The sequence below is a fragment of the Bos mutus genome, chromosome 5, assembly GCF_027580195.1.
Source record: "Bos mutus isolate GX-2022 chromosome 5, NWIPB_WYAK_1.1, whole genome shotgun sequence".
In the NCBI taxonomy this organism is placed as follows: domain Eukaryota; kingdom Metazoa; phylum Chordata; class Mammalia; order Artiodactyla; family Bovidae; genus Bos; species Bos mutus.
This window is the reverse complement of record NC_091621.1, coordinates 68,288,459-68,360,547: the sequence shown is the minus strand read 5'-3', so window position 1 is coordinate 68,360,547 and position 72,089 is coordinate 68,288,459. Positions and strand designations below refer to the sequence as shown.

The 72,089-nt window shown below is 36.6% G+C and overlaps 1 protein-coding gene across 1 annotated transcript; it reads right to left on the bottom strand.

Annotated features, from left to right (window-relative positions):
• Nucleotides 1-44,662: 44,662 nt before the first annotated feature.
• Nucleotides 44,663-62,001, bottom strand: LOC138987880 (EF-hand domain-containing family member C2-like). The gene is given in 4 exon segments (XM_070370123.1): nt 44,663-45,789; nt 45,792-46,058; nt 46,589-46,754; nt 61,864-62,001. Coding segments are annotated over 4 exon segments (1,494 nt in total). The 3' UTR covers nt 44,663-44,866.
• Between the last annotated feature and the right edge of the window lie 10,088 nt (nt 62,002-72,089).

Sequence of the window (72,089 nt, the reverse complement as noted above, 5' to 3'; positions counted from 1 at the left end):
GAGGAAAAGATGGTTCGATGGCATCACCGACTCAATGGACATGAATTTGAAAAAACTCTGGGAGACAGTGGAGGACAGAGGAGTCTGGTGTGCTGCTGTACATGGGGTTGCAAAGAATCGGGCATGGCTAAGCAACTACAACAACAACAGCAGAGGCCTATGGAAGGTGGAGAGTGCGTGTAGTCACTGGATTTCTGTTTTCTCTAAAACCTTAGAGTCCAGATTATATATCTATTAGGATTTCCAACTCCATCTGTGGGCTTGGTGTCTGTAATTATAATTTGGATTTTATCAAGAATTTTACCAATGTCTATTGAAATATCATGTGGATATTAAAAGAGAAACTTAAACCTGGAATACAGTTAGAAGAATTCCTAAATGGTGAAATACTGCCTCCAAAAGATTATGAAATAATGTATTTATATTAATTATATAAATGACACCTGATCATATCAAGAAGTGTCTATTCTAAATCATCTAGAAGATATAGTTTAGGAAGAACAACAAACAATTTGGAGAGCATAAAAATAAGCATATAGAGTTTGAATATGGAGTAAATTTAAAAAGAAAGGTAATATGGATAAATATAGAGTTTTGAAACTAGATTTAAAAATAAACTGACAAGAAAAAAATTGAAGATAGACTTTGTATGGAAAAAAAATCAGGAAACATGATTTGTCATCTTAATGACAAGATTGACAAGAGTCATCTTAATTGACAAGAGTCAATTGTATAAAACCATTGTCTCAAATTTAAGTCATTCCTACACTTCATTACAGGCTTCCCAGGTAGCGATACTGGTAAAGAACCCACCTGCCATTGCAGAAGAAGATAAACTCCCAAACTCATTTGATGAAGCCACCATCACCCTAATATCACTGATGAACATAAATGAAAAATTCTAAACAAAATTCTAGCAAACAGAATCCAACAACATATTAAAAAGATCATACATCATGACCAAGTGGGATGTAAGGATTCTTCAATATTCACAAATCAATCAATGTGATACACCACATTAACAAATTGAAAGATAAAAACCATATGATTATATCAATAGACGCAGAGAAAGCCTTTGACAAAATTCCACACCCATTTATCGTAAAAATTCTCCAGGAAGCAGGCACAGAAAGAATATACCTCAACATAATAAATGCCATATATGATAAACCTACAGCAAACATTATCCTCAATGGCGAAAAATTGAAAGCATTTCCCGTAAAGTCAGGAACAAGACAAGGGTGCCCATTCTCATCAGTACTATTCAGCATAGTTTTGGAAATTTTAGCCACAGCAATCAGAAAAGGAAAAGAAATAAAAGGAATCCAGATTGGAAAAGAAGTAAAACTCTCACTGTTTGCAGATGGCATGATCCTCTACATAAAAAACCCTAAAGACACCACCAGAAAATTACTAGAGCTAATCAATGAATATAGTAAAGTTTCAGGATATAAAATTAATACACAGAAATCTCTTTAATTCCTATACACTAACAAATAGAAAACAGAAAGAGAAATTAAGGAAACAATCCCATTCGCCATTGCAATAAAAAGAATAAAGTACTTTTTATTCTCTAGAATACTTTATTTTAGGTAGGAATAAATCTACCTAAAGAAACAAAAGACCTATATGTAGAAAACTATATAACAGTGAATAAAGAAATCAAAGATGACATGCATAGATGGAGAAATATACCATGCTCATGGATCAGAAGAATCAGTGCAGTGAAAATGAGTATACTATCCAAAGCAATTTATATATTCAATGCAATCCCTATCAAGCCACCAATGGTATTTTTCACAGAACTAGAACAAATAATTTCACAGTTTGTATGAAAATATAAAAAACCTTGCATAGCCAAAGCAATCTTGAGAAAGAAGAATTGAACTGGAGAAATCAAACTGTCTAACTTCTATAGACTATACTACAAAGCTACAGTCATCAAGAAAGTATGGTACTGGTACAAAAACAGAAATATATATCAATGGAACAAAATAGAAAGCCCAGAGATAAATCCACACACCTATGGACATCTTATCTTTGACAAAGTAAGCAAAAATATACAGTGGAGAAAAGACAATCTCTGTAACAAGTGGTTCTGGGAAAACTGGTCACCCACCTGTAAAAGAATGAAACTAGAACATGTTCTTACACCACACACAAAAATAAACTCAAAATGGATTAAAGATCTAAATGTAAGACCAGAAATTATACAACTCCTAGAGGAAAGCATAGGCAGAACAGTCTATGACATAAATTACAGCAAGATCCTCTATGACCCACCTCCCAGAGTAATGCAAATAAAAGCAAAAATAAACAAATGGGCCTTCAGAATGGGAGAAAATAATAGCAAATGAAGCAACTAACAAAAAATTTGTCTCAAAAATATACAAGTAGCTCATGCAACTCAATACCAGAAAAATAAATGACCCAATCAAAAGATGGGCCAAAGAACTAAACAGACATTTTTCCAAAGAAGACATAAAGATGGCTAACAAACACATGAAAGGATGCTCATTATTACTCATTATCAGAGAAATGCAAATAAAAACCACAATGAAGTACAATCACATGCTGGTCGGAATGGCTGCTCTCAAAAAGTCAACAAACAATAAATGCTGGAGAAGGTGTGGAGAAAAGGAAACCCTCATACACTGTTGGTGGGAATGCAAACTAGTAGAGTCCCTATGGAGAACAGTGTGGAGATTTCTTAAAAAACTGAAAATAGAACTGCCATATGATGCAGCAATCCCACTTCTGGGCATACACACAGAGGAAACCAGAATTAAAAGAGACACGTGCGTACCAATGGTCATCACAGCACTGTTAACAATAGCTAGGACATGGAAGCAACCTAGATGTCCATTGGCAGACAAATGGATAAGAAAGCTGTGGTACACATACACAATGGAATATTACTCAGCTATTAAAAAGAACACATTTGAATCAGTTCTACAGAGGTGGATGAAACTGGAGCCTAGTATACTGAGTGAAGTATGTCAGAAAGAAAAACACCAATACAGTATATTAACACATCAATTCAATTCAGTTCAGTCACTCAGTCGTGTCCAACTCTTTGCAAGCCCATGGACTGTCCATCACCTGTCCATCACCAACTCCTGGACTTTATCCAAACTCATGTTCATTGAGTCAGTGATGTCATCCAAGCATCTCATCCTCTGTCGTCCCCTTATCCTCCTGCCCTCAATCCTTCCCAACATTAGGGTCTTTTCAAATGAGTCAGCTCTTCACATCAGATGGCCAAAGGATTGGAGTTTTAGCTTCAACATCAGTCGTTCCAATGAACACCCAGGACTGATCTCCTTTAGAATGGACTGGTTGGATCTGCCTGCCATCCAAGGGACTCTCAAGAGTCTTCTCCAACACCATAATTCAAAGGCATCGATTCTTTGGTGCTCAGCTCTTTATAGTCCAACTCTCACATCTATACATGACTACTGGAAAAACCATAGCTTTGGCTAGATGGATATTTGTTGGCAAAGTAATGTCTCTGCTTTTAATATGCTGTCTAGGTTGGTCCTAACTTTCAAAGAGGAAGTCTTTTAATTTCATGGCTGCAGTCACCATCTGCAGTGATTTTGGAGCCCCCAAAAATAAAGTCAGCCACTGTTTCCACTGTTTCCCATCTATTTGCCATAAAGTGATGGGGCCAGATGCCATGATCTTAGTTTCCTGAATGTTGAGCTTTAAGCCAACATTTTCACTCTCCTCTTTCACTTTCAAGAAGCTCTTTAGTTCTTCTCTGCTTTCTGCCATAAGGGTGGTGTCATCTGCAAATCTGAGGTTATTGGTATTTCTCCCAGCAATCTTGATTCCAGCTTGTGCTTCATCCAGCTCAGCGTTTCTCATGATGTACTCTGCATATAAGTTAAATAAGCAAGGTGACAATATACAGCCTTGATGTACTCCTTCCCCAATCTGGAACCAGTCTGTTCCACGTCCAATTCTAACTGTTGCTTCCTGACCTGCATACAGATTTCTCAGGAGGCAGGTCAGGTGGTCTGATATTCCCATCGTTTGAAGGATTTTCCACAGTTTGTTGTGATCCACACAGTCAAAGGCTTTGGCATAGTCAATAAAGCTGAAATAGATGTTTTTCTGGAACTTTCTTGCTTTTTCGATGATCCAACAGATGCCAGCAATCTGATCTCTGGTCCTCTGTCTTTTCTAAATCCAGCTTGAACATCTGGAAGTTCATGGTTCACGTATTGCTGAAACCTAGCTTGCAGAATTTTGAGCATTATTTTACTAGCATGTGAGATGAGTGAAATTATTCTATAGTTTGAGCATTCCTTGGGAATGCCTTTCTTTGGAATTGGAATGAAAACTGACATTTTCCAGTCCTGTGGCCACTGAGCAGTTTTCCAAATTTGCTGGCATAGTGAGTGCAGCACTTTCACAGCATCATTTTTCAGGATTTGAAATAGCTCAGCTGAATTCCATCACCTCCACTAGCTTTGTTCGTAGTGATGCTTTCTAAGGCCCATTTGACTTCGTATTCCAGGATGTCTGGCTCTAGGTGAGTAATCACACCATCGTGATTATCTGGGTTGTGAAGATATTTTTTGTACAGTTCTGTGTACTCTTGCCACCTCTTCTTAATATCTTCTGCTTCTGTTAGGTCCATACCATTTCTGTCCTTTATTGTGCCCATCTTTGTCTGAAATGTTCCCTTGGTATCTCTCATTTTTTTGAAGAGATCTCTAGTCTTTCCCATTCTATTGTTTTCCTCTATTTCTTTGCACTGATCACTGAGGAAGACAGCACTTTCTTATCTCTTCTTGCTATTCTTTGGAACTCTGCATTCAGATGGGTCTATCTTTCCTTTTCTCCTTTGCTTTTCACTTCTCTTCTTTCACAGCTATTTGTAAGGCCTCCAGACAGCCATTTTGCTTTTTTGCATTTCTTTTTCTTGGGGACAGTCTTGCTCCCTGTCTCCTGTACAATGTCACGAACCTCCATCCATTGTTCATCCAGCACTCTGTCTATCAGATCTAGTCCCTTAAATCTATTTGTCACTTCCACTGTATAAGCATAAGGTATTTGATTTAGGTCATACCTGAATGGTCTGGTTTTCACTACTTTCTTCAATTTAAGTCTGAATCTGGCAATAAGGAGTTCATGATCTGAGCCACAGTTGGCTCCCAGTCTTGTTTTTGCTGACTGTGTATATGGAATTTAGAAAGATGGTAATGATGACCCTATATGCGATACAGCAAAAGAAACACAGATATAAAGAACATACTTTTTGACTCTGTGGGAGAAGGCGAGGGTGGGATGATTTGAGTGAATAGCATTGAAATATGTATATTACTATATTTGAAATAGATCACCACTCCACATTTGATACATGAAATGGGGCACTCAATATTGTAAAGTAATTAGCCTCCAATTAAAATTAATTAATTAATTTAAAAAAAACCTGCCAATGCAAATAGATGTAGGAGATGTGGGTTCAGTCTGTGGCTCAGGAAGATCCCCTGGAGGAGAGCACTGTAACCATTGTAACCCACTCCAGTATTCTTGCCTGGAGAATCCTATGGGCAGAGGAGCCTGGCAGGTTGCAGTCCATAGAGTAGTACAGAGTCAGACATAACTTAAATGACTTAGGACACATGCATACTTAATTGAAGACTAATATTTTAAGAAAATATGAAGTGACAGACCTGCTCCAACTCTGCTGGGCAAAGCTTGGACTCACATTCAGACAAGTAACAAAAAGAAACACAGAAAGAAGAGTTACTAAATTGGTGAAGAACCCTAAATTCTTGTAATATGAGAGCCCACTGAATAGACATGGAATGGTTAGGCATGACAATAAAGGGATTATGAAATATTGATCTTGAAATATGTAACAATTTCATGTGCAACAAGTATAGGCTTATTTTGTGTGTGAGTGCAGGCTCAGTCACTGAATTGTGCCCAGCTTTTTGCAACCCCATGGACTGTGGCCTGCCAGGCTCCTCTATCCATGGAATTTCCCAGGCAAGAATACTGGAGTGGGTTGCCGTTTCCTTCTCCAAGGCTTATTCTGCATTCCTCTGTAAAACAAACATTCAAAGATATACATGGCAGGAGGAGGATATACATGGCAACAACAAGGAACCAATTTTAACAACATAAGCCTTTACAAATCCAGTCTTCTTTAGGAAGAAAACAACTTCCTAAACATGGAGATATTTATAAATTAGACAGGCAGCTCTGTGGTGTGTTTGGGAAGGTATCATAGCATGAGACTATGGTCAGATTAAATTCGTCTATGCTTTTTTGTGAGGCTCTAGAAAGCTATGAATGATCTTTTAAGCAATCCAGCCAGCATCAACAAAGAAATTCAAAGAACAAATTAAAATTTCTATGAGAAAACTTCCAGCACACATTTCCATAGAAAACCAGTTTTCATTTTCATTTGGAGAATTGTGTGCTATTTTCAATTGTATTAGCATACTAAATACCAAAACAACACAAAACAAAAATCAATTTACTAATTATGTGTAAAGGAAGAACATTGACTTTGGAATAATACTTGTGTACAAGTATCAGTTGTGCCTTTTGCATGAGTTCACATAAATTACTTAGCTTTTCTAAAGCTCAACTTAATCCAACATAAAATGGGAAGAAACATATCATCACATGACTTTTTTGTGATTATTAAATTACTTTAAAAAGAGCATATACTACTCTTGATATATCATTAATTTTCATCAAATTAAAACATTTTACAGAGAAATAACAAATTTAGATCTACTAATTAGAATAGCCAGAAGCAGAACTTGGATTTCTTATTCCTGGCTTCTTTTCCTTTCACATCACCATGTACTTTCACTTATAAAGAAAAAGACAATGAAGCTGGTTGAAGAGGCAGAAAACAAATGTGATTTGTTACCTGTGTGATCATGAAGTTAGCAGTTTTGTGTTGTTGAGAATTAGTCAATATTAGCAGAAACCATTGTTTAAAGGATGACTCATCTGAAAAAATAAATCACAAAGATGATGATTTCTCCTCTGCCAGATATCTCTTCTTCTTCAAGTGTAATTCATCCTTTTTAAGTACAAAATGTCAGTGTATTGAAAATTGAACCAGCAAATTCCTTTTAATCCTGATTCCTCTGTTGCTTCATTGATTTACAACACTCTTGGGCATCAATTTGCCTTCCAGTATAATTCTGTCATAACTAAAGGATTATGTTTTTTTCTACTGAACACATTGTAATGCCACTGTGCTAGGAGCAAGAATAAATGTAATATGGTTCTTGCTCTCATTACAAGGGCAATAATGGTTCAGAAGACAGGAAACTACATAAAAACTTGGTAGATGATAGATGAATGGAGAGTGGGGGCAAAGGGAGAGAAAGAGGGAGCAGAAGATGCTGAGAGATAATAGATTAATAGATAACGAAACAAAGAAAGAAAGGAAGGATGGCAGACCATTAAAAAATAGGAGAGAGTTAAAGTTACTGGGCTAGCTATAACACGAGCAACATAACATGTGCAACCCTGTTAGTTCCTCCCTGTGGACCAGAGAATATCGCTGAGAGAGTCAATTTCTAGGTAGGCTGATAAGAAGTCCGAGGTCCCTTAGGAAGAGAAGGGGTTCCAGGGTCCCCAAGGAGGAGAGAGGGATCTGGAGTTCTCAAGGAGAAAAGGACAATTTTTTTTTCTTTAAACCCAGAGCTGATGATTGCAAAACAAAACAACTCATCTTGCTCAAGGATATGTTTTCCCCTTAAACTCTGTACTAAGGACAACAATGTATCCTGCTTGAGGACATATTTCTCCTTCTTGAGAACCCTTTGTCAAATTCTGTCATCTTAAAATGTATATTATGGAAGTGGGTCTTGTAAGACCTTTACAACCTTGAGACATTCTTTTGATTTATTATAATAACCAATTGAAAAAGTATATAACTCCCTTTCTAAGACTAGCAAGGGGGGCACTCTCCATCTCCCTTCTGATGTCAGAAGCTTTCTCTGTCACTTTCATACTTTAATAAAACTCTGCTACACAAAAGCTCTTGAGTGATCAAGCCTGGTCCCTGGTCCTGAAGCTAAATCTTCTTCAGAGATCACAAATCCGACATTGTTCACTGTAAGCTATCATTGCCAAGAAATAGCCTTGTGTCATCAAGTGTATACTATTAATATCATGTAAGATGAAAACAAGTATTCAGTAAGATAGTACAGTGGAATGAATATGAGCTTTTGAGGGAATAATCCCAGATGTTAAACCCAGTTTTGACACTCACAGGTTATGAGAACTAAAAATAGGCATGTAATTGAGCCACATTGCCTTTATCTATAAAACAGATACAGTTATCTTTTATATAGGTTATTAGGAGAGTTAAATGAGAATATATAAGTATATATATGTTTAGTTTTCTAATCTGTATTTTTTAGTCTCAAGGACTGTCATTTTTGGAAGATGTGCTGGGTTCAAACTTTAAAACAATATAAGCTTTAAAGACATAATTAATATCAGAATTTATCTTTTTGCTATTGTGTGCTCAGTCATGTCCGACTCTGTGCAACCTCAAAGACCATAGCCTCCCAGACTCTGTCCATGGAATCTTCCAAGCAAGAATACTGCAGTGGGTTGCCATTTCCTACTCTAGGGATCTTACCAACCCAGGGATTGAACTCGTGTCTTGTGCATTTCCTGCATTGGCAAGTGGATTCTTTACCCTGTGCCACCTGGGAAAATCATCTTTTTAATTAATAATAAAATTATACTAAAGTCCAGATAAGAATTCTTTTTGTGGATTCTACTTATATAATTGGGCTTCTCTGGTGGCTCAGACAGTAAAGAATCCACCTGCAAAGCAAAAGATCTGGGTTCAGTCCCTGAAAGTTGAGAAGATCCTCTGGAGAAGGGAATACTCCAGTATTCTGGCCTGGAGAATTTCATGGACAGAGGAGCCTGACAGGCTACAGTCCATGAGGTTGCAAAGAGTCAGAGATGACTGAGCAATTTTCAATTTCACTTACATATTTGTTCATATAGAGAATCCTTTGGCAGATTTTACCTTATAATAAATTATCTCTTTATCAGGGCTTGTATCTTTGTATCCATAAAGGCCTATATTAAATTTCAACTATTTTACCTTGGTAAAGATATCAAATTTGAACCAATTTGTGGGACTGTTGTGTTACTAGATAAATTCATACTTTGATTCTAAGATTTGTACAGAAAGGATACAATTATTTCATTAATTTCTATAATTTATTACTTTTCCATTTCTTTTAATGTCATAAAAAGGCTTTACAAAATCAGAAAATAATTTTAAATTAAAAAAAAAAGTAGATGTGCTCATACCTACCACATCCAAGTTAAGCATTGCCTTAGAAGTCATGTCTCAGTGGCATTTGAAGGACAGAAGCTTTCAATATTCATGATATCCCTTTGACAAAATGAATTAAAGACAAGATAAAATGAAGATATGTTATAAGCCTGGAGGTCTTCTGAATGGCAGAGCCTGCAATCAACTAAATGACTAGTCAAAAGGAAGACAAAAGAGAAAGGAAAGCCTGGTTTATAGCTTGTACTGTGTATTTCCTCTAAGTCTGGCAATAAAGTGAGATTATTGCTTCTGTGCTCATTAATTATTTATCACCAGCTCTCTGAACCTCTGAACAATTTCTGTCGAAGGAACTACAATACACATGGAGTTATTCATCAAACGCAGATGTTCACACATTCGCTTTAAGGCTATAAACACGAATGCCAGCTGTCCAAAGAGAATCAGCAGAGTTCTGATTTATTAAAAGTTGTGAATTCCACCATATATTGAAAAGAGCAAAAATATCAAGCTTTGGTAAATTATTAGTGGTAAAAAAAAATACATATATTGCCACTTTAAAAAAAAAGGTCAAAGATATAGGTAGAGTGGACAATGTAAAAATGTGTCTTCTATAGCAGCAATGAAATAAAGAGATAAAATATATCCTGGTGTTTATATCACAGTATAACTCAAATTACTATTCCTTTGATTTTTCAGTTTAGATTCATTCAACCATTTGCAAAAAATCAGAATTAAAACAAAAATCCTAAGTGAAAAAATTATTATCTAATAATTTTGCTTTCTTCATTAATGAAGGAAAGATTTTTGAATACAATTTGCAGTTACCAGCCTAATGGCAATTGCCAATCTTTTTGCTCCTTCCTTCAAAGTTTTTTCACATTACATTTTACTTTCTTCTTCAATATTTGCATCTTTTATTCACTCCTTCCCCTAATGCAAATTGATATTTGACTCTAGATCTGTACTGAAATTACCCTCTAAACTAGTTATTTTCTAATTTAGTGTGCATAAAAACTAAGGAGAAAGTTTGTTAAAACTAGATTCTTGAGGACACCCCTGATGTTCCAGTGTTTAAGACTCCACACTTTCAATGCAGGAGGTGTGGGTTCCATCCCTGGTAGGTAACTGAGATTTCACATGTCACGTGCAGCACAGCCAAAAAAAATTTAAATAAATAAATAAAAATAAAAAGTTAAAAATAAAATAAATAGGTATCTTTAAAAATACAGATTCTTGGGGTCCATCCTAACAAATCTGATAAAGCAGGTGGGAATTAGGGCACAAAGGTGGTAAGACAAAGTTAGGATTCAGCATTTTAAATCTAGGTGACCAGTGTTCTAGATAAAATTAGTTGTAACTTTTCCCCAAATCTACTTTTGCTTTACATTCTTTAAATGAAGCAATACGTTTTTTAATTCTTAAAAATTCAAGCTTTATATAAATTATAAAAATAAACTGAAAACTCTCCTCTTACATTTTCTCGCTTTTATAACCAGAAGGGCTTCCCTGGTGGTTCACATGGTAAAGAATCTGCCTGCAATGTAGGAGATCCAGGTTCAATCCTTGAGTCAGGAAGATCCCCTGGAGTAAGAAATGGCAGCCCATTCCAGTATTCTTGCCTAGACAATTCCATGGACAGAGGAATCTGGCGAACTACTGTCCATGGGGTCGCAAAGAGTCAGACACGACTGAGCAACGAATACTACTAACCTAAAGGCAACCTGTGTTAACATTTGAATGAGTCTTCTTATATATATTTTATGTTAGTGTGTAAATATTCAAAATATGATTGCATTTATGTAAAACAAGAGGAAACCACATAGCCAGCCCCATTTCTAGCATTGATGATTAATTTTTAATAGATATTCAATTGATCATATTGACTTTCTAGATATAAAAGTATTTGCAATTCATGAGAATTTTTTTACTCTCCAAACCATATTTATCTAGTTTTTCCATGTGTGGTAATAGCAAAAAGCCTTTATTTTTCAACTACTAAATAAGATATGTACCATAAGTTTTATAAGGTACATCTTCATCTTCATCTATGTGGAGAAGACTCCCCAAATCATAACGCCATTCTTAAAAATCCCATATGTCTGAGAATATTCAACTTTATGTTTTACATTTTCATGCAGATGTCATATCAATAGTGTAATTTCCAATTTCTCTGAAGTTTTGGGGAAGGATGAAAATGATGAGAATCATGTCTTCATTTGTTCTCAAAAAGTATAATCCTGATTCTATTTATTAATACTATTAATCTATCCATGTTTTATATTCAACTAAACCTTAATCTTTCTCTCCTCCAGTATTCTACTTTGGAAATCAACAACTCAGAGCAGCCCTATGTCTGGTAGGGTCAATGAGTCCCCAGTAGCTACACTCTGCTCCAATAATAAACTGAAACACTAGAATCTTTGTTGAGTCGAAGAGCCTGTTTTGGAGGTCTAGTCACATGGGGTTCTCCCAACAGCTATACAAAGTGTTATGAATAACCTCATCCTCCATTTTTGCCTTTCTAGTCTGGGCTTCTGTGAACAATCTAGTATATTAATGTTAAATATAGAAGTTACTTCTATAGGACTTCCCTGTAGCTCAAACGGTAAAGAATCTGTCTGCAATGCAGGAGACCAGGGTTTGATCCCTGGGTCAGGAAGATACTCTGGAGGAGGGAATGGCAATCAACTCCTGTATTCTTGCCTGGAGAATCCCATGGACAGAGGAACCTGGCGGGCTACAGTCCATGGGGTTGCAGAGAGTTGGTCACAACTGAGCAACTAACACACACAGCAGTTACAGCCAAGGAACTGGAATTATTGCTTGAGTCCAATCCCAGCTCAGCCACTCACTAGCTTGTGCCTTTGTACTTAACCTCAATTTACTCATCTTCAAAAGAAGTTAATATTGGTGCTGACCTGTCTTATAAGAGTGATAGGAACAAAAGGAAAAATGTATGTAATGCACTTAGTATTGTGCTGAGCACAAACTTGCACACCTGTGTGTATTTAGTGTTTATTTTGACCGTAATCATTTAAACTCTTTACCAAGAAAGGAAAAGTCAATGACCTCAAGGAATCTTTGATCTCCACCTTGATGTAATGAAGGCAAGTAAGGTCAGGGCACAACTTCCAGCTTGAGGTAGAACAAGAAAATATTTGTGAAAATCATGTTAATATATTTTAAAAACCTATCCTGATCCATCCTATAGGAGATCAGTCCAGGGTGTTCATTGGAAGGACTGATGTTAAGGCTGAAACTCCAATATTTTGGCCACTTGATGAGAAGAGCTGACTGATTGGAAAAGACCCTGATGCTGGGAAAGATTGAGGGCAGGAGGAGAAGGGGATGACAGAGGATGAGATGGCTGGATGGCATCATCGACTTGATGGATGTGGGTTTGAGTAAACTCCAGGAGTTGGTGATGGACAGAGAGGCCTGGCATGCTGTGATTCATGGGATCGCAAACCGTCAGACGTGACTGAGCAACTGAACTGAACTGAACTGAAATAAAGGTAAACATTAAGACTGCCCTGTCCAAATTAGATTATTTGTTGACCTCAAGGCAAATATAAAGTTAAGGACTCAGACTAAAAGTTACAGAAGAAGAACATTCTAAATTTTGACCAGCAGGGCAATCAACGTACCCAGTTGTCAGTATAATAGTACTCAATATATTGGTTCTAAATACAGTATAGATAGAAATATTTGCAGCTACATCTATAATGATATTTTGTGAGCTCTTTTATTCCTTCTCAAAACAGTAAACTTATTGCAATTAGTTCTTTCTCTTGGCATACATTAATTCAAGATGTAAACTGTAAAGAAAGACATCTAAAATAATCCTTTCTGCTATCATGAGTAATTACCTGGGCTTGCTGGAAAATGTAAATTCTCTAAGGAATGGTTACAATGTAAATACTGTACCATTCATTAGATACTTTTTCAGGTTAATTTTACAAGATCATCATGAATGTTCAGTTGCATAAGAATTTGGGAATTACAATTTAAAGTAGGCTTTGTAAGAAGCTGTAACCAGTAAAATATAAAATACTGTATCAGATTTAAAATTATGTATTAGTACTTTCAAATGATAAAAATCAAACACTTCCTTCCAATATGTAAGGATTTACCATTTTTTAGCCTCTCTGGACCTAAAAATTAGCACTGATTTATGAAGTATGAAACAACAGAGGTTTAAGATCAGTATTGTTTTCTGCTAGTTTTATTTGATTAGCTAATGATTCTTCCCTTATGATTATACAGTGGAAGAGACAAAGAGATTTAAGGGATTAGATCTGATAGATTGCCTGAAGAACTATGGACACAGGTTCCTGACATTGTACAGGAGGCAGTGATCAATACCATCCCCAAGAAAAATAAACGCAAAAAGGCAAAATGGCTGTCTGAGGAGGCCTTACAAATAGCTGTGGATAGAAGAGAAGTGAAAAGCAAATGAGAAAAGGAAAGATATACCCACTTGAATGCAGAGTTCCAAAAAACAGAAAGGAAAGATAAGAAAGCCTTCCTCAGTGATCAATGCAAAGAAATAGAGGAAAACAATAGGATGGGAAAGACTAGAGGTCTTCAAGAAAATGAGAGATACCAAGGGACCATTTCATGCAAAGATGGGCTCAGTAAAGGACAGAAATGGTATGGACCTAACAGAAGCAGAAGATATTAAGAAGAGGTGACAAGAAACACAGAAGAACTGTACAAAAAAGATCTTCACAAAACAGATAATAACAATGGTGCTATCACTCACCTAGAACCAGACATCCTGGAATGTTAACTCAAGTGGCCCTTAGAAAGCATCACTACAAATAAAGCTAGTGGAGGTGATGGAATTTCAGTTGAGCTATTTCAAATCCTAAAAGATGATGCTCTGAAAGTGCTGCATTCACTATGCCAGCAAATTTGGAAAACTCAGCAGTGGCCACAGGACTGGAAAAGGTCAGTTTTCATTCCAATCCCAAAGAAAAGCAATGTCAAAGAACGCTCAAACTACTGCACAATTGCACTCATCTCACATGCTGGAAAAGTAATGCTCAAAATTCTCCAAAAGCCTTCAGCAGTATGTGAACTGTGAACTTCTAGATGTTCAAGCTGGATTTGGAAAAGGTAGGGGAACCAGAGATCAAATTACCAACATCCATTAGATCATCGAAAAAGCAAGGGAGTTCCAGGAAAAATACCTACTTCTGCTTTATTGACTATGCCAAAACCTTGTGCAGATCACAACAAACAGGAAAATTCTTCAAAAAATGGGTATACCAGACCACCTGACCTGCCTCTTAAGAGATCTGTATGCAGGTCAGGAAGCAACAGCTAGAACTGGACATGGAACAACAGACTGGTTACAAATCTGGAAAGGAGTATATCAAGGTTGTATATTGTCACCCTGCTTATTTAACTTATATGCAGAGCACATCATGAGATATGCTGGACTGGATGAAGCACAAGCTGGAATCAAGATTGCCAGGAGAAATATCAATAACCTCAGATACGCAGATGACACCACTCTTATGGCAGAAAGCAAAGAAGAACTAAAGAGCTTCTTGATTAAAGTGAAAGCGGAGAGTAAAAATGTTGACTTAAAACTCAACATTCAGAAAACTAAGATCATGGCATGTGGTCCCATCACTTCATGGGAAACAGATGGGGAAAGAGTGGAAACAGTGGCTGACTTTATTTTTGGGGGCTCCAAAATCACTGCAGATGGTGACTGCAGCCATGAAATTAAAAGACGCTTACTCCTTGGAAGAAAAGTTATGACCAATCTAGGCAGCATATTGAAAAGCAGAGACATTACTTTGCTAACAAAGCTCTGTCTAGTCAAGGCTATGGTTTTTCCAGTGGTCATGTATGGATATGAGAGTTGGATGATAAAGAAAGCTGAGCGCTGAAGAATTGATGTTTTTGAACTGTGGTGTTGGAGAAGACTCTTGAGGGTCCCTTGGACTGCAAGGAGATCCAACCAGTCCATCCTAAAGGAGATCAGTCCTGGGTGTTCATTGGAAGAACTGATGCTGAAGCTGAAGTTCCAATAAATACTTAGGCCACTTGATTCAAAGAGCCAACTCACTGGAAAAGACTCTGATCCTGGGAAAGACTGAGGGCAGGAGGAGAAGGGGATGACAGAGGATAATATGGTTCGATGGCATCACTGACTCAGTGGACATGAGTATGGATAAACTCCAGGTGTTGGTAATGGGCAGGGAGGCCTGGTGTGTTGCAGTCCATGGGCTCACAAAGAGTCGGACACAACTGAGCAACTGAACTGAACTGAACTGAACTGTACTGACTGAATAATTCATCAAGAGCTCCTGAATTTAGGGAATCTAGTGCAGAAAATATTTTTGAAAACTTTATGAAATAATGAATGAGGCGTAAGGAATTGAATTTGTTCAACATGAAAGAAAACCACAAGCAACAACAGAAATAAATCCCTAAGCTTTCAAAAAACAAACAAACAAACAAACAAACTAGGAGGTCAATGCGAAATGGCTTGTCAGTTTATAAAATCAAGCTGGATTATTATAGATCCTATCTTTGTCATACGGTTTAATTCCCAAGCTATTAAACCAAAACTATAGTGATGATGGCACTATATTTCACCTCATATCTGAAAAAATAGTCCCTGGCTCTTCTCAGTGGTGTTACAACTACCAAAGGAAATAGGTGACATGGATATAGAAAAGTTCTATTCTCTAAAAATCAAAGCTTTCAGATTGCACTCCTTTGTTGTGTTCTCTTCAAGAAATCACCAGCTTCTTCAAACCAATCTGTAGTAGTGAAAGTAAATTATTTTGACTCTGGAGGAAACCTGAGTGCAAATTACACAAAGGTAAAGAAATAGGAAGGACTTCCCTGGTGGCTCAGTGGTAAAGAATCCTCCTGCCAATGCAGGACCCCAGTATTCGATCTCCAGGTAGGGAAGATCCCCTGGAGAAGGAAATGGCAACCCACTCCAGTATTCTTGCCTGGCAAATCCCATGGACAGAGGAGTCTGGTGGGCTACAGTCCATGGGGTAGAAAAAGAGTCAGACATAACTTAGCGACTAAACAACAAAGAAATAGGATAAAAATTCCTTTTGTTAATTCCTATGTACAGTAGGTTATGGAGTCTGATTTTAAGATGTGAGGACTCTATTTTCTGGGCAACAATCATAACCCACCATAAGATGGCTTAATTATCCCACTGCTGGTTCCATGTCATTTTTACACCCCAGAGTGACATTTCTTCTGGATTTAACACTTCTTTAACTTGGCACTTTCTATGCTCCTCAGAATTTCGCTCAGCAGTTCTTTCTAAATCTTTCCCCCATGTCATTCTGATCTACTTCTATACAAATAAACAAATCCTAAGCTGCTTTTCATTGTATTCAAATAAGAAAGTAATTCTCTCCCAGTGAATTCTATAGTTTCAGGTCAGTTCAGTTCAGTTCAGTCACTCACTCATGTCTGACTCTTTGCGACCCCATTAATTGCAGCACGCCAGGCCTCCCTGTCCATCACCAACTCCTGGAGTTCACCCAAACTCACATCCGTCGGGTTCGTGATACCTTCCAGCCATCTCATCCTCTGTCGTCCCATTCTCCTCTGCCCCCAATCCCTCCCAGCATCAGGGTCTTTTCCAATGAGTCAGCTCTTCACATGAGATGGCCAAAGTACTGGAGTTTCAGCTATAGCATCATTCCTTCCAAAGAACACCTAGGACTGATCTCCTTTAGAATGGACTGGTTGGATCTCTTTGCAGTCCAAGGGACTCTCAAGAGTCTTCTCCAACACCACAGTTCAAAACCATCAATTCTTCAGCGCTCAGCTTTCTACACAGTCCAACTCTCACATCCATACATGACCACTGGAAAAACCATAGCCTTGACTAGACGGACCTTTGTTGGCAAAGTAATGTCTCTGCTTTTCAATACGCTATCTAGGTTCGTCATAACTTTCCTTCCAAGGAGTAAGCGTCTTTTAATTTCATGGCTGCAATCACCATCTGCAGTGATTTTGGAGCCCCCCCCAAAATAAAGTCAGTCCCTGTTTCCACTGTTTCCCCATCTATTTCCCATGAAGTGATGGGACCACATGCCATGATCTTCATTTTCTGAATGTTGAGCTTTAAGCCAACTTTTTCACTCTCCTTTTTCACTTTTATCCAGAGGCTTTTTAGTTCCTCTTCACTTTCTGCCATAAGGGTGGTGTCATATGCTGCCTAGGTTGGTCATAACTTTCCTTCCAAGGAGGAAGTGTCTTTTAATTTCATGGCTGCAGTCACCATCTGCAGTGATTTTGGAGCCAAAAAAAAAAAAAAAAAAAGTCAGGCACTGTTTCATATTTCCCATGAAGTGATGGGGCCATTTGCCATGATCTTAGTTTTCTGAATGTTGAGCTTTAAGCCAACTTTTCACTCTCCTCTCTCACTTTCAACAAGAGGCTCTTTAGTTCTTCTTCACTTTCTGCCATAAGGGTGGTGTCATCTATGTATCTGAGGTTATTGATATTTCTCCTGGCAATCTTGATTCTAGCTTGTGTTTTATCCAGCTCAGCATTTCTCATGGTATACTCTGCATATAAGTTAAACAATCAGAGTGACATTATACAGCCTTGATGTACTCCTTTTCCTATTTGGAACTAGTCTGTTTTTCCATGTTCAGTTCTAGCTGTTGCTTCCTGACCTGCATACAGATTTCTCAAGAGGCAGGTCAGGTGGTCTGGTATTTCCATCTCTTGAAGAATTTTCCACAGTTTGTGTGATCCACACAGTCAAATGCCTTGCCATAGTCAATAAAGCAGAAATAGATGTTTTTCTGGAACTCTCTTGCTTTTTCAATGATCCAGCAGATGTTGGTAATTTGATCTCTGATTCCTCTGCTTTTTCTAAAACCAGCTTGAACATCTGGAAGTTTTCGGTTCACATATTGTTGAAGCCTGGTTTGGAGAATTTTGAGCATTACTTTACTAGCGTGTGAGATGAGTGCAATTGTGTGGTAGTTTGAGCATTCTTTGGCATTGCCTTTCTTTGGGATTGGAATGAAATCGACATTTTCCAGTCCTGTGGCCACTACTGAGTTTTCCAAATTTGCTGGCATATGGAGTGCAGCACTTTCAGAGCATCATCTTTTAGGATTTGAAATAGCTCAAACTAGAATTCCATCACCTCCACTAGCTTTGTTTGTAGTGATGCTTTCTAAGGCCCACATAACTTCACATTGCAGGATGTCTGGCTCTAGGTGAGTGATCACACCATCGTGATTATCTGGTCTATGAAAATCATTTTTTGTACAGTTCTTCTGTTTATTCTTGAGACTTCTTCTTAGTATCTTCTGCTTCTTTTAATTCCATACCATTTCTGTCCTTTATCGAGCCCATCTTAGCATGAAATATTCCCTTGGTATAGTTTAACATACATCAAAACATGCTCTGCCACCAAGAGTTCTTTTCCAAACATTTTACACTTAACATCCTTGCTTTTAAGTACTTCCGGATTTTGTATATTTATTTTTCATATTTCTTTTTTACATTTTACAGTACAATTTCACATCTCATTTTTTAATTTGTTACCTTCATTAGCATCATTATTCTTAAGGTCTATATTTGCTTTTAAAAATAGACCCACAGTTGCTTAGGAAATAGATTTTCCCCACAGGCCAAAAATTAGTTTGACATGATATGACATGAAACACAAAGGCAATCTCATAAATTGCCTTCCTGTTCTGTTTCTAGAATTATGCAGACCAGAAGATACGTGTTGGATCTACCATATGGTCACATAAGCTTACTCTGAATTATATACTAAATTTGTTTAAACAGTATCTGTCATTGGTAAGATATTCCAAAGCTTACATTAAATTGAAAAACATGATTAAACTTATATTGCTTAACATTTATAGTAACATTGTTGTAAATATTATATTGGGCTTCCCAGGTGGTGCTGGTGGTAAAAAACCTGTCTGCCAGTGCAAGAGATATAAGAGATGTGGGCTAGATCACTGGGTTGGGAAGATCCCCTGGAAGAGGCTTCCCTCATAGCTCAGTCGATAAAGAATCTGCCTGCATTGTAGGAGATGTGGGTTCGATTCCTGGGTTGGGACAATCCCCTGGAGAAGGAAATGCAACCCACTCCAGTATTCTTGCCTGTAAAATCCCATGGACAGAGAAGCCTGGCAGGCTGCAGTCCATGGCCTCACAAGAGCTGGACAAAACTTAGCGACTAAATCACCACCAGCAGCTAGAGGAGGGCATGGCAACCCACCCCAGTGCTCTTGCCTGGTGGGTATCATGGTCAGAGGTGCCTAGTGGACTATAGTCCATGGAGTTGCAAAGAGTCAGACACAACTGAAGTGACTTAGCACACAGCACACAAAGATTGTATACCAAGCTCCCTGACAAAGCATCAGTGTCCTTGACTATTAGTCTCAAGTTTGAGATCAGTTCCAAGTCTTCAAATGCATACTCTGCTACTCCTTCCCCCACAATGCACAACTTGGATGAATGAGAATTTTTGTGTAAGTTGACTCATATCCCAAAAAAACTGAATTAAGAAGGTTACAATATTTTTGTAGTTTCCATTTAAAAATCTATAGATAATTAAATTATATTTTAAGGATGCTTAAAGAGAATTTTTAGAAACATTAAGTAAAAAAAAAATGTTTTCTATGGGAATTAGAGCTTAAGGATGAGTGAATTTTCCTGATTTCCAAAAAACAGAGACCTAGGAATAGATATGCTAATTATGTTTCTCTAATTCCTTTATTTCTGCTGTCATTTGTTCCATAACAAAGGAAATGAATAATAATAAATGAAAACCTCTCACTTACCTATATATCTTTCCTAGTTCTTAAATTTTCATATAAGTAAATCTTTATTAACCAAAAGAGAAAGGGCCTCAGCAACAACAAAAATTTAATATCGATGTAAGATATATATCTGTTGTTGTTCAGTCACTAAGTTGTGTTCTACTCTTTGTGATCTCATGGACTGCAGCACACCAGGCTCCTCTGTCCTCCCCTATCTCCTGGAGTTTGCTCAGATTCATGTCAATTGAGTCAGTGATGCCATCCAACGATCTTATCCTCTGCCATTCCTTTCTGCTCCTATTCTGAGGTTGTTGATATTTCTCCTGGCAATCTTGATCCAGCTTGTGAGTCATCCAGCCCAGCATTTTGTATTATGTGGGCTCCAAAATCACTGCAGATGGTGACTGCAGCCATGAAATTAAAAGACGCTTACTCCTTGGAAGGAAAGTTATGTCCAACCTAGATAGCATATTGAAAAGCAGAGACACTACTTTGCCAACAAAAGTTCGTCTAGTCAAGGCTATGGTTTTTCCTGTGGTCATGTATGGATGTGAGAGTTGAACTGTGAAGAAGGCCGAGCACTGAAGAATTGATGGTTTTGAACTGTGGTGTTGGAGAAGACTCTTGAGAGTCCCTTGGACTGCAAGGAGATCCAACCAGTCCATTCTGAAGGAGATCAGCCCTGGGATTTCTTTGCAAGGAATGATGCTAAAGCTGAAACTCCAGTACTTTGGCCACCTCATGCAAAGAGTTGATTCATTGGAAAAGACTCTGATTCAGGGAGGGATTGGGGGCAGGAGGAGAAGGGGACAACAGAGGATGAGATGGCTGGATGGCATCACTGACTCGATGGACGTGAGTCTGAGTGTATTCCGGGAGTTGGTGATGCACAGGGAGGCCTGGTGTGCTGCGATTCATGGGGTCGCAAAGAGTCGGACACGACTGAGCAACTGAACTGACTGAACTGAACTCTGCATATAAGTTAAATAAGCAGGGTGTCTATATATAGCCTTGTCTTACTCCTTTCCCAGATTTAAGCCAGTCCATTTATCCATGCCCGATTCTGACTGTTGCTTCATGGCCCTAATACAGATTTCTCAGGAAGGTAAGGTGGTCTGGTACTTTCATCTCTAAAAATTTTACACAGTTTTTTTGATCTACACAGTCAAAGACTTTGGCATAGTCAATGAAACAGAAGTAGATGTTTTTCTGGAACTCCATTACTTTCTCTATGATCTAATGATTGTTGGCCATTTGATCTCTGGTTCCTCTGCCTCTTTGAAACACAGCTTGTACATCCGGAATTTCTTGATTTATGTACTGCTGAAGACTAGCTTGAAGGATTTTGAGCACAACCTTGCTAGCATGTGAAATGAGAACAGTTTGAGTACAGCAGTTTGAACATTCATTGGCATTGCCCTTCTTTGGGACTGGAATGAAAACTGACCTTTTTCTGTTCTGTGGCCACTGCTGAGTTTTCCAAATTTGCTAATATATCGAGTGCAGCATTTAAACAGCATTATATTCTAGGATTTTAAAGAGCTCAGCTGAAATTCTGTCACCTCCACTAGCTTTGTTCATAGTAATGCTTCTTAATGCCCATTTGACTTCATACTCCAGGATGTCTGACTCTAGGTGAGGGATCCTATTTTGGTTGTCTGGGTCATTAAGGCTTTTTGACATAGTTCTTCCGTGTATTCTTGCCACCTCTTCTGTATCTCTGCTGCCTGTTTATAACTACACCTGATCGAATAGTCTAAGAGAAGTGGACGTTTCCCAAATACAGTTTCTATATGCGAATCAACTCCAGAAGATTCTAATCACACCCAGGAAATTATGCTGTTTCCTGAAAGACAATAGATCACCAAATATTAGATTTCTAGCATAACTGATAGGGGAAAAAAGAAAAAAAAACTGAAAGATAATTTTACCGTATTTTATAAGTAAATATATGTGCAGCCCAGAGGATCAAGTGGTTTAATCAAGATTATGTAAACAAGAAATGAGTCTGGACTCAAGACTGTCTCTTCTGATTCTCAGTCCAATTAAATTTCCTTTTCAACAAACTGTTACATGTCAAGAACTAAAAAAGAAGATTTTTTTGAATATCTGACAAATCTGTGGTATACAGTTGAAAATACAAAGCCACTTGATTAATTTAACATAGACTAACCCTTAAACCTTAAACCATGAGGAAGAAGCAAATGAAACAGCAGTTGTATTACTGTTTTGGTATAGAAAATTTTCATGAAAATTAAAATACATTATGCAACACATTAAACTAAGAGCTACTTTGAAAATAAAGTGGAAATCTAAGCAGAGTTCTCATCTATTTCCAGAAGGGTTATGAAAAAATAATTGCTTTTCACAATTTAACATTATTAACAAAGCAAAAATAATATGTCCTCTCCCTTTGTTGACAATTTATTTGTTCATGCTATAGTCAAAGGGTAGGCAGAAATGAATGAATCAGGTGCCATTTCATTTCATTAGCCCTCAGATTTAATTGAAGAAGACTGCTTTACTAATCTCCATCACAAGGACTCTGTGAAATTGCTTAATAGCAATTAATGGTTATCTTTCCATTTCAAACAGTTTCCAGAGTGAAAAGACTACAGCATCTGGCACAAGGATTAAAGAAATACAATATTGCTATTATATAGAATTTTCCAATGATTACTTTTGTAAAACAGACATAACCACTCAAATTGAATGACAAGACTATGCTTCTGATTTAGTCATATGTAGCTTCAAACGAAAAGAGAATAAAACCATGATAAAATTGGTTCACACCTTTGCTAAATAATTACTAAGGGGAAATCAAAGATTTAATCCCTCGATATAGCAAAATACATTTTCAGATAGCACTGTGCTTGTCATTGGAGAAGGCAATGGCAACCCACTCCAGTACTCTTGCCTGGAAAATCCATGGGTGGAGGAGCCTGGTAGGCTGCAGTCCATGGGGTCGTGAAGAGTCGGACACGACTGAGCGACTTCACTTTCACTTTTCACTTTCATGCATTGGAGGAGGAAATGGCAACCCACTCCAGTGTTCTTACCTGGAGAATCCCAGGGACGGGGTAGCCTGGTGGGCTGCTGTCTATGGGGTCACAGAGTCAGACACGACTGAAGCGACTTAGCAGCAGTGCTTGCCATAATTCTATGTAATTTGCTGTTAATGCAGGTTTTTGTCAGCTTTCCACGTCCTCAGTATATGATCCTCTTCCTTCATCACAGGTCATTGGACAGAGGTGCAGGAAATCTACATTTTTTTGTGGTTTGAAAACTTGTCTACAACACATTAGTGCACAAGTATATTCTTCTATAACTTGAGAACAAAAAAGGACAACGTATTTCCAACTGGAGAAAAACATGTGTGTGTATAAATATGAAAAGTTCCTTAGTCGTGTCTGACTCTTTTTGACCCCATGAACTATCCAGTCCATGGAATTCTCCAGGCCGTAATACTGGGTTGGATAGCCTTTCCTTTCTCCAGAGGATCTTCCCAACCCAGGGATCAAACCCAGACCTCCTACATAGCAGGCAGATTAATACCAACTGTGGTATCAGTGAAGCCAGTGTTAAAAAAAAACATATATATATATATTTTTTATAATACATATATATATCATATATATGTATATATTTGTATATATGTGCATTATATATATTTGTATATATGTATTATATGCAAATATTTGTATTATATAAAAATATATACATATTATACATATTATGTATAACACATTATACATATTATGTATATATACACATACATATTACATACATATTATGTATATTACATACAAGTGTATGTATAATACAAATACATATATATACAAATATATAATACATATATATGTATATATTTGTATATATGTATTATACTAAGTCACTTCAGTCGTGTCCGACTCTGTGCGACCCCATAGATGGCAGCCCACCAAGCTTCCCCATCCCTGGGATTCTTCTGGCAAGAACACTGGAGTGGGCTGCCATCTCCTTCTCCAATGCATGAAAGTGAAAAGTGAAAGTGAAGTCGCTCAGTCATATCCGACTCTAGGCGACCCATGGACTGCAGCCTACCAGGCTCCTCTGTCCATGGGATTTTCCAGGCAAGAGTACTGGAGTGGGTTGCCATTGCCTTCTCAATATGTATTACACATATTTGTATATATGTATTATATATAATATATATGTATATATGTACACATATATGTATATATGTGTATATATGTGTATACATATGTATATATGTATATACATATACATATATACATGTGTATACATAATATGTATGTATAAACATACATTATTATACATATAATATACATTATATATTATATATAATAATGTGTATTATTATAATGCACATTATGTATAATAATATACATTATTATATATAATATATATTATATATACATATACATATGTGCATACATACATACATATATATATATGTATATGCATATATATGTATTATATATAATACATATATACAAATATATATGGCAAGAATACACAGAAGAACAGTACAAAAAAGATCTTCACAACCCAGATAATCATTATGGTGTGATTACGGACCTAGAGCCAGACATCCTGGAATGTGAAGTCAAGTGGGCCTTAGAAAGCATTACTAGGAACAAAGCTAGTGGAGGTGATGGAATTCGTTGAACTATTCCAAATCCTGAAAGATGATGCTGTGAAAGTGCTGCCTCAATATGCCAGCAAATTTGGAAAACTCAGCAGTGGCCACAGGACTGGAAAAGGTCAGTTTTCATTCCAATTTCAAAGAAAGGCAATGCCAAAGAATGTTCAAACTACCGCACAATTGCACTCATCTCACATGCTAGTAAAGTAATGCTCAAAATTCTCCAAGCCAGGCTTCAGCAATATGTGAACCATGAACTTCCTGATGTTCAAGCTGGTTTTAGAAAAGGCAGAGGAACCAGAGATCAAATTGCCAACATCTGTTGGATCATGGAAAAAGCAAGAGAGTTCCAGAAAAACATCTATTTCTGCTTTGTTGACTATGTCAAAGCCTTTGACTGTGTGGATCACAATAAACTGTGGAAAATTCTGAAAGAGATGGGAATACCAGAACACCTGATCTGCCTCTTGAGAAATTTGTATGCAGGTCAGGAAGCAACAGTTAGAACTGGACATGGAACAACAGACTGGTTCCAAATAGGAAAAGGAGTTCGTCAAGGCTGTATATTGTCACCCTGTTTATTTAACTTATATGCAGAGTACATCATGAGAAACGCTGGACTGGAAGAAACACAAGCTGGAATCAAGATTGCCGGGAGAAATATCAATAACCTCAGATATGCTGATGACACCACCCTTATGGCAGAAAGTGAAGAGGAACTCAAAAGCCTCTTGATGAAATTGAAAGAGGAGAGTGAAAAAGTTGGCTTAAAGCTCAACATTCAGAAAACGAAGATCATGGCATCTGGTCCCATCACTTCATGGGAAATAGATGGAGAAACAGTGGGAACAGTGTCAGACTTTATTTTCCTGAGCTCCAAATCACTGCAGATGGTGACTGCAGCCATGAAATTAAAAGACACTTAATCCTTGAAAGGAAAGTTATGATCAACCTAGATAGCATATTCAAAAGCAGAGACATTACTTTGCCAACAAAGGTTCGTCTAGTCAAGGCTATGGTTTTTCCTGTGGTCATGTATGGATGTGAGAGTTGGACTGTGAAGAAGGCCGAGCGCCGAAGAATTGATGCTTTTGAACTGTGGTGTTGGAGAAGACTCTTGAGAGTCCCTTGGACTGCAAGGAGATCCAACCAGTCCATTCTGAAGGAGATGAGCCCTGGGATTTCTTTGGAAGGAATGATGCTAAAGCTGAAACTCCAGTACTTTGGCCACCTCATGCGAAGAGCTGACTCATTGGAAAAGACCCTGATGCTGGGAGGGATTGGGGGCAGGAGGAGAAGGGGATGACAGAGGATGAAATGGCTGGATGGCATCACTGACTCGATGGACATGAGTCCGAGTGAACTCCAGGAGTTGGTGATGCACAGGGAGGCCTGGTGTGCTGCGATTCATGGGGTCGCAAAGAGTTGGACATAACTGAGCGACTGATCTGATCTGATGTATATGTATCTACGTTGTATGTATGTATATATTCAATGTATGTATGTGTATAATATATATATTATACATATATACTTTTTACATATGTATCTTCATATACATATACTACATATATATACATATTTACATGTTATACATATGTACACACATATATACATATATATACAATATATGTATATATAATATACATACAATTATATATATTATATATATACACATATATATACATATGTGTATATATATTTTATAAATATATTTATATATGTACATATATTTATACACACATATACATATTTATTTATATATAAATATGTATATAAGATGTATGTATATAATATATACATATTTTATGTAATATATGTAATATATAAATACATATTACATAAATGTTATGCATATTATGTACATATAATATACATACATAATATATTATTATATTATTATATATTATGTATTATGTATGTATATTATGTGTATTATGTATATACATATTATACATATATACATATACATATAAATATAATATACATATACATATAAATGTATTATGTATGTATATTATCAATATATATAATACATATATTATGTATTATATATATACTATATGTATACATACATATTATATACATATTGTGTATATTATGTATACATAATATACATACATAATACATATATTATGTATACATAATATCTACGTAATATACATATATTATGTATATATACATATATTTGTATATATGTATACATAGACATATATATTATGTAGATGTATATGCATATTATATTTACATGTATATTATGTTTGTGTATATATATATCATATGTATATGTTAATTATGTATATGTATATTATATATACATGTGTAATATAATATACCTATATATATGTATATATTATATATATATATACATATATTGCATACAATATGTATTATATATTATCAATATTATTGTGTAATATATATAAATATTCTATATATAACATATATTACTATATGAATTAATATATAATAAGATATTAGTATACTAATATATTAATTATATTAATTCATATATTAATATATATAATACTATATATACTATAACATTATATTATACATATTATATATATACTATATATTATATAGTCTTATGTTATATAATATATAATTATATAATATATATCATATATATAATATTTAATAGAATATTATATTATTATATTAATTAATATACATTATCAATATTTTAAATATATTAGTACATTATATATATCATATAGTAATATATTATATTATTTATTTTATATATATTTTATAATATACAATATATATCATATATTATATATATTATATATTTATAACATATTTGTAATATATATATTTATATTGTATGTAATATATTAACATATGTTGTATATAATTATGTATAATTTATCATATATTACATATAATATATAGATTATAAATAAAATATATTATATATAATATAATATATTCATATACATCATTTAATTATATATAATATATAAATTATATTATTTTTATATAATATAATTTTTATATTGTATTTAATTATATATATAATTAAATATATTATATATATTCAGTTATATATAATATACAAATTGTATATTATAATTTGTATAATATAATGTAATTTTATAATATAATATAGTTATATAATATAATATAATTTATATATTATCATATATTTATGTTATATAAATATTAGATTTATTTATATATTATATAGTATATATAAATATATATTATAATTTTAATTTTGGTTTTAATATATATAATTATAATATATATATTTATAATATATATATAGTATATATATTTCTATATATATTCTTATAAGAATTTTATAATATATTATAAATATAGATATAGATTATATATCTATATTATAAGTGTTAATATTATTTTTATATTATATATTAATTATTAATATATATCATATATATTTGTAATATAATTCATATATATTCATTTAATATATATTTGTAATATAATAATTATTTATTATTCTTAATATTATCAGTATATTAATTATTAATATATATTTTATTACCAATATTATATGTTCATAATATATATTTATAATACATAAATATGTGTATTATATTCCGTATCAGTGCTTCCAATGAACACCCTGCACTTATCTCCTTTAGGATGGACTGCTAGGATATCCTTGCAGTCCAAAGGACTCTCAAGAGTCTTCTCCAACACCACACTTCAGAAACATCAGTCTTCGGCACTCAGCTTTCTTTATAGTCCAACTCTCACATCCATACATGACTACTGGAAAAACCCTAGATTTGACTAGATGATCTTTGTTTGCAAAGTAATATTTCTGCTTTTTAATATGCTGCCTAGGTTGGTCATAACTTTTCTTTCAAGGAGGAAGCGTGTTTTAATTTCATGGCTGCAGTCACCATCTGCAGTTACTTGGAGCTCCCAAAAATAAATTCTGCCACTGTTACCACTGTTTCCCCATCTAGCCATGAAGTGATGGGACCGGATGCCATGATCTTAGTTTTCTGAATGTTCAGCTTTGCTTTCTGCCATAAAGGTGGAATTATCTGCATATCTGAGGTTACTCGTATTTCTCCTGGAAATCTTGATTCCAGCTTGTGGTTCAACCAGCTTAGCAATTCTCATGATGTACTCCCAGTCTGCTGTTTCATGTCCAGTTCTAGCTGTTGCTTCCTGAGCTGCACAGATTTCTCAAGAGGCAGGTCAGGTGGTCTGGTATTCCCATCTATTTCAGAATTTTCTAGAGTTTGTTGTGGTATACACAGTCAAGGCTTTGGCATAGTTAATAAAGCAGAAGTAGATATTTTTCTGGAACCCTCTTGCTTTTTCGATGATCCAGCGGATGTTGGCAGTTTGATTTCTGGTTCCTCTACCTTTTCTAAATCCAGCTTGAACATCTGGAAGTTCATGGTTCACGTATTGTTGAAGCCAGGCTTGGAGAATTTTTAGCATTTTTTTACTAGTGTGTGAGATGAGTACAATTGTGTGGTAGTTTGAGCATTCTTTGGCATTGCCTTTCTTTGGGATTGGAATGAAAACTGACCTTTTCCAGTCCTGTGGCCACTGCTGAGTTTTCCAAATGTGCTGGCGTATTGAGTGCAGCACTTTCACAGCATCATCTTTCAGGATTTGAAATAGCTCAACTGGAATTTCATCACCTCCACTAGCTTTGTTCGTAGTGATGCCTCTTAAGGCCCACTTGACATCTCATTCCAGGATGTCTGGCTCTAGGTGAGTGATCACACCATCATGATTATCTGGGTTGTGAAGATCTTTTTTGTACAGTTCCTCTGTGTATTCTTGCCACCTCTTCTTAATATATTCTGCTTCTGTTAGTTCCATGCCATTTCTGTCCTTTATTGAGCCCATCTATGCATGAAATATTCCCTTGGTATCTTCATTTTCTTGACGAGATCTCTAGTCTTTTCCATTCTATTGCTTTCCTCTATTTCTTTGCATTGATTGGTAAGGAAGGCCTTCTTATCTCTCCTTGTTATTCTTTGTAACTCTGCATTCAAGTGGGTATATCTTTCCTTTTCACCTTTGCCTTTTGCTTCTCTTCTTTTCACAGCTATTTGTAAGGCCTCCTCAGACACCCATTTTGCATTTTTGCATTTCTTTTTCTTGGGGATCATCAGGAACCTGTGTCCATATTTCTTTAGGCACTCTGTCTATCAGATCTAACCCCTTGAATTTCTTTGTCACTTCCACTGTATACTCGTAAGGAATTTGATTTAGGTCATACCTGAATGGTCTGGAGTTTTCCCCTACTTTCTTCATGTTAAGTCTCAATTTGGCAATAAGCAATCATGGTCTTTGCCAGAGTCAACTCCTGGTCTTGTTTTTGCTGACTGTGTAGAACTTGTCCATCTTTGGCTGTAAAGAATATAATCAGTCTGATTTTGGTATTGACCATCTGGTGCTGTCCATGTGTAGAGTCTTCTCTTGTGTTGTTGGAAAAACATGTTTGCTATGACCAGTGTGTTCTCTTGTCAAAACTTTATTAGCCTTTGCCTTACTTCATTCTGTACTCCAAGGCCAAATTTGCCTGTTACTCCAGGTATTTATTGATTCCCTACTTTTGCATGCCAGTCCCCTATTATGAAAATGACATTGTTTTGGGGAGTTAGTTCTTGAAGGTCTTGTAGGTCTTCATAGTACCATTCAACTTCAGCTTCTTCAGCATTACTGGTCAGGGCATAGACTTGGATTACTGTGATATTGAATGGTTCGCCTTGGAAACAGAGATCATTCTGTCGTTTTTGAGATTGCACCCAAGTACTGTATTTTGAACTCTTTTGTTGACTATGATGGCTACTGCATTTCTTCTAAGGGATCTTGCCCACAGTAGAGTATATAATGGTCATCTGAGTTAAATTCACCCATTCCAGTCCATTTTAGTTCACTGGTTCCTAAAATGTCAATGTTCACTCTTGCCATCTCCTGTCTGACCACTTCCAATTTGCCTTGATTCATGAACTTAACATTCCAGGTTCCTATGCAGTATTGTTCTTACAGCATCAGGCTTTACTTTCATCACCAGTCACATCCACAATTGTGTGTTGTTTTTGCTTTGGCTCTGTCTCTTCATTCTTTCTGGAGTTATTTCTCCACTGATCTCCAGTAGCATATTGGGCATCTACCAACCTGGGGAGCTCATCTTTCAGTGTCCTATTGTTTTGCCTTTTCACACTGTTCATGGGGTTCTCAAGCAAAAATACTGAAGTGATTTGCCATCCCCTTCTCCAGTGGACCAAGTTTTGTCAGAACTCTCCACTGCTGGAGTGGCTCTGAGGAGGTACCCCATGTCCAAGGTCAGAGAAGCCCCAGCAAGATCATAGGAGAGGTGAAATCACATTTAGAATGAAATCCCATACCCACCAGAAATACTCAGAGGGCTCAAACAAACCTTGTGCACACCAGGACCCAGAGACCCCACAGAGACTGAGGCAGAACTGTGTTTGAGTGTCTCCTGTGGAGGTACGGGCAGCAGGGGATTGCTGCGGGGGCAAGGACTCTGGGTGCAGCAGACCTGGGTATGGCTTAAACCCTCTTGGAGGAGGTCACCATTAACCCCACCATAGAGCCGCCAGAACTTACACAAGATTGGGCAACAAACTCTTGGCAGGCACAAACAGAACCTCGTGCACAGCAGGACCCAGGAGAAAGGAGCCGTGACCCTACAATAGGCTGACACAGACTTGCCTGTGATTGTCCAGGAAACCCTGGCAAAGGCAGCGTGGGTCAGCGGTGGCCTGCTGCAGGGCTGGGGGCACTGAGTGTAGCAGTGCGTGCCTGGAACCTTTTGAAGGAGGTCACCATCATCTTCATTACCTCCACTGTAGTTTGGCCTCAGGTAAATAACAGGGAGGACTTCCCTGGTGGCTCAGACGGTAAAGCGTCTGCCTACAACGCAGGAGACCTGGGTTCAATCCAGGTTCCCTTGATCAGAGAACTAGATCCTACATGCCACAACTAAGAGTTCACAGGCCACAATTAAGACCTGGCATGGTCAAATAAATAAATAACATAAAAAAAAAGGATACAGTGTTAATTTGTTAAAAATGTGTAGAGCGATTACAAATTAGTAATCAATTACTAACACTAAAATATAGTGATTACCAAGCATCTTCTACATGTTTAGCTTTAGATGAAGCCCAGATTGTAAAATAGATGAGGCAGATTTGTTCAGGTCAAAGTCCAGAGATTGAACACCCACTATGATCTTCTTTTGCCCATTTGCTTGACTTCCCAGAGCCCCTTTTGGGTTGGTCCATAGGTCTCTGTGAGGCACAGTTTTGAAACCTTTGCTCCAAAAGAGACATTAACTCCAAATGTGAAAAATGCATAGAGAAACTGAAATGTAAAGTAATGAATTTTATATAATTCTTATTAATAAGATAAAAATTCATGTTAGACAATGTTATATTTTTCCTTTGCTTTTATATATTAATTTAGACACAGACAAGTAATATCAGTAGAGTGTGGTGGGACACACAATCATAAACTTTCAATATTGAGAGCTTTAAATAGATCATGTCCAATAAATTCTTTTTGATAATTGATCTCAAAGAATTAGAGATTCAGATACTTATATTTGTAATTTTGATCAAAGTTTTATTTATAATAGACAATTTTGAACAATCAAAATGCTCATGGAACCCATAGTTGATAATTCTTGAGAGCTTACTATAATTCAGATATTACGCTCATTGCTATGAGCAGGGATATAAAAAGCATGTGCTCAAAAGAAAAAAAATGGATAAAGGTCCACATAAATTTAAAAACAAATACAAAAATTTATATAAAGTGACTATGATCTTGATAAAACCGAAAATAAATAATTGTGTTTATACTGGCATAATTAATTTGCACTGTTCTTCTTACTTTGCCTTTTATAATAGTGTCCAAATTTTAAATATGTGTATGTATTTTCTTGTTTTTTAGTTGCTCAGTCATGTCTGATTCTTTTAAGATGGCATGGACTGTAGTCAGTCAAGCTCCTCTGTCCATGGAATCTTCCAAGCCAAGCAAGAATACTGGAGTGGGTTGCCATTTCCTGCTGCTGCTGCTGCTGCTGCTGCTGCTGCTAAGTTGCTTCAGTCGTGTCCAATTCTGTACAACCCCATAGACGGCAGCCCACCAGGCTCCCCCGTTCCTGGGGTTCTCCAGGCAAGAACACTGGAGTGGGTTGCCATTTCCTTTTCCAATGCATGAAAGTGAAAAGCAAAAGTGAAGTCGCTCATTCATGTCCGAATGTTAATGACCCCATGGACTGCAGCCTTGCAGTCTCCTCCATCTATGGGATTTTCAAGGCAAGAGTACTGGAGTGGGGTGCCATTGCCTTCTCCATGTCATTTCCTACTGCAGGGGATTTTCCCAATCCAAGGGTCAAACCTGCATCTCCTGCAAGCCTCCTGCACTGCCAGCAGATTCTTCACTGCTGAGCCACCAGACATTTCCTTACAATCATAGAAGAGTATTACTTAAAAATATGAAACTTAATATTCAAGAGTATCCACTTAGTGAAACTCTGAAGTAGAACTCTGCTTCTTGCTATGGATTTAGTTACTTATCAAAGCATTATCCAGCCTGAATGCACTGACTTCTTTAGAGGGTATTGTAAGCAGTGCCCTCTCACTTCATTCGTGTCTTGTCTCATGAGTAGAATGTCATTTATCAGACCCCCCCTTAGAATCCTATTTCTAAGTTCTCTGCATGAGCCCTCCTTTGGTTTCTCACACTTGGAGTTTGTCAAGATTTCTCATAAAATGTGTGTTTACTAGAATCATCTGTAACATTTGGGTCGCTAGCTTTTTCTTTTTTTTTTTTCCTGCATCACAGTGAAGAAGCACAAAATGCAAATTGTCTGCTAGTAGAAAATTACTGCTGCAGGTTGGTAAGTGCAAATGGAGAACTGACCAGTAGGTCAGTTGTGATGTAATTAACTAGTTGTGTAACTTAGATTGAAGGCAAAAGGAGAAGGGGGCAGCAGAAGGAGCAATAGTTGAGATGGTCATCAATTCAAAGGACATGAATTTGAGGAACCCCTGAGAGAGAGTGGAGGAAGGAAGAGCCTGGAGTGCTGCAGTCCATGGGTTCACAAAGAGTTGGACACGACTGAATGACAACACCTTAAGAGTTCAGAATGATGACCATTCAGTTAAGCAATTGAGTGAGGGCTGCAGGTGGAGGTGCAGTTGGTGGAGAGAGAAAAATTTTTCCCCTCCAAAACAGCCAAAAAGATCATTGTGTCTTATTCTTTTTCACTTACAAGTGTAACTCATGAGAAATTATCTCAATGAAAAGAAAAAGTTTGCATATTTATCAATACACTTTGTTTGAAATAGTTTTCACAAACTATCAGGAGCTAATACATCAGTATTCTTCACTGCTAAGAGCTGTGCTCCTTTCATTCATGAACTATTATAAAGAAAAATGTCCAATTAAGACACATTTCCTAAGAGTTTTCTACCCTTTTAAAATATATATATAGCTAAAAGAAAAGCATATAATTTAATATTTCATAAACTCATGTAAGTTTACTTCAGTGAATGCATTTAAAAGAAATGAGCACTTACATTAAGTAAGTTATTCTCATGGTGCACTAATATATGTTCAGTTCTGAGCCACAGTTAAATTTATAGGAAAATAAATCTAGTTTCTACACTGATGCAAATTGATATATGTTGAATATACACAAGAATCAGTGTCATTTAAGATTTTTAAAATTCTCATATCTAAAAACATGAAAAATGTTTAGAAGCTTAGTTTTTCGTGTGCTTTCTCCCATTTTTCATTCCTACAGCTCTCATTTCTGACTCTCTTACTCTTTCAAGTTTTCCCCAAAACTTGAAACGTTCTTAGAATTGGTCAGTTTGTTGACATTGCTCTCTAATATTTTTCAATTATATTTTAAAATCAGTATAAAGATCTCAAAGATATTCTGGGGATAAATCCTCCTAATCAATTACATCAATCCCCCGTTTTAATCCTATAGTGGTGCAAGATGAATACGACGCTAAGGATATTTACTTTTGAAGAAATTTACTTTTCAAAATCAGTGCAGATGATGTGTATGCTTGTATAAGGGAATAACTTAAGAAATTTTATGCTGAATTTGAAGGTATCAAGCGAGACTACTTGAGGAAGAAGGGAAAAGAAATTAAGAAAATTTTAACGGTAATATAGTAAGCTATTATTCCAAGTGTAAGCTTATGCGTTCTGTTAAAAAGGGAATGTAAAGGAGTGGGCAGCTATGAGAACTTGGTTATTACTTTTCCCTTTAACATGTCCATGGTGAACTCATTTTTGCCTCCTATTCACCACAATTCTATCCCTCTTCCTTCCATCCCTCCCTCCCTTCTTTAGTTTTCTCTATGCAGAGAAGACGGCGCAGAGGATCAGATGGTTAGATAGCATCACTGACTCAATGGACGTGAATTTGAGCAAACTCAGGGATATAGTGAAGGACAGGGGAGCCTGGCATGCTTCCTGTCAGGAAGATGGACAAATTCCCATCTTGTTCATATACTTTTAAAAGAGCTCTGTTATAACTTACTCTCAATTGAAATACTTAGGTATAAATCTAACAAAATATGAACAAGATCTACATGAGAAGAAATATAGAACTCTGGTGAAAGAAGTCAAAGAGAAGTTCTTCTGAAAATGTCTATATTGTTAATTTGGTCTCAATTTAGCTGTTGGATGAATTGAAGGATGTACAGGTTTTGTTTTGTTTTGTTTTTTTCCTCCAATTCTGAGGGTATATTTCTGCCCTGAATAAAAATTTTATCTGAGAATCTTTCTTCCTCAGTTGTTTCCCTTTTGTCTTCTTCAAGTAAGTACCCTAAACCAATCTGAAATTTATTGCTACATAGGAAAACTTAAAAAAAGTAAATGAGAGTTTCCTTTTAAAGTTTTGTTTATTATGTTTATCATTCAAAAACATTCCATAATATTTTTTCTTTGACTTTGTTCTAAATAAGGTTAAACATCAGTCTGAATACACAGATCCTATTTAATTTCAAAACTGTTGAGTTCATGTAACCTAGATTTTATTGTTTATTCATTTTATTTCTTCTAAGAATTTTTTTTCTTTTCTGTCTCTTTTTTCCTGTGTTTAATGCCCTCTCTCACTTTGTCTCTTTGTCCTCTTCCTTTGCAATCTTGAAGGACTTTTCAAGTTTGACCTATAGGTGATTTGATTTTTCTCAATGTAAATGTTACTTTAAATGTTTACTGTAAATGCTATTTTAAATGTTTTTAATTTTTATTTTTAATTGGAGGATAACTGATTTACAATGTTGTGTTGGTTTCTTCCATACAACAACGTGAATCAGCTATAACTATACTTACATCCCCTCTGTTTTGGGCCGCCCTTCCTTCCACCTCATCCCTCTAGGCAGTTACAGAACATCGGGCTGAGCTCCCTGTGTCATATAGCAACTTCCCACTAGCTATCTATTTTACACATGGTAATGTATTGATTTTGGGAGGATTTAATTTTGCCACTATGTTTGGTGATATTCTTGCAACCTTTCTTAACCAGATCAAATTCGTTTTCTGACTCATTGTAAAGCATCCTGTTGACTTTTCAACTCATCTTAAAGAATCTCTTAATGTTTTCTGTCCTAATGTTGCTTGTCCTTGTTATAGAGAGGTCAAGCCATTCTAAATTCTTTTCAGGATACAAATAAAAATGTCTCTGACATTTCCTTCTAGATTTTGCAGTAGATTATTTTCATAGCTATGTGCCTCCTTTTCTTTTCTTGGTTGGTTGTTTTTTTCCCCCTCATTCCCTCACTCCACAGTATTTTCTCAAAAGCACTTCTTTCTTTTTTCTTTAATTCTTTGATTTTTTTTTAATTTGTCCATTTCAGTGTTGCCAATAAAAAGCATTTACCTTTGTTTGGGGGGTTTGTTCAATTACAACTTTCTGTTAATTGGGAACTCTGACCCAAGCTAGTATATAAAATTTATATGTCATAGAAATGTTGCCACTGCAGATTTTTCATCTTCCTGTCTCTAGTACTTTACTTTTTTACTGTTCACTTTCAAGAATATTCTTGACTACCTATCAACTAGGTTATGCGTATTTATTCTCTGAGAATTGTCCCTTCCCATGTACAAAATAGAGCTTTGGACTAAAGGAAACTGATACTCTTGTGTTTTTTTACTTAGAATAGAAAGATGATTGCACAAATTATATTTATTACAAATGCTGATTCTATAAGTCAAATAACTGATGATAGACTATTAGTGAAATAATTGCCTATGTGTAGTTAGGTGGTATTGATTTTATAATAAATAGTCTGAATATTCTATGGTGAAATGCTTAGCCAAGTATGTATCATGGTCAAGACTTTCTGTGCAGTAATGAATGAAAGTTCTTCCAGATAGCTGCTTTCAATTGGCTAATAGCATTTGGTATCATGAGTTCTATTGCTTTAAATCTACCTAGATATTTAAAGTCTGCCTAAATTTTAATGAATTTGGAATGTTGAGCAGAGCTATATAAGGAGCTATTAGCCAAATTTCATTTTAAATCAGTAATGTGGTCTTGACTTCTGCAGTGGAGTACATTAAAAACACCATGACCTTTTCAAATGGCTCTATCTAGAGTACTTCTGAAACTGTCCTACAAATGTTATGCAGTTTAAACCTTCAGGTGACTCTAACTCTCAATCATACTGATATGCTTGACCACAGAATATACGAAAAGTATTTGAGAAACTTTTTTTCATTAATTTTAACTTATAGGATCAGAATTGTGTTTCTCAGGGAAGAGTATGCCAGTAACCTAAACTTTGTGTGTGCAGGTATATGTGTGTCATATGTACATATATATTTATATATACACATATATATTGTAAAATAAATAATTAGTTCATATATGTAGTGTGCACTATACACATACTATATGATATAAATAATAATAAATATTATAAATACTATAATATGTATATTTTGTTTATATCACAATATATGTATATGTACATGGACATATTGCTTTAGACTTCCTATTGTTTATATATCAAAATTTATATAGATATAAGTCTGTTTGTTTAAGTAATGACATTGAATTTATGGTGGTACTTTTATGAAATAATGTTTTCATAGAGATAATACATATCTGTTTTCAATAATATGAGAAGTAAAAATATTAATAATTAAAATACACTTTGAAGTATGTTTTAAAATAATTCAATAATATAAGTGATGCTAGAGATGTTTATACCTTAGAATACCAGATACCTAAAAGATAAAAGGCATAACTTTTGGAGAAAATAATCTATTATCTTGAAAATATCTTCAGAAATGACCACGGTCATTACAAAAATGCCCTGTGAATATACAGCATTCTGTATTTACAACAACCTGCTTCCCTCCCCTCTCCTTCCATTTATTTGCAATGTTTCCAGGAAATGAAAGTCACCCTTTGGACCACTTATTTTTTTTTTAACAAAGTCAAAGCTGTTGACAATTGTTGCCATGAGCATTCTTAATGGTAGAGAAATGAGAAGTCTAATGAAGATGTTTTTCTAAAACTCTAGTGGTTCAAGAGATGTTCTATTGATATAAAATTTAAAACTGCCATATAGGAACATTATATAGAAAGAAATATTTCTGATGAAATTTGTTGAAACAATATACTTTTTTAAACCCAATTCCTCTAAACAGAAGGTAAATGGCAATTTCTCATAGATATTTTGGCATTGTGTAGCCATTCCCTAAAGATTCACTTTCTTTATTAGTCATCTAGCTCTAGCCCAGTTGCTCAGTCATGTCCGACTGTTTGCCACCCCGTAAACTGTAGCCTGCCAGGCTCCTCTATCCATGGGATTTCCCAGGCAAGAATATTGGAGTGGGTTGCCATTTCCTATACCAGGGGACCTTCTCAACCCAAGGATCGAACCCAAGTCTCCTGCATTGGCAGGCAAATTCTTTAACCACTGAGCCACCCGGGAAGACCTTATTAGTGATATGTACATTAAAACAATTCTTTACATCAAGCAGTATAGAAAGAAATCTGGTACTTATTTGCCTTTCTTTTTGCACAGTTAACTGGATGGCAATTTTTCTGACTAAATATTTCACCTCTAATTATATTCTAAAATTTTATTAAAATATCATTGAATATGATAAGAGCAATGTAGTAAGTATTTTGATGGAGAAAATAAGTTATGAACCCTTACTTCTAGTACTTTCATTCTAACTGGGGGCATAAAAAGTGCCCTTTTAAAAACCTTGATTGGATAGAACATATTATATGTTAGTCACAATGATGTACTTAACTCAGTGCTTTGTACATAATAAATAATTGTTGTTTAGTTGCTAAGTCATGCCCAACTGTACAATCCCATGGACTGTAGCCCACCAGGCTCCTCTGTCCATGGGGTTTTCCAGGCTAGACTACTGGAGTGGGGTGCCATTTCCTTCTCTAGGGGATCTTCCCAACCCAGGCATGGGGCTCGTGTCTTCTGCATTGGCAGGTAGATTCTTTATCACTGAGTCACCAATAAATATTTAGCAAATAGTTATTAAATTATTGAATAAAAAATTGTGTACCAATGTGTACCTATTATAGTTCTAGAATTAAATATTTTCTTATATTCATTTAATCACCATAAAACTGAAGTTCAGAGAAATTAGGTATTGTATCCAGGGTTGCACAATTAAGCAATGAAAATAACCTAAATTCCAACTTACAGAAAATGCCACAAGAAGTGCTATTTTCACTGTGCTATAAAGGGCAGAAAAAATAATCATAACGCATGGCAGGATGCTAAACAAGACACATACATGTAAAATACTGTGGAGGAAGAGAAGAGGGGCATAAATGAAGTTAAAGAAGTCGTGGACGACTTACAGAAGAGATGAATCTGAGTTAAGTTCTTCCAATATGGATAAGTAATAGACATATATAAATGGGTTGAAAGGATCTGATAAAGTAAGTTTGAGGTAACATATAGATAGATGGAGAGCTTCGCAGGTGACTCAGTGGTAAAGAACCCACCTGCCAATACAGGAGATGCAGGAAACGCAGGTTCCAATCTTGGGTCAGGAAGATCCTCTTGAGGAGGAATCGGCAACCCACTTCAGTGCTCTTGCCTGGCAAATCCCATAGACAGAGGACCATGGCAAACTACAGCCACAGGGGCTGCAAGAGTCAGATACGACTGAGAACCAATGAATGGAAGCATTGAGACACAATAGGTATAATTTATGTGTGAGCCAGTGTAACTTGCCCTTTGAATTTCAAATGAGATTGAGCAAAATTCTACCCCAAAGTGATTGATTCTGCAATTACCCATCCTTTCTGTGGCCTTATTTTCTATTGGTTCTTATCCAGTGGTAGCTTATTGACTATATTGGCTTGACTATCTTAATAGGAAAACCTCTTTCCAACAAACAAAAAGCAAAAATAATTGATAGGTCTTTCACAAGCCTGACACTCACCTTGAATTCTAACTAGCATATTCATCCCTGCTTTGGAGAAAGGGACTGTGGCTCAGAAAGTCAAGTTGCGATCACAATAATGAAATCAGGACTAGGGTTAGGTACGTTAGAAACACATAGACTGTGAGGTGGCAACTCTCCAAATAAAAGCTGGGGTCTGGCTACAAGAAGTGAGTGAATTATTTTGGAGAAAGACCAAATTAGATATCTACTGAATCAATGTTGGACATATACAGATATATTATCTGTCTCATATATAAGAACAGATTCGCATATCCGATGGTAATTACAGGTTAAAGCCTAAATTTTTAGCAACATGAAATTGGCATTTGCAAAGTAGAAACAGAAAATGACTGAACATTTTTTTATTTATAAGGTAATATTATAAATAATTGTCTGGATATATTAATTTGGCAGAAGTTTGAACAATGGATACAAAGGAAGAGGGATTAGAAATAGGAAAAAAGTCATCTTTGTGGAAAAGAAATTGCAGATTACTTTCAGAGAAATATGTTTGGGGCTAGGCAAATAGAGGTGTCATTTAAAAAAATATATATTAACAATTAGTAGGGAAGGTCCCAGAGGGCACTGGTGGTAAAGAATCCACCTGCCAGTGCAGGAGAATTAGGAGACACAGGTTCAATCCCTGCATTGGGAAGATCCCCTGGAGAAGAAAATGGCACCCCACTCCAGGATTCTTGTCTGGACAATCCCGTGGACGGAGGAGCCTGGCGGGCTACATTCTGTGAGGTCACAAACAGTCTGACACGCCTGAGTGCCTGAGCACAACAGTTAGTAAACAATTAGAAATGGTGGCCTGAGAGAGGACACCTTTCTAATATAAAAATGTTCAAACTTCAATATGTCTTGGTTTTGCTGAGCTACACAGAAGTTTAATTTGGTTTATGTACCTAAACTGAGCTCACTATGATTTGTTTTTGTTTTAATATATATGTGAATAGAAAAGTCAGCACCTCTTTCTTAAGCATTATAAGGAGATAGCTGAAAATGGTTTCAGATTCCTCGTTACAGCAAAAACAACTTGAGGGTTTGAGTTGAAATTATTTGTCTTCAACATTGCAACTGCAGATTGTGTGCTAGGATTGCACTGAGTTGACACTAAGTCTTTGGTTAGGTACTGGAGGATCACGTCAGAATTGTATTCTTGACAGTTCCTTACATAGAGACTTTTACAATAAATTGCATATTTTTACTGAACGCTGTCGTCCCATAATTGTCATCTTCAAAAAGTCTTTAGTAATAATTCAAGGAGATATTAGAGAAAAAAGGAAGTTGAAAACATAGATAAATACAGTGAGAGTGTGAGAGAAAAACCGTACCAGATGGATCATAAATGACTATTGAGAGGCATTTGTTTCCAAAACAGCTATAGCATCAATAATATAATTCTTTCATATGATGAAGTTTATTTCTGTGTGTTTGACAAGTGCTAGTAGAGCTAATTTTCTGTCCTTCATTTTTCACTTTTCACCTATACTATGGAAGTAGAGCCTGTAGCCACGGAAAGGTTTTAATTTCTAATCGTATAGGAAAGCTCCTTGGGGCTGGGTGGGAGAGGAAGAAATGGAGCTAGAGCTAGCAGTTCTTTCCTGTAACATTCTTAAAAAGTTAAGCACATAGAAAGATCTTACATAAGCTTTATGAAACTACAACAATCTATGGGCAAAACAATTAAATGACACAATCAGGTACGTTAAACAATCTTGATTGAAAGTAAATTTAAAATTGAACTGAAGCTTAAAATCCTGTGCTCCTCACTTGTATGGTTATTACTGAAGACAATGGGAAGGTCCCTAACAATGTATTCATGAGACAAAGCATTATTGTGAAACTTTCAAAAGTGGTTATTTTAACTGCAATTGGTTAAGATCATTACATCTTTTCACTCCGACTTCTCTCTCAGAAAGCTGACATTGAAATGACTAGAGATATTTTTAGGCTCCTGTTAAGAGTTTGTAATACTCAATTTTAACTGCCATCTGTAAAAACTATTTTGAAAGCTTCAATAATACAATAATGAGAAATTGCAGACTCCTTATTTGGATGTTTGTAAAAGATTCTTCTTTTGTTATTTTAAAATTTATTATTAATAACTGAAAAGACCAATAAAAATAATGAAATACAAAACAAAAATAATGAATCAGAAAACTTCATTTAATAAAATTATTCTGACATAAAGGAATTAATTGCTATAAACAGTTTTAATATAACAGAGATACAAATAGGGATACATGAAATGACAAAGGAAGCAGAAAACTCCAAATTGAAAGCCATATGTAAAATTTACATGTGATATAATAAAGAAAAATTCATTAAAATATTAGATGGTGCTAAATACAAATGTAACCCATCATTTGGAAAAAAAGAACATATGTAAAATAAAGCATAAGAATCTAAGCACATTAGATATCACTTACACAGAAACCCAAACATTTAAAATGATTATAAGCAAAGGCACAATTGAAGAAAACTAAGAAATTAAAACATAGATGAAAATATTGACAGATTTCCAGACATATAGTGAAAAATACACTTGAACACCTAAGCTAAATGTTTAACATACAAAAAGAAGTGAAGTTACATGTATCAGTGTATGGGGGTAAAACAAAGACTGAGAAGGGAATGAAAATCATTCAGACCAGATATTTACTGTATGACACTAGATTCTTTAAGACAAAAGAGAAAAGGCTTGAAAATTTCATATTAAGTTTTTAAGTGTAAGACTGCTTGAGGTACAAAGTGCAAATGGATGCTTCTCAAAATGAATGAACATGCTGCAGCTGCTGCTAAGTCGCTTCAGTTGTGTCCGACCCTGTGTGACCCCATAGACGGCAGCCCACCAGGCTCCCCCGTCCCTGGGATTCTCCAGGCAAGAACACGGGAGTGGGGTGCCATTTCCTTCTCCAATGCATGCAAGTGAAAAGTGAAAGTGAAGTCGTTCAGTCGTGTCCAACTCTTCGCAACCCCATGGACTGCAGCACGCCAGGCTCCTCCGTCCATGGGATTTTTCCAGGCAAGAGTACTGGAGTGGGGTGCCATTGCCTTCTCCGGAATGAACATGAAAACAAAGTAAAACACAGATTCTGACTTTTCCTCCAGAGACTCTGGTTGCACAGATATGGGATGGAGTACCTGCATTTGCATTCTCTCTAGTTCCTAAATGACACTAACGCTGCTGGTCTAGTCTGTGAACTACATTTGAGTGACAATGAATTAGATTTTAAATATTATTCTAGAAGCTTAAATTGGTACTGTCCATATATATGTGGTTTATAATTAGATTGCTTATTCTGCAGAAAAATAAAATTTTATAATAGTGTTTATTGACAACTGATAAAAGAATAAGTGTTTTGTTTTAACATGAGTGCAAAGAAATCAGCATCTTTATGTAATATCAGTGTTACTTCTTGAATCCCTGGTTGCACTATACATTATAAACCTTAAATATAAATGTATACTTTAATCAAAAGTGTTCAATAATATATACACAAGATTATCAAGCCCAGGGTATTAACTAAGAACGGGAGCAGGCAATGGCACCCCACTCCAGTACTCTTGCCTGGAAAATCCCATGGATGGAGGGGCCTGGTGGGCTACAGTCCATGGGGTCTCTAAGAGTCGGACACGACTGACCAACTTCCCTTTCACTTTCATGCATTGGAGAAGGAAATGGCAACCCACTCCAGTGTTCTTGCCTGGAGAATCCCAGGGACGGGAGAGCCTGGTGGGCTGCCATCTATGGGGTCGCACAGAGTCGAACACAACTGAAGCGACTTAGCAGCAGCAGCATTAACTAAGAACTAAAATTCAAAACTTCTAAATGTATATTCTGGGTTATTAGTGCATTTTGTTTTGCTGAGAAAGATTCCTTTGTGACCTCTTCTTTATAGATGGAAGTTTATATTAATGATTTTAGATCTTTCTTCCTTTTTAATGTTCTATCTTTTGTAATTGTCCCACAGTTCTTCAATACTCTGTTCCATATTTTTCACCTTTTTTTTAATGTTTGCATTTCAATTTTAGACAGTCCTGTTGACATTTCTTCATTCACTGATTCCTTTCTCAACTGTGTCAATCTTTTAGGAAGTTCATCAAAGATATTCTTCATTTCTTTCACAGTATTTTTTATTTCTAGCATTACTTTTGATCCATATTTAGCATTTTCATTTCTCTGTTCACATTACCCATCCATTTTTATATGCCATCCACCTTTTCCATTACAACTATTAGCAGACTAATCATAGTTGTTTGAAATTCCTCTTCTAGTAATTATGAGTCTGCTCCTGCTGGATACTTCTGCCATATCTAAATCTGGTTCTAATGCTTCATCTGTCTCTTCAAACTTCTTTTTTAATTTAATGTCACACTTACCTGCCCTGAGTCTCTAGCAAATTGTGTGTTTTTTGTCTTCTTTTTTTTTTTTAAATGGCATTTTTAATAGTGCAGGTACATCAGCAATATGAGGTTCTGAAAACCTGAAATGACAAAAGGAGATTAATTTTGGAATATGGATTTTAATTCAATATGAACCTTGTCTCTTTTGTTTAATGGAATTATATCTACTGAAATAAACTTGGCAAAAATTAAAGCAAGAAATTAGAAAATCAAAGAAAGTTAACCAAAACTGCATGGTTACTACTCATCTACGCCAAACACATCCTTTAAAAGGTTTAAATAGTAAATGTATTTCACAGGAATAGGTGATGGCATCCCAAGCCACTCATCTTCACATCTCTCTTTAATGTACGATGCCACTTCCAATTCAGGCACTGGATTCACTCTCCAGTTCAGGGCACAGAAAAATGACTCATAATTTATTTGTTTTTCACTGTCTTCAAACCCGGACAGTAAGGATCCTAGAAGATCTTCATTCAAAGGTAATCTGGAGGACTTGCACAGCCTTTTGATGTCTTTGCTGGGTAACACTTTTTTCTTTTCCCGATCTTCGTATACACACATAGCAATGAGTCTTTCAAAATTCTCAAAAGCATTTTTCTTGAGTTGTTCATGGGCCTGTGCAACTAGGACATTCCTATGTGGACAGGGGTCCTCAGGTACCCGGTAACGATGTGCAATGGTTATAACTTCTTGGTCTGTGAGTTTCCCGACAGTTAGATTCATCATTATTTCTCTGAATGTATTAAAATCCACCATCTTTGTGTGCATACAATCAGCAGCTGTAAACACCTGCTTGAGCTCTCTGGATTTGCATTCTTCTTCTTTTAACTTTTGTATGACAAATTCAATGTTGCTCAGGGGAAACTTATCTGAATTCCTCTCCATGTAGTTCAAGGTATACTCATCAGCATTGACCAAAAAAAAGAGGTAGCCATTCACGTTCACTTTGGCTCCAACATACAGCTCCTCAGCCTTGATATATTCCGAGAATTCACTTTTAAAGACTTCTTGTCCAGGCTTCTTAACACGAACTCTTTTTAAGAACATCCCTCCAGTATACCCTGAATTCCTCTCTATGGGTTCAAACACTGAAATTGTGTCATCACTGAGAAAATATGAAATAACAAACATCCTTTCCACATCAGCACATTTATGTGATTAGTTTTGCAAAAAAACCGGAGTGTATTGCTTATGTTGCCATAGCTGTCAAATTCAATGAACTTCTTGAAGTTCCTCTGATGAGGTATGGGCATAAGGCCTATGCAGGAGCGAAGAGAATCCTCTTCAGAACCGAAGCCGGTATAAGGTGGAAATTTCCTTTCTATTTTTGGAGGAGATGGGGCCTTACATGGAATCGAGGTAAAGTTCTCAATTCCATATTTAGTCCTATAATAAGTTTTTGTGAAATCATTACAGTCACAAAGGAGCACTCAGTCTCAGTGTTTGGGGATCGTAGAGAACTTATCCTGCATTACTTTCTGTCTGATGATACCATCGAGATCAAAGAAGTCTTGCCACATAACTCAGGAAGAGATGCTATGTCATTGTTTCTCCAGAGGAGAAAGCTACCTAAGTATGGCCCCCCTGGAGTCTATCAACCAGGCCAGTTAACAGACCGGACAGTTCTCAATGTGTATGGTGGCTACTCAGAGACCCAAGTGTATGGCTTCCTGTTGGATAAATATAAGCTAGGAAAATTAGACCAAGAGTTTTACAAAGATACTGACCTATCCATAGGAACCACCATCAATGTGTGGGGAAGGAAAGTGCTCCTTTGTTTTTTGTCTTCTAACATGCTTTGTAAACATTTTTTGAAAGCTGGTTATGATATACTGGGGTAAAAGGAACTGAAGTAAACAAGCCCTTAATATGAGATTTTATGTTTATCTGGCTAAGAGGCTGTGTTTTATTTTCTCTGTGACTGTAGTGTCAGAGGATAGTTTCCTCTGGCGCCCTTACTTTTGCCTTTTTGGACTTCTTTAGATACTTCTAACATAGGCCTGAGGTGTGTGGTGGCTCTTTCCCCTATAATCGAACCCTTGTTGATATGCTGGTTTGCTGTGTGGAGAGAGCGAGTGTTCCTACCATTAGGTCGTCTAATGAGCCTGTGCTGATTAAGACTTTGCTAAGAAAATATAATGTTATGAATCTATCTCAAAATAGCAACATTTCCCTCCTATTCCAGAAGAATGAGAACATTCTCTGTGAGAATTTTTCACCGTGAGAACCCGGTAAGATATCTGGAGATAAAATTCATGAGACTGTGGCAGCACATTTTAAGATTGGATTACCTCTCCGCGTTTTTAAGTCTCACACTTACCTGCCCTGAGCCTCTAGCAAATTGTCAATTATAGCTTGTTTCATTACCCCAGTACTGGCTCTAGAAGTGGTTTATGCCCCACGGCTTTTGTTTAGGTAGTCACTCGACTATAATTTAAGACAGCTGTGTGCCTATGACTTCAGTTCTCTAGATCTAAGAGAAACTGTAGACTTTCATTTTGATCAGGCTTCTTTTTTTGTGAGGATGGGCGTGATGGTTTCCAAGATCCTTACTTGCCAGTCTAGGAACCAGAACTGTAATTTTTATATTACTTCCCATTGAATTCTTCATCAAATACTCTATTACCTTGTCTTCTGGAGATGGCAAAATTTCTAATTGTATGGTATTTCAGTACTTCAAACTAGATTCAGTATTTTCAGATTTTGCACACTCATTAAGTATATGATTGATTCTCAAATAATCCTTTTTTTTCTCAGTTAAATCCTTGTTACCAAGCAAATATTTAAAGGTCTTTTTAAAACAATTTTCTTCTAGAGGAGAATATATTCAATGTATCTTGACTGCTTCAATATTTATAAATGTGAAGAAGTATCTGAAATCTGAGAAAGTTACATATAGCTTAAAGATCAATTTTTTCTATTGTTTTCCAGTATACATTTTACTCTGTTATCAAAAAAAATAAATAAGTAAACAAAAAACAAAGCCAAACCCACCTAAATCAATGTAGCTTTTTTATTTCTGAAGCCGTTAAACTGTACATGTACTGTGTTAGGCATCCTCCACTGAAAAAGCAACTCCACAGCTTTGTGGAGTTGTTTATTATGAACAGAATTATAAATAATATAGGCACTAATGAAACACCCATGTTTCCTAGAGTAAAATTTGATCCAGAGCCACAAAGACCAGATACCAGATGAAAGTGACAATTTTCTCTGTAACGCCACTTTCCCTTCCTGAAGGGCAACGGCTCCTCCCAGTGGAGAGAGGAGCAATTGAAGAGTGATCAGCTTCATTTTTATACCTGTTATAAAATAAACCAGCTAACATCAACTATCAACTGGGAAGTCAGGGAACAGTCTACTAGGGTCCTTACATTGTACTATATATTAAATTCTTAAAATAATATAGAAAGATGGTACCAATGAACCTATTTGCAGGGCAGCAATGAAGATGCAGACATAGAGAGCAGTCTCATTAAATTTGTCCATTGGTTTATACACAAACAAAACCAAAATCCCACAAATCATGGGAAAATTAAAGCAAAAAATCATTCCTTTTTTCAATTTGTCAGCCTCTTGAACTTTTAGTGTCTACAAAGGATCATTTTAGCTCAGAGAGAGTTGGGAGGATGATGCACGTGTGATTCAGAATCTTTTTTCACAGAAATAAGCAATTATTATGGACCTGGGAACTCAGTGGTTTTTCTGTATGAGAAATTTGGTAAGTCATAGTCATTTTTACTAACATCTGCTAGTTCCATTTATACTACCTAAGGACATACTTATAAGCAGAAATTTAAGAAATTCAGTAAAATGCTTAAAAAACATTTTGAATGTGATTCATGTTCCTTTAAGGAAACCTCAGTCTTCTGAATTTTTAAAATGGGAATTAAATCTGTTAAATATTATCCTGGTTTTTCACTAGTAATAAACGTCAACTTCGCAATTATCATCTTGGGTTGTCTTGGTTCATCCTATTTTACTATATTCACATAATAATCTTTTCTTCTACTTCCTTTTTAAGTTCTATCATATGATATGCATAGACTGGAATAGAAATTATTTTTATTTGCAATTGACATCTGAAGACAGTGTCTTATGAAAAAGCTTAAAATCAAATTTTAAAAAATACAATTTTCAAATGGCCCTCTTTTGTATTGCACCTGCCCTAATCCAACCTCCCACATCATCTCAAAAGTAGAGCTTTTCAATAGTCTCCTTATTGCTATTGCAGCCTCTGTTCTAAGAGCTATTTTAGAAGTGTGTTATCAAGACTGAAATAGAGCTCTGTCATTATATTTGCCTATAAAGCTATCACTTTATATAATTAAGTGTATTCCTTCATATTTACATTTTAAAGTTCTTTAAAAAAAATTGCTCAGAGACCTTTAAATACATGTTTCCAGGTAAGGCCAGAGATTACATAGTTAAGTGCATAGCAGTAGCCACATTTATGATACAATTTGTATCAAGTAACATTTATTTTCACCTTCAACAAGTATTATTAAAGGTATTATAATGGATTCATCAATACTGGGGGGAGGATGTAATTATGAAGATAAGACAAGATGGTAAAAGCATGTAAGTAGTATGTAGTTGATCCTCATTATTTATGAATTCTGTGATTCCATTGTCATGAGTTCGCATCTTAAATTTATTTGTGACCCAAAAATCAATATTCTAGGGCTTTCGCTACAGAAGGCAATGGCACCCCACTCCAGTACTCTTGCCTGGAAAATCCCATGGATGGGGGAGCCTGGTAGGCTGTAGTCAATGGAGTCGCGAAGAGTCAGACATGACTGAGCGACTTCACTTTCATGCATTGGAGAAGGAAATGGCAACCCACTCCAGGGTTCTTACCTGGAGAATCCCAGGGACGGGGAGCCTGGAGGGCTGCCGTCTATGGGGTCACACAGAGTCAGATACGACTGAAGCGACTTAGCAGCAGCAGCAGCAGCAGCAGAGCTTTCACAGTCATTCCATTCATGGACATGTGCATGCTCAACGTAGCAAAAAAAGTGATTTATTTGCCTCATGAACATGTTCTCAGCTGAGGTCAAATAAGGTTTCTCTCTGACATCTTGTTTCATCTTTCATACTGTAAAATGTGTTCTTTTCATGCTCTATTTAGTGCCACATTTTCCACATTTCTTTTTTTTTCTTTTTCTTGGCAATTTTTCCATTTAAAATGACCCCAAAGCCCAGTGCTGCAGTTCTGTCCAGTGTTTCTGGCTGCTAGGAGGCTGCACTATGTCTTATGAGAAATAGGTATGTTAGTTAAGTTTCATTCATTCATGAGGTATCATGTTGTCTTCCAGGAGTTCAACATTAATGAATCAATGTTTTAGATAAGGTGTCCTAAAGTAGAAGCACATATAAAGCAAAATTATCTGTTGCTCAGTTAAGAAAAATGTTATGGCTAGGGGTTTCCTGAGGTGCTCTTCACTCACCTTCATTCACCAAGAAGCAATGATTCAGTGTTTGCAGTGACTTCACAGAATGCAAGTGCCATGAAGTGAGAACTGACTCTAAAGACATTTCTTCTCTCTCTCTCTCTTCTTCTATTTTGACTGTACCAAGTCTTAGTTGCCGCACTACAGATCTTTGTGGTCGCAGCGTGCAGGGTCCTTAGTTGAGGCATGTGGAATCCACTTCCCTGATGAGGGATTGAACCCAGGTCCCTTGCATTGGGAGCGCAGATTCTTAGCCACAAGGAAGTTCCTAAACACATTTCTTATACTGAAGCCCATATTGTAAGACTACTGTATAATTTAGAATTAGAAAAAAAAATTATTTCTGGGATAGGTTCAAAGAGATATGGTCTTTGTAAAAGTAAGTTTTAGCCTGGTCTTGGAACTTCGGGATAGACAGGTGAAGATTACTGGGGAATAAGATAGGAGAGGAAACAGAAAGGAAATGAGGCTGGTCATGATGTGCTGGATATTACTGGGTGGCCTAGATCAGGATCCTCAGGAAGGCGGTGAAATGAGTGGAGGTACCACGGCCTAGTGATGAGAGATACTGAGTCCTAAGCTGAGAACTTGGCATTTACCTTAAAGAGGCAAATGTTATTATGAAGTTTTGGGTAAGGAAAATCTTGTTTAGGCTTTAGATATATCTATTAACACTACTTAAAGTGCCGTCAGTGGAATTACATATCTATGGCATCCATAACAAATAAATCAGTATGTTACTTATTTTGGTTATAGCTATTAGATCCAGGTACCAATTAAATTTAATACCTACAATTTATATTCTAAAGTGACTGTATTTTTTCCTAGTTGGCTAATATTTATTGATGAAGATTCTTGATAAATAATATGTATTGCTTTCCCACAGTACTAATCCAATAACTTAATATAATTAATTGAGTAAATATTAAACCTCCCCATCTTTTCCTTTTCTGTTTTATTAGTAATCATTCTAAATTAAACACTTTTCATGCCTATATAGAATTGATATTTTAGAGGGTTTGGGGCTGACTTTTATTGAGAGGATTAAATATTTTTATTACTTTGCAGCAGAGATTACCCAGATAGCTGCAATGAGAAGTTAACATTTATTATACTTTCTTTTGTGTTATTCCATTTGCATGCCTTAAATTAAGTAATTTGTTAAAGATTTATATTATTAATTTAAAAAATAAGATGTTGTAGAGAGGCTATATCTTAGGATAAACTGTGTTACTTTGATTCATTATCAAAAGGACCATCTGGAGACACGAAAAGAAAAATCTTTTCCCCAAACTCCAATGAAAGGATGATTATCCCCTCCGTGTGAAGAGGGAATTGGGAGGCTTTTTCTAAATGTGCACTTCAAAGGCTGAGGAATTGTCTATCCCGATGAAGAGCAGAAACAACACCAACGGCATGGCAAAGTTAAATGAATTCCAATTACTTAAAGCAAACATATAAACATCTGTAATTCTAATGGCCATAATGAATCTTTTCGGTTGAAAGAAGAAAAAAGTTCTAGCTGGTTTGATAATTGGATCAATTTTTCACTTATGGGCTGTCAATTATTTGACATTTTAATGCATACCAAATACAGCTAAAAGTATTTTAATTAGAATAACGCTGCAAAAACTAACCCTACAGCTTTAATTGTGGTTCTGAAGCACAAAATGTGCATCTGAATACCTATTTACTGAGCAGAAGTTAATTAAAAGCATAGTTATATATTGAATGTGTACAAGGCAAAAAGAGAGGGAAATAATTGGCAATTAAGAATGTGTAAGAGTCCACTCAATAAAGCTAAGCAAGACTACTCCAAACTTTAAACAAGTTGAGAATTTCCTTTTTATTTTGGATAGTATCAGAAATTGTAACAATTCAATAATTTTACATAGGTGTGGAATACTTATGGCTGTTAGTTTGAAAAGCTTCCATTTTACTATGAAAACAAGTTAAATTTATATGATGATTTGTTATTTTCAAGTTATCAGAGCATAAATGATTTTTGGGGGGTTTATTAAATGCTGAGGTTGATTTAAGAGTCTCAGCAAATAACACTTCCCTTTCCCATCTAAGTTAGAAACCAATTGAGCAATAAGTCAAAAGCAGAAGGTATATCAAAGCATCTCGTGTATGTTTGATTAGAAACTAGTATGCAGGACATATTGTGAAACCCGAATGATACTATTCACTTCCTGGCTGGTTGTAGAAGAATCAAATCAGACAATACATCTCTTCCAGAGAGTTTACAAAATTGAAAGAACTTATTTTCTCAGGAATAAGAAGGTAGAACCTGAAGTACATATAGCATGCTGGTGAGTCTTTAAGCAAAGTCACGGACTCAAAGGACATGAATCTGAGCAAATCTAAGAGATAGTGAAGGACAGGGAATCCTGACAAGCTGCAGGCCATGGGGTTACAAAGAGCTGGACATGACGTAGCCACTGAAAAACAACAGAGAAGATAGATAAATACTGAATCCCAAGAGAACATGTTGTCCAAACAGCAAATGCTTCAGTTGTTGTTCAACTGTTTCACATTGGTCCAGAGTAGAAAGCAAAGGATAGCATAACAAATGCCTTCTATTGATAACCATTTTTAGGTTCAGTTCAGTTCAGTCACTCAGTCGTGTCTGACTCTTTGCGACCCCATGAATCGCAGCACGCCAGGCCTCCTTGTCCATCACCAACTCCCGGAGTTCACTCAAACTCATGTCCATCGAGTCAGTGATGCCATCTGGCCATCTCAACCTCTGCCGTCCCCTTCTCCTCCTGCCCCCAATCCCTACCAGAATCAGAGTCTTTTCCAATGAGTCAACTCTTCACATGAGGTGGCCAAAGTATTGGAGTTTCAGCTTCAGCATCAGTCCTTCCAATGAACACCCAGGACTGATCTCCTTTAGGATGGACTGGTTGGACCTCCTTGCAGTCCAAGGGACTCTCAAGAGTCTTCTCCAACACCACAGTTCAAAAGCATCAACTCTTTGGCACTCAGCTTTCTCCACAGTCCAACTCTCACATCCATACATGACAACAGAAAAAACCAGAGTCTTGACTAGACTTGACTTGACTAGACTTTGTTGGCAAAGTAATATCTCTGCTTTTCAATACACTATCTAGGTTGGTCATAACTTTCCTTCCAAGGAGTATGCGTATTTTAATTTCAAGGCTGCAGTCACCATCTGCAGTGATTTTGGAGCCCAAAAAAATAAAGTCTGACACTGTTTCCACTGTTTCCCCATCTATTTCCTGTGAAGTGATGGGACCAGATGCCATGATCTTCAATTTCTAAATGTTGAGCTTTAAGCCAACTTTTTCACTCACCTCTTTCAATTTCATCAAGAGGCTTTTGAGTTCCTCTTCACTTTCTGCCATAATGGTGGTGTCATCTGCATATCTGACGTTATTGATATTTCTCCCGGCAATCTTGATTCCAGCTTGTGCTTCTTCCAGCCCAGCGTTTCTCATGATGTACTCTGCATATAAGTTAAATAAATAGGGTCACAATATACAGCCTTGACATACTCCTTTTCCTATTTGGAACCAGTCTGTTGCTCCATGTCCAGTTCTAACTGTTGCTTCCTGACCTGCATATAGGTTTCTCATGAGGCAGGTCAGGTGGTCTGGTATTCCCATCTCTTTCAGAATTTTCCACAGTTTATTGTGATCCACACAGTCAAAGGCTTTGGCATAGTCAATAAAGCAGAAATAGATGTTTTTCTGGAACTCTCTTGCTTTTTCAATGATCCAGCAGATGTTGTCAATTTGATCTCTGGTTCCTCTGCCTTTTCTAAAACCAGCTTGAACATCTGGAAGTTCACGGTTCACATACTGCTGAAGCCTGGCTTGGAGAATTTTGAGCATTACTTTACTAGCATGTGAGATGAGTGCAATTGTGCGGTAGTTTGAGCATTCTTTGGCATTGCCTTTCTTTGAAATTGGAATGAAAACTAACCTTTTCTAGTCCTGTGGCCACTGCTGAATTTTCTAAATTTGCTGGCATACTGAGTGCAGCACTTTCACAGCATCATCTTTCAAGGTTTGAAATAGCTCAACTGGAATTCCATCACCTCCACTAGCTTTGTTCGTAGTGATGCTTCCTAAGGCCCACTTGACTTCACATTCCAGGATGTCTGGCTCTAGGTCAGTGATCATACCATCGTGATTATCTGGGTCATGAAGATCTTTTTTGTACAGTTCTTCTGTGTATTCTTGCCACCTCTTCTTAATATCTTCTGCTTCTGTTAGGTCCATACCATTTCTGTCCTTTATCAAGCCCATCTTTGCATGAAATGTTCCCTTGGTATGTCTAATTTTCTTGAAGAGATCTCTAGTCTTTCCCATTCTGTTGTTTTCCCCTATTTCTTTGCACTGATCACTGAGGAAGGCTTTCTTATCTCTTCTTGCTATTCTTTGGATCTCTGCATTCAGATGCTTTTATCTTTCCTTTTCTCCTTTGCTTTTCATTTCTCTTCTTTCACAGCTATTTGCAAGGCCTCCCCAGACAGCCATTTTGATTTTTTGCATTTCTTTTCCATGGGGATGATCTTGATCCCTGTCTCCTGTACAATGTCACGAACCTCCATCCATAGTTCATCAGGCACTCTGTCTATCATATCTAGTCCCTTAAATCTATTTGTCACTTCCACTGTATAAACATAATGGATTTGATTTAGGTCATACCTGAATGGTCTAGTGGTTTTTCCCACTTTCTTCAATTTAAGTCTGAATTTGGCAATAAGGAGTTCATGATCTGAGCCACGGTCAGATCCAGGTCTTGTTTTTGTTGATTGTATAGAGCTTCTCCATCTTTTGCTGCAAAGAATATAATCAATCTGATTTAGGTGTTGACCATCTGGTGATGTCCATGTGTAGAGTCTTCTCTTGTGTTGTTGGAAGAGGGTGTTTGCCATGACCAGTGCGTTCTCTTGGCAAAACTCTATTAGTCTTTGCCCTGCTTCATTCTGTACTCCATGGCCAAATTTGCCTGTTACTCCAGGTGTTTCTCGGAGAAGGCAATGGCACCCCACTCCAGTACTCTTGCCTGGAAAATCCCATGGATGGAGGAGCCTGGTAGGCTGCAGTCCATGGGGTCGTGAAGAGTCGGACACGACTGAGCGACTTCACTTTCACTTTTCACTTTCCTGCATTGGAGAAGGAAATGGCAACGCACTCCAGTGTTTTTGCCTGGAGAATCCCAGGGATGGGGGAGCCTGGTGGGCTGCCGTCTATGGGGTCGCACAGAGTCGGACACGACTGAAGCGACTTAGCAGCAGCAGCCAGGTGTTTCTTGACTTCTGACTTTTGCATTCCAGTCCCCTATAATGAAAAGGACATCTTTTTTGGGTGTTAGTTCTAAAAGGTCTTGGCGGTCTTCATAGACCGTTCAACTCAGCTTCTTCAGCGTTACTGGTTGGGGCATAGACTTGGATTACTGTGATACTGAATGGTTTGCCTTGGAAATGAACAGAGATCATTCTGTCGTTTTTGAGATTGCATCCAAGTACTGCATTTTGGACTCTTTTGTTCACCATGATGGCTACTCGATTTCTTCTAAGGGATTCCTGCCTGCAGTAGTAGATATAATGGTCATCTGAGTTAAATTCACCCATTCCAGTCCATTTTAGTTTGCTGATTTCTAGAATGTCATTGTTCACTCTTGCCATCTCCTGTTTGACCACTTCCAATTTGCCTTGATTCACGGACCTGACATTTCAGGTTCCTATGCAATATTGCTCTTTACAGCATCGGACCTTGCTTCTATCACCAGTCACATCCACAACTGGGTATTGTTTTTGCTTTGGCTCCTTGCCTTCATTCTTTCTGGAGTTATTTCTCCACTGATCTCCAGTAGCATATTGGGCACCTACCGACCTGGGGAGTTCCCCTTTCAGTATCCTATCATTTTGCCTTTTCATACTGTTCATGGTTATCCCCATTCAATCAAGAATCATAAATTAAAGACTATTACCTACCAAAGAAACACTGCCACAAGAAGTAAGAGCAGGACAAGAGGCTAGGAGTGTTTAGAGGAAAGGACCTGTTTTATGCAAACTAGTGCAATGGCAAAGAGGCCACTTCTAATGTGAATCATGTATGAAAGTCTTTGAGAGGTAAAGAAGTAGTTATGCTTTATGAAGTAGCAGATTAAGACCATAACTGCACTGTCAAATTAGAAGTCTAATACTTTTCAATATACCTAGTTGCATTTTTGTCTTATGTCTGTATTCTTTGTTTGAATTATTCCAAGTTTGCTATCAGGAGCTCTATAAAACTGATTCCTGTGACTCTTTGATATATCCCATGAGTATCATTGTGGGTTTTTTTTCCCCCTTGCATTATTTCTTCATCACTTCCTGCCATGATGAGATGCTCCAGGCTCCTTCTGAAAATTTGAGCAATATTTAAAAAATAAAATAATAGAGTTAGCTTCATTATCTTCAGTAATGGATAGGTATCTAAATTACTTTTTAAACTAATTTGTGTATGACCAAGGATTTTCTAGTATTTAGGTTATATATCAACATTTCTAATAGTTTGACAATTAACTATTTAACATCAATATAATTTCATTGATTTATGGTTGCTTAAACTAATCCTTAACAAGGGTAGTTTACACAAAAACTCATTAACACAAACCTATATATTCAATTGATTATTTAAATTCTTAGGACAGGCAAAGGACTTGAAGAGACATTTTTATAATGAAGACACCTAGAGAGACTTTTTTTATACCATAGATCACAATCAAAAAGTCCCATCTAAAATAACATGTATAATCTAGTTTTCCAGTGAAGTTGCTAGCACATAAACTCCCTTACCAGATGCTAATGTACATCTCAGGTCCATTTTCTTTAGCATGCACATCATATATGTATATGTAAGTAGTGCATTATTTAAATGAAGATAAGCTTACTATCTATAAATAAATATCTGTGAAACAATATTTATGAATTACATATCTAATGGAATAGTATTCAATCACAAAAGGCAGGAAATCTTGCTATTTGTGACAGCATGGATGAATCTTCTTTAGGGCATTAGATTTAAGTGAAATAAGTCAGACAAAGCAAGACAAATACTGTATGAGCTCCCTTACAAGTGTAACCTAAAAAAGCCAAAATCACAGAAACAAAGAGTAGATTAGTGGTTGCCAGAGGGGGCTAGAGGTGAGAGAAATATGGAGATGTTGGTCAAAAGTACAAACTTTCTATTATATGATGATTGAGCTCTGAGGCTTTAATGGACAGCATGGTAGCTGTCATTAAATACAACTTTGCGTTGGATACTTGACATTTGCTAAGAGGGTAAATCTTTAATATTCTCACCATGTAAAAATTGTAACTGTGTCAGGTGACAGATGGCTCGGCTACCCTGAGTAGCTGGTGATCATTTCACAATATATCAGTTATCATATCATACATCTTACATTTATACGATATTTTTCTGCTAATTGTATCTCAGTTAAGCTGGAAAAAGTCCTCAGGACAAAAAGTGGAATACACGATGGTGTTTTGGGCAAAGGAAGGGAAGCTGTGCTCTAGAAGAAGGAATCTGAAAAAGGGTCCTGAGGACATGTGGTACCTTGATTGGAAGCTTTCAGGTGCCACCACCCCAAATGCATTTCTCCAAGTCTAAGGCCACTTTCCAGGAGCCTTTTTATCAGAACTAATTCTGACCTTGGGCAAAATGAAAAGCAAAAGTTCTTGCTTGTTATGAAATCTGCCATCTCTACTCTAGCTATGACTCCTATACTGGTGTCCAGCCAAGTCTTAGTCATTGCCTCACAGAATTCTGGTACTCAGAACCCTGCCCTTACTGTCTATCTTAACAGCGTGTCACATGGTCCAATTTCTCTTACACAGGTGTAGCAACTTCCTCTTAGTAGTATCTAAGTCTCCTGTCCTTGAACCTGGCAGCCCAATACCTGCCAGCTTAACTGGGGCTCTGATGCCTGCTAAGGGAAATCTCACTTTTTATTATATCCTTTGTCCTATCTCTCTTCATACCAGCTATCTGCCAACTCACTGCCATTTACTCTGGAAAGCTTGTGTTGCCAAAAAATAGGCCATTGTCTCCTACTCCCCCTAGGTCACACTAAATGTATTGGGTAATTAAGTTGAAAGCAGATATTTCAATTTTACTGGATGATTCTAGTATTATAAAAGTCTTCAAATAACAAGCATAGTATATGCAGAGAGGGAAGGATTCACCTCAGAATTGTCTTTTACATTCACAGATTTCCTCCTCACCTGTGCCTCTACAGCCCCAGTATTTCTAATGTAGATACACTTGTTCGCCACTCTCGATCCACATGAGTTGGTAAAATAGAACCTCATAGACCAAAATTTGATCTTGATTTATCAAAATGAATCAGTGTATCTTACTTCCCTGGCTAGTTATTATATTTCAGGAATGTGAATATTGTGAAAACAGAGAAATAGAAGGTGATGAGGTCTTTGCTGGAGAATTTCAGAAAAATGAAATACCAGCATTTGATCAGATGGTAGGTAAATATAAGGCTTGTTTCTGCAGCTAAAAATGGAGCTAACACACACACACAAAAACAAAGATGAAGGAGTATGAGGAATTTAAAAAAGTACCAAAAATGAAGATATCTTCTGAGCCCCCATATCCAACTATATTAGAAGCTAGCCCTACCGCTTGAACTTTTAAATACATGTGTTAATAAAATTTTGTTAGTCTCCAGCACGTGGTAAAGTAGGTGATATAGTGTGAAGGAAATTGGAGTTAGACAAATCTGGATCCTATTTTGCTATTTTCTAGTTATAGGAATTTAGTCAAATTCTTAACTGCTCTGCATATGTAAAGTCAATACTCACCTTACTCAAGATTCTACCTCATGCAATCATTAGTATTCTTGCATTCATATTGTTTTAAAAGATTTGGCTATTAGAGTGACAGTCTTTTAAAAGACAATTTTAAAAAATAGATAATTGAGTAATTGACTTGGATTAGTGACTTTAAGTTGAAGGCTTACTAAATTTTTAAATTAGTGATACAAGTTTAATTTATTAGACATAAAAGAATGTTTTAAACATTTAAGAGATATTTTAATATAGACAACAAATATTTGAGAAAGAAATCTAATATAATAATAGAAGATTTTTTAAAGTTCAAGGATGCATGATTAAATTTAGAGTTGAGTGCTCGTTATTTAAAGCCTCCTTAGAGATAATCATCAGAATCCAATAAACTTATAAATAGAATTAAAATTTGTAAAATAAACTAAAGCACAAGGGAAAATATATTTTAACTTTGGTATTTAGTCTTTAAAATAATTTTTCTAAATTGCCTTTTCTGTATATAAAATATCCTTAAGTGTACTAAAAAAAAAAAAACACCCAATTTCAATGTCACTCAATTCATTTATTCATAAATGACCCTTTACTAGCAGTATAATGAGGGTTTCCCCAATGGCTCAGTGGTAAAGAAACCACCTGCCAATACAGGAGACACAGGTTTGATCCTTGGGTCGGGAAGAACCCCTGGAGAAGGAAATGCCACCCCACTCCAGTATTCTTGCCTAAACATCCCACGGATAGAGGAGCCTGGCAGGCTACAGTTCATGGATTCGCAAGAGAGTTGGATATGTCTTTAGTGACTCTTCAACAACAGTATAATGACAAAAGTATGCCTGGTATATCATCTTTGCGTTTATCTATTTTATATTATTTACATTGTAAAACTGAAAAAAAAAAACACTTAGGAAATACAATGGAAAACAGATCCTTTATTCAACTATTTCTCCCCAAATATAACTGTTTTTCCCAGAGATAGCTTTGTTCATCCTTCCATTCTCCCTATTCTGTACATGTAAATCTTTTGTTGATATGAATAGAAACACATTAAACTTTCTCCACACCTTACACTTTTTACTGAACAGTATATCTTAGAGATATTTTTATATTATGGATGACCTCATTTAAAAAATTCCTGATAGCATTTCAGAGTATGAATTTATTTTTCTTTACTTAACCAATTCCTTATTGCTAAATAGTCAGGTTTATTTTTCCTTCTTTTGCTATCACAAATAATATTTCAGCAAGTATCTGTGTACTATATAGGCATTCTCACACACATGTGTGTTTATGTGGAGAACGAATATCTACAAGTAGAAATGCTGGGTTACCAGGTATGATTATTTTTAATTCTGAAAAAATATTGTCTAATTTTGCTCTATGGAAACTACTATTACACTTTACAGCCCCACCAACTTCCACCAGCTACAGATAAGACAGTATATCTAGAAGAGTTTTAACTAGAATCTCAATAATATTAACCCATTATAAAAACCCACCTAATCTATATTATATATAGATTATATACATATAATTGCAAATTTTAAAATATGTGTGAAGCTATTAACAAAGTTTTTATTTCTCTACTCTTACAATAATTCTTTACAGTAAGTTTCCAAGACCACATAGCTAGAAATTGGTGGAGACTGTAGCCAATTTTTGGCTTCTCAGGTGGCACTAGTGGCAAAGAAATCACCTGTCAGTGAGGGAGATATAAGAGACACATGTTTGATCCCTGGGTCAGGAAGATCCCTTGGAGTAGGAAATCGTAACTCACTCCAGTATTCTTGTCTGGAGAACCACATGGACAGGGAAGCCTGGTGGGCTATAGTCCATAGGGTTGCAGAGTTGGACATGACTGAAGCAACTTAGCACACAAGGCACATGGCCAATTTTTAACAAGCTATACTGACTTGCCAACAGGGTCATCTATTAGCCAGAAATGCAAAGTTATGATAGAGTAGGAACAGCTTCCATATCTTAGTACCATAAAAGAATGAGTCGATTGTTCATACACAGTCCATGCCACAGATCTGGAAGATGCTCTGTGGCAGTTCTCCTCTGAGACGGCTCCGTGGGCTCACAAAAGCGCTTGCTTCCTTAATCACCAAGGCAGGGGGAAGAAGTACTGCATCGTTCTCTTCAAATGCTATAGGATCACATAGGACAGGAAAACTTCAACCCACTGATGATGATGATGATGAGAATCATAATAATAAATAGCTGCCCTTCAGCATAGCACATTGGTATACAAGTCACTATTCTGTAGACTTTGTATGTATCTGATGAATACGCACTTTGAATAGGCAGTGTAACTAACCCTGATTACCATAGAGAGGACTGAAATACCAAGGGAAGAGGTCACTTGCCCAGGGTGATACTACTAATAATAAATGACAGATAAAGGATTTTATCATAACTTGTCAGGCTCCAGAGTTCACACTCTTCCAAACAATGTAGCATTCTATTCTTATAAATAAGGCATACAGCATACATATTAAAATATCAAAGATTAGAATGACATTTTTCTGTATTCTGACATTGTTTTACCCCAAAATGACTGAATGATGCTCAGAATAATAATATTATACAGAATTTATGCATATATATATATATACCACATTCGCTTTATCCATTCATCCATAGATGGACCCTTAGCACCCTGCAGCTGCCTTTGACCCCACCACTTCGTGTCTGTCTGCTACAAGCCTCTGCAACTACAAAGGTGTCCAGAGCTGTCTCTGCAGCCAAGTATGTACATACCACTAGTTCTGGCCACAACCTCTGCCTGCTGTGTCCCTAGCTCCTAGATCGTGAGGTGCTGCTGAGGAGCCCAACAGCCATAGCAGCCCGTGTGGGGCCACTCACAGTGCTCACAGCATGCACATCAATGCTGTGGGCCCCAGTGCTGTGACCTGACATCTGGGCCCCTGGACTGAGACTGCCTCAGGCCCCCGTACCACTGGATCCAGAGTCAAAGTATGCTTCCCGACACCTACACCAACGGAACAGAATCGAGAGCCCAGGATTAAATCCACACATGCATGGTCACCTAACATTTGACAGGCAGCCAAGAGCCCAGGATTAAATCCACACATGCATGGTCACCTAACATTTGACAGGCAGCCAAGAGCCCAGGATTAAATCATGCATGGTCACCTAACATTTGACAGGCAGCCAAGAGCCCAGGATTAAATCCACACATGCATGGTCACCTAACATTTGACAGGCAGCCAAGAGCCCAGGATTAAATCCACACATGCATGGTCACCTAACATTTGACAGGCAGCCAAGAGCCCAGGATTAAATCCACACATGCATGGTCACCTAACATTTGACAGGCAGCCAAGAGCCCAGGATTAAATCCACACATGCATGGTCACCTAACATTTGACAGGCAGCCAAGAGCCCAGGATTAAATCCACACATGCATGGTCACCTAACATTTGACAGGCAGCCAAGAGCCCAGGATTAAATCCACACATGCATGGTCACCTAACATTTGACACTCAGCAGGGAAAAGACATCTGCTTCAACAGTGGTGTTACAAATACTGGATATTCACATGCAAAAGAATGAAATTGGACCCTTATCTTACACCACTCATAAAAAATAACTCTAAATAGGTTAAAAACTTAAACCTGAAACTGCCTAGAAGCAAATGTTGTAAAAGTCTCCTGGACATTGGTCTTAGCAGCAATGTTGCAGCTACATAAACAAAAGCCAAAGCGTCAAAAGCAAAATTCTACACGAGACTACAGCAAGCTAACATGTTTTTTGCACAATGAAGGAGAAAAATCAACAAAATGAAAATGCAACCTGTGGAATGGGAGAAAATTTTTGCAAACTATGTGTCTCATAAAGAGTTAATATCCAAACTATAAACAAAACTCATAACAACTCAACAGCAAAAATGTAAACAATTTGATTAAAAAATTGACAGAGGATCTAAATAGACATTTCTTCAAAGAAGATATATAAATGGCCAAGTAATACATGAAAAAGGTGTTCAATACCACTAATCATCAGGGAAACCACAAATCAAAACCACAATGAAGTATCACTTCAGCCCTGTTAAATGGCAATTATCAAAAAGACAGCAAATAAATAGTGTTCATAAGGATATGGAGAAAAGGGAACCCTCATGCATTGTTGGTAGGAATGTGAACTGGTACAGACAATATGGAAAACAATATGCAATTTCCTCAAAAAACTAAAAATGGAACTACCATATGATCCAGTAATCCTGTTTCTAAGTATATAGCCAAAGCAAATGAAATCACTATCTCAAAGAGATATCTGCATTCCCATGTTCATTGCAGCATTATTCACAATAGCCAAGACTGAAAACAAGTTGTGTCTTTCAAAGGATAAAAGAAAATGTGGCCTGTATTTATATCTACCTATAATTCGTCCTTACCATTATCATTAACTATAGCATTATCTCTATTTAGCCATAATAAAGAAGTAAATCTGCTATTTATGACAACACAGATGCATCTTGAAGACATTATGCTCAGTGAATTAGGTCAAATACAGAAAGACATATCCCATATAATCTTATGTGTATGTGGAATCTAAAAACATTGAACTCATAGAGACAAAGTTAAAATGGTGGTTGCCAGGGACTGAAGGTGGGGGAGCTTAGGGAGATGCTGGTCAGGGTACAGACTTTCTAAGATCAGTAAGTTCTAGTATAACATGGCAGCTTTAGTTAATAATCCTGCACACTCAAAAGTTACTAGGAGAATAGAATGTTAATGTTTTCACCACAAGGACATCGATGCCAAAATGGTAATATGTGAGGTGAAGGCTGTGTTAAGCAATCTTATTGTGGTAAACATGTGCAATACATACAGTATGAAGTCGTTCTATTGTACACCTTGAACTTATACGATGTTATATGTCAATTATATCTTAATAAAGCTGAAAAACATGGAAAAGCAGTGTCTGTTTCCTAAAACTAGAAATACTTCCTTTGAGAAATCCTGTCCTGTGAGAGGAATAAATGAAGGGGCAAGATATTGAAGATTTTTCAGAATCAAGACAACATTGTGATATAATGTTTCTGACCTTGAAAAATGAAAATAAAAGATACAGAGGAGTAAAAAAAGAAAAGAAAGAAAGAAAACAAGGATTCACCAACAAATCCAGGTCAGATCTACATCTTAGGGAAAATACTCACAGGCACATACATTCCAGGGAAACTACTTTAGGAAATAATTAGGATTTTTATAGATTTTTTTCAAGGTAATAGAACTATTTTTAATAAGATAACTTTGTAAGCAGTGCAGATCCTCTTGGAAAGAAGAGAAATTGGAAGCTTTAAAAGAAGCAGAAAGGATGCTGCCAAACCCAGGCTGTAGATGACTAAAGCAGGGATGATGGCCATGGATGAAATCAGAAGTCAGGACTTCAAGAATATATTGTAACTAAGATTTTATTTCTCCATAAAAAAGCCTAAAGTTTTGCATTCTGTCATTGCTACTACAGTACTGGTATCTATTTTAATAAGAATGATAGTAAAAGTGGAAAAATTGTGATATAATACTGCTGCTGCTAAGTCGCTTCAGTCGTGTCCAACTCTGTGCGACCCCAGAGACGGAAGCCCACCAGGCTCCCCCGTCCTTGGGATTCTCCAGGCAAGAACACTGGAGCGGGCTGCCATTTCCTTCTCCAATGCATGAAAGTGAAAAGTGAAGGGAAGTCGCTCAGTCGTGTCCAGCTCTTAGCGACCCCATGGACTACAGCCTACCAGGCTCCTCCATCCCTGGGATTTTCCAGGCAAGAGTGCTGGAGTGGGGTGCCATTGCCTTCTCCGATAATACTATCAAACGTAAAAGTTGACCTCATAAGCAAATTGAGAAAAATAATTTCCCAGCATATTTAAGTCTCTATCAGCCAAAGCAGATAAAGAAATAGATGATAACATATTAACAAGAATAAATAAGCATTGTTCAGAGACCATTCTGAGGTGTTGTAAATAGAGGCTATGTGAAAACTAAATGAAAAATTACAGGACCAAAGAAATTTTAAAAATGGAAGCTATAAAAACAACCCTGTTTACATTCTTAACATGTTTTTGTGTGACTACTCTTTGTAATGCTTATCCTTAACCTGAAAATGATTTTGCACAGTGATGCTCAGAGAGATGGCGTGGCCTGAATCTACTAGAAGTTCACTTTAATCTTCATGAAACCAAATGCTTCTGTTTTGCACTTGAAGAAACTAACTTAGTCAGTTGAGGTAGTTTTGGGGCAATATTTTATGGTTCTTTTACAGAGCCGTAGAACAGAGCAGTATTTTATCAGAGATACTGCTGGGCAGAAATTTGATGTTGTTGCTCTTCAACACACGTATGCTAAAGCCAGCAAGTTTACTTGTAACGATTTCAGGAGGACTTCAGATCCACTAAAAGGAAATTGGCAACTTATTTAATTTGATACTATTTTTATGCAAATATTCTTAGTAATAAAAAGAGAAGCACAGAAAATGCAATTTGGAAAACAAAGCTGTTTCTATGTGCATTTGTCAAACCTCTAAGACTGAGCAATTTGAAGAATGATTAATTGTGCATGAATGAATGAGGAAAAAAAAAAACAAGTTCAAATAAATAATTGGTTCTAGCAATGATTTAAGTTGACAGATATCAATTTTATCATTTATTTGGCATTGCTAAATGAGGAAGTGGATTACATGTTGATTTATATGAATAAACACCACACATCATCCAATTTGGTTCTAGTAAAATTGTAAATCTTCAGAAAAATAAAACTTGAAGTCAATATTTCCCTAATAAATGTTAATATTTTCTCTGTAGAAATTTCTTACAGATGTTTGTAGGTCTACATTTTTACTCATATCTCTAAATAAGTAACAACTTCCCCAGTGGCTCAGAGTAAAGCATCTACCTGCAGTGCAGGAGACCCAGGATCAATCCCTGGGATGGGAAGATCCACTGCAGAAGGGGATGGCAACCCGCTCCAGTATTCTTGCCTGGAGAATCCCGTGGACAGAGGAACCTGGCAGGCTCATGGGCCTGCAAAGAGTTGGACATGACTGAATGACTGAGCATGCACACAAATGGGTAGCAAACACCACAGACTTATGGAATTGGAATATCAAACTTAACCTTCAGCCAGAATTCAAGAATATTAAGACATAACGAGAGAGTTTAGGAGGTGGGACTTTGGTCCTTCATACTCAGAGTAGCCCGTCTCTGGGTCTGCTTCAGAATGGCTGTGTGATGCTGCTCCTATGGACTTCAGATAGAAGAAGTGAACAGAAAGATGTCAGTCTCATCAGATCTGTGTAGGAGAAAGCATACTCTTCAGAGATCTGATGTAAAAAGCCAACAGTCCTTTACAAAATAACTTAGGCTGATGAAATACTAACAGTGATGGTATTATTGTCTGAGATGGCTAAATCTCTCTTTTCCCTAGCTCTCTGCCTTATCTCTGAGGAATCATCGGTGGAGATCTGGGTTCCTCCTCAGTCTTCTCGCCTGTATTAAAGGGGTTGCTGCTGGGTGTGGGTATGCGTGGTCTGGTGTTGTCTAGCTGTACCAGCAATAGCTTAAGTTCAGGAGTGGAATTCAGGGGTCAAAGGTTACAACCGTACTTGGACAAAAACTTACTCATGGAATACACAGATTGTGATGAAAAAAGTTGATATTGAAATGTTCATCCATCTATCAATTTCTTGCTTTGTTTTCATCTCAAATAGAGACAAGAAAGAGGCTATGTTTTAACCTCCTAAAATTCTATACGAAACAATCATTTAATATTCATTCCTAATTAACATTGACACGCTTGAAGCTGCAGTTGAAAGAAAGCTTAGTTAGACTTGTTTTCCTCTCTAGTTCGTGTCATTATTCCTGTGGTCCAATTGCTCAGGCTGCCGGATGGTCCACCCAGGCCTCCCTTCATCACAAACCTTCCATGATGCTCTATTCTGCAGGAAGATATACCTTCCCATTTAATAATCTTATCTGTAGTAACAAGATAATGAGTGGTGATAGGTTTTTGAGTTGCTATTACTGACATAGAAGGTCTAGCATATATCCTCTGGATGGAAAATATCTTAATCCAGGTATGTTACTCCAAAAGAAGAAAATTTAAATTAGAAGTTTTGGGGGAAGTCACTTTTGAACAGATGGGTCTTTTGGTATGCTTAATCCCATCAAGTCAAAAGCTGAATATTTCATCTAAATGTGTGTGGGAGCTTTGGTGGGAGCTTACCAGAGGAGTCCTAGATGACAACAGCTCCTAAGGCAGTGACGATGTGGCAAACACTGAAGGGTGTTTCACTCAACGCAGCTTCTGATCTCTGCTTCCAGCCCATCTCTGTTATAAGGATTGGATGACGCAACACCAGCCTCTATGCTTTCGGGAGGGTATGTCACACAGGTCTAGCCACTGAAATGTTAAGAGTAGCCCCAGGATATGACATCATTTCTCAAATGAAAGAATGCCAAAAGAAAGCTTTGATCAGCCCTCTCCTCCTACCTGGCGTGCAGACAAGGCAGGGATCCATCTTGTAACAATGCAGTCAAAAATTACATGCTGAAGATAGTTTCTGGGTGACATCCTTGACTACCATGTGCAAAATAAGCTCCATGTTTAAATCATGGGGTTTTTGGGGGTTCTGTTACAAATACATTACTAACTGACAGAGACAAAAAGTAAATTTACACTTTTTATAGGTCATAGTTCTTAATCTTAGACAAGTGAAACTAATCTAACTGGCTTATTCATTAAACGTTGATTAGTGGAAATCACATAGAATTGGATGGCCTTTCAGTCGGGGCCCCTCATTTTTGGGAGATATACACAAAAGACCACATATCCAGGAAAAATGCCAATCACACCGTGAGGAATACAGAGATTACACAGAATACAGAGACTATAGGAATACGGAGAGGATATTACAGTGGGAAAACATGCCATTGCCTCCACAGTAGAAAATAGAAACACTACCTGTGTTGCCCCAGGAGACTCTCATGCAACAGCTGCTTCATTTATTTCCTCACCAATGTTTCATGCAGGCTCATCTGCTCGGCAGATCCTAATTCCCATGCCTGCATGTTAGTTAAAAGGATATTTGGAAAAAGCAGCTTGTGGGTTGCCAGCCTCTGTTGTTCAAGAAAGTAAGCCCCAAATGCATTGACATGAGTGGTGAGTGAGTTAATATAAAGTGGCTGCACCAAACTGCGCCAGCTCTAATTGGAATTGACTTCCTGGAGTGGTGTTCTGAAGATTGGCCAAACGCATGCAGGCTCAGCGAGAAAGAGAGATGCGATTCATTAGTGACAGATGCTGAGATCCTGACAGGCGGAGTCTGGATATGCCTGTCAGTCATTTCACTCCCAAGCAGAGACAAGAAGAAAGAAGCAGCTAGGGAATGGTAACTGGGGCTTGGAGACAGAAAATAATTATGGGAAAGTACGATCTGGAGGATACTAAGCTGCTATAACTGTTGAGTTTCTTAGTCTCAGGAGAAACTGGAGAAATGCAGATAAAAAAGGGAGGTGACAATGAAAGTAGTTCTACTCCAATTAACTTTTCCCCCTATTTTGGTACATGTGTAGTCAATCCTCTGTTTATGGGTAGAAAAATGAAAAGAAACATGAATTAAATTTGGGCCATGTGTCTATGTTAGGCATACCTGCTCCTGAAATTTTATAAAGGAACGTCATAGTAAAGGGACCTTAACTTCTAGAGCTATTGAACAGAGCATGCTAAGACACAAAATATACAAAATGAATTTTTGGAACAATAAAACTTATCTGGATGTTTTATTTTATATGTGAAGAATCTGTGATCAAGGGATATACCGTGGCTTAGACAAGGTAAGATTTTAGCAGAGTAATGTGTGTTTTCAGTGTTTCTCAGGTATATGCTTTTGCTATGTATTCTCATGTTCATTCCTGTATACAAAAGATGTCATTTTGTCAAATACTACAAATGATACAAAGAATATACAAAACAAGGGCTCCATGAACAAGCAGTTTATAATTTTTTAATTAATTTTATTTTATTTTTAAACTTTACATAATTGTATTAGTTTTGCCAAATATCAAAATGAATCCGCCACAGGTATACATGTGTTCCCCATCCTGAACCCTCCCCTCCTCCTCCCCATTAAACAGAGAAACAAATATGCATAAAGGTCATATCCTCTACAAATTCCAAAGGAAGGGCAGTCACAGTGAAATGGAAATATGCAATGAAATGAATCAGGTTTTCAATTCATTTCACAGAAGCTAGTTCTATCTAAAAAGGAAGAAAATGACTTTATCAAAAGGATCATTGGAAATACCAAAGAACCAATTACCAAATTAGTTGCCAGGAAAAATGCATGAGACCACAACTGCAGAACTGGTACGCTGAAGAACATTCCTTCAGGTATAGACATTTCTGTTTTCTTAAGTGTTGCCTACCATAATTTGGACTTCCCTGGTGGCTCAGACGGTAAAGCGTCAATTTACTGATGTTTTCAGTCGCTAAGAAAGGGAACTGCTTGTTTACAAGTTTCTAAGTCCATGTCAGCAGTCGGGGTGGTTAGATGTCGAATAGCTAGCATTTTTAGTGTCTATAGAAGGCGGGTATTTTTTCCCCTTTACCAGTATTTTTAAAGTAAGGAACTCTCCAGAGAGAATCAGAGGATCAAAGGTTAAGTGGTTAGAAATTTAATAAGATGTCCACCACAAAAATCTACTAGTATAATAATCCTCACAATCAAAATGCTCATACTAATAATTCACACCAAACTTCTTCCACATCAAATCTCTCAGAATAATAATGATTATTAGTTATTCCAAAAGCCTTTACTGTATCAAGTGAGTGATACAGGGATTTTATACTAATTTATATAAAAATAAATATATCTGAATGACAAAGATTGGGTATATGAAAAAAGAAAGGTGAACACAATTTGACCCCTTCTCTTAAGAACAACATATCCAAAAAAAAAAAAAAAAAAACAGCATATCCTTCTAAAATCAATCTCCAAATCATATCTATCATCTTGCTCCAAACTAACCTGTTCCCTGATTTGAGCTGATGGATGGCCATGTATCTCCCAGAGCAAATATCTTCCCATCCAGATCACCTTCTAGGAAGTGATGGAACAGGCATTTGCTCTCTTCTAAACCTAAAACTAAACTCTGTCAAAGACCTCTGCTTTACATTTTAAGCAGATTCTCATGATGCTATAGATAATACAAAAGGCAGCTAGACTGTCAAGCCATTTTCTCTTTTCAGCTAATAATGTCTGCTTATATTGACTATATTCAGCTGGCACAGTAGTTCTAATCATTGGATTTATATTTTATGATAACCTGTGCAAGTGTTACCTAACGACCCCTCATCAGAAAAGCAATTCACCTCATTGAAGGAAAATAAGGAGTGTAAATCATGCATGGAACATATGATGAAAAATGTTACCAATACTAACAAAACTTATTATTATCTCCAGAGTGGTAGTTTAACCTTTAGATAAAGTAAACCATTGGTTCCTTTTTCCTGTGTATTTATATCATTTTTAGCAGCTTTTTAAAAAGGAGTTCTGGTTCCACTTTTCCATTAGCTTTTCAAGCACATACATAGGTCACCAAACAACCTCCCAGAGTTGCAAATAGATTGGATGAAAACATATTTGAAGTTGTATTTATAAATAAAGGCTTGCCTTAGACTCAATAATACTTTGCCTTTATCCTTATGGAAATTTTATTCTGAAATCAACTGACTTTAAATACAACATTTTTCTTTAGATTATGTTAATGCTGACTTCATTTATAATGAAACTCATATAACTCAAACATAAAATATTGCTTCTTGCTTTTTCTTTTGCAAAAGTCAACATTTTTTTCTTTCAGTGACTTGTTTATATTTTTATTTTATATTTTTATTAACCACTTTATTGAGGTATAATTGGTACATAAAAAGCTATTTGCATTTAATGTATTCAGTGGAATGAGTTTAAAGATAACTATACATTCATGGGGCTTCCCTTAAAGCTCAATTGGTAAAGAATCTGCCTACAGTGCAGGAAACCTGGGTTTGGTTCCTGGGTTGGGAAGATCCCTGGAGAAGGAAATGGCAACCCACTCCAATATTCTTGCCTAGAGATTCCCATGGACAGAGGAGTCTGGCAGGTTATAGTCCATGGGGTCACAAGAGTTGGACACGACTTAGTGACTAAACTACCACCACCACCATACATTCACGAAATCATCACCACTATCTTTGCAAAACACATATCTATCCTTTCCAAATTTCTGTCTGCCCACTCTATCTTTACTCTTACTATTATTATTACATTTGTATATTTATTTGTGTATTATTATAGTTTATTTTGTGATAAGACTATTAACATAGGTCCACACTCTTAACACATATTTACAAGAGGGCATCAGAGGATGAGATGGCTGGATGGCATCACTGATGCGATGGACATGAACTTGGGCGAACTTCGGGAGGTGGTGAGGGACAGGAAGGCCTGGAGTGCTACAGTCCTTGGGATTGCAAAAAGTCGGACACGACTTAGTGACTGAAAAACAACAAGAGCAGTTTTTGATTATGAACACTATGCTGTACAGAGATCTCTAGGATTCATTCATCCCACATGACCGGGATATTTTCCAGCTGTAGATGTATAACTGCCCGTTTTCTCCTCTCACCAGCTGTTGGCAGCCGCCTTTCTGAATTTGACTGTTTTAGGTACCTCAAAAAAGTGGATTCATGCAGGAAGAATCATGGCTTATTTTACTCAGTGTAAAGTTCTTTAGGTTCCCTCACACTGTCATACATCTTTTTTTTTTTTTTTAAAGGCTAAGTGCTATTCCACTGCGTGTATGTAACACATTTTCTTTATCCATTTACCTGTTGATGGACATTTAGGTTGCTTCCATGCGGCTGTTGAGAATATGGACATGGGAGTGCAGATATCTCTCCAAAGTCCTGATCTCAGTTACATTGCATGTATGTATACCTACATTCTGATTGCTGGATCATATAGTAGTTCTACTTTGAATTTTTTGAAGAACTTCTTTACAGCTTTTAATAGTAGCTACACCATGGATCATATAGTAGTTCTACATTGAATTTTTTGAAGAACTTCTTTACAGCTTTTAATAGTAGCTACACCATTTTACCCGCCCATGTAGTGTACAAGAGTTCTCTTT